This window comes from Aquila chrysaetos, assembly GCF_900496995.4.
Source record: "Aquila chrysaetos chrysaetos chromosome W unlocalized genomic scaffold, bAquChr1.4 W_unloc_6, whole genome shotgun sequence".
Taxonomy (NCBI): Eukaryota; Metazoa; Chordata; class Aves; order Accipitriformes; family Accipitridae; genus Aquila; species Aquila chrysaetos.
The window spans coordinates 458512-528611 of record NW_024470326.1 but is presented as its reverse complement, the minus strand read 5'-3'; the positions used below and the strand labels follow the sequence as shown (position 1 = coordinate 528611).

The 70100-nt window shown below is 54.6% G+C and overlaps 1 protein-coding gene, 1 non-coding gene and 4 pseudogenes across 2 annotated transcripts; 3 read left to right on the top strand and 3 right to left on the bottom strand.

Annotated features, from left to right (window-relative positions):
- The first annotated feature begins 661 nt into the window (after window positions 1-661).
- LOC115337748 lies at window positions 662-1634 on the top strand (annotated as a pseudogene).
- An 8154-nt stretch (window positions 1635-9788) lies between these two features.
- LOC115337747 lies at window positions 9789-10401 on the bottom strand (annotated as a pseudogene).
- A 4013-nt stretch (window positions 10402-14414) lies between these two features.
- Window positions 14415-14910, top strand: LOC115337746 (annotated as a pseudogene).
- An 8932-nt stretch (window positions 14911-23842) lies between these two features.
- LOC115337760 (scavenger receptor cysteine-rich type 1 protein M130-like) lies at window positions 23843-33412 on the top strand. Its single transcript, XM_041121666.1, is given in 16 exon segments — window positions 23843-23909; window positions 24025-24032; window positions 24916-25222; window positions 26691-26698; window positions 26700-27000; window positions 27227-27541; window positions 28121-28447; window positions 28534-28848; window positions 29100-29414; window positions 29890-29940; window positions 30028-30342; window positions 30747-30782; window positions 31069-31206; window positions 31962-32057; window positions 32775-32927; window positions 33156-33412. Coding segments are annotated over 16 exon segments (3009 nt in total).
- Window positions 33413-37120: 3708 nt separating this feature from the next.
- Window positions 37121-37193, bottom strand: TRNAF-GAA. The gene has a single exon. It is a non-coding gene; the product is annotated as a tRNA-Phe (tRNA).
- Window positions 37194-44083: 6890 nt separating this feature from the next.
- LOC115337762 lies at window positions 44084-45045 on the bottom strand (annotated as a pseudogene).
- Window positions 45046-70100: the final 25055 nt, after the last annotated feature.

The following is a 70100-nucleotide window of genomic DNA, read 5'->3' as shown; positions in this document are numbered from 1 at the left end:
GGTCTGCAGTGGATGTCTCTGCTCTCAGCAGTGTCTGGTGGCTTTTCAGGGTAAAATATGGGAGCGTGATCACCCTCCACCTCAGACAGGTGCAAGCACAGTGAAAGTGGGAACTAGACAGAAGGACAGAGCAGCTCCCCCTCTCTCTGCACTAAGCCACAGGCAATCCTCCTGACTTGCCTGGCTCATGCTGTTCTCCCAGACTGCAGCAGAAATGCTGAAGGCTTCCGAGATCTAAGAAAACTCCCCAGGGGCGATGTAGGCAGCTGTAAAAAACCCTAGAACTCTAAAACTATTTTTACCTTCCTGGGTCCTTATCATTGGGAGTGCAGGTGCTGACAACCCCTTCTGCGTTAGGAGTGGATTCAGCTGACAAAGTCAAACACCAGACTGGCCCCTGCCCGCACCCATCCCATGAACCCACTGCTGCAGAGCAGGGCTGACTTCTCAAGAGCCCATGGGCAGAGGCCCTGCTCTTCATTGCACGCTCGGCCAGCACCAAGCAGGGCTCCAGCCACAGGCCTGAAGGAAGGTCTCCTAGAAAAGGAAAAGGGTCTGTGTGTGTAAGAATGGGAGCGTCTATGGGAAATGGCTTTGATATTGCTCAGAGAATAATGCCCTGACTCTTCCCTGTCTTTTTTCTACTTTGAAAGCACCCCATGCCCAGAGGAAGAAAATGTCCAACGGCAGCTCCATCGCTGAGTTCCTCCTCCTGGCGTTTGCAGACACGCGGGAGCTGCAGCTCTTGCACTTCTGGCTCTTCCTGGGCATCTACCTGGCTGCCCTCCTGGCCAACGGCCTCATCATCACCGCCGTAGCCTGTGACCACCGCCTCCACACCCCCATGTACTTCTTCCTCCTCAACCTCTCCCTCCTCGACCTGGGCTCCATCTCCACCACTGTCCCCAAAGCCATGGCCAACTCCCTCTGGGACACCAGGCCCATCTCCTACCCAGGATGTGCTGCCCAGGCATTTCTGTTTCTCTTTTTGATCTCAGCAGAGTATTTTCTTCTCACTGTCATGGCCTACGACCGCTACGTTGCCATCTGCAAACCCCTGCACTACGGGACCCTCCTGGGCAGCAGAGCTTGTGTCCACATGGCAGCAGCTGCCTGGGGCTGTGGGTTTCTCAATGCTGTGCTGCACACTGCCAGTACATTTTCAGTACCCCTCTGCCAAGGCAATGCTGTGGACCAGTTCTTCTGCGAAATCCCCCAGATCCTCAAGCTCTCCTGCTCAGATGCCTACCTCAGGGAAGTTGGGGTACTTGTAGTTGCTGTCTGTTTAGCTGTTGGGTGTTTTACTTTCATTGTGCTGTCCTATGGGCAGATCTTCAGGGCTGTGCTGAGGGTCCCCTCTGAGCAGGGACGGCACAAAGCCTTTTCCACCTGCCTCCCTCACCTGGCCTGTGGTCTCCTTGTTTGTAAGCACTGCCACGTTTGCCTACCTGAAGCCCCCCTCCATGTCCTCCCCATCCCTGGACCTGCTGGTGGCAGTTCTGTACTCGGTGGTGCCTCCAGCCGTGAACCCCCTCATCTACAGCATGAGAAACCATGAGATCAAGGATGCCCTGAGAAAACTAATCACTGGATGCTTTTTAGAAAGAAGCAGCTGTCTCTTGTCTTCTGCATAGTACTTATATCTCTTTGCAGACCAAACCTGTCTTTTGCTGGTCTTTTTATGGTGATTTTTGGGTGTGGTTTTTATTTCTTCTATTTCACTTTCTTTTACTTATCTGAAAGCTTTCCACAAAGAAATGTCTGTCTTCCTCTGGTTTCTAATTCACAGTCTATCCAGATTTTGTGTCCTGGAGGCTGTGCAAATGAGCTATGCCCTCTGTGTGTTTAAACAAAATAAAGGGCCCTGCAGTGACTTGTTCTTCTGAGATCCTTCCTCCAAGACCTTCTCTGCAGCTGCAGGGAGCAGTGCCTGTGTGCAGAGGGGAAGAAGAAAAGAGTCCAGGCACAGCAGCAGTGCCAGGGAGCACCAGCGCTTGGTCTTTCCCTGAGCTGCTCTCTTCCCACTTGCATGCTTTCCTTCTGAACCCTTTGGTTGGTGGAAGACCTGAGTGCTCCTCAAGCATGGTTACAGTCCTGCTGTGTGGCAGGCCTGTGGCCGCAGGCACTTGTGTGACAGAGCTGGCCTCCATTGCAGCATTTCCATCATACAAGGGGATCTCCCCATGCCTTGTGCCACAGATGCCCCCCACCCTGGGGCTCAGCCCCTCTCCGCCCCCGAGGAGCTGCTGTGCCCTTCAGAGGGTCTGGGGCTGTGGGGTGAGTGCCCAGAGCTCTGCCGCACCCTGTGGTGGGCACTGGTGTGGGGCCATGCCAGACTGGGCTGTGCTGGGGAGAGGGCAGGGGAAGGTGCAGAGAGGTTAAGGGGAAGTGGGAAGAGTTTAGGGGGAGCTGGTCTGGGCTGGAAAGCGCCCAGGAGAGAACAATATCAGTGTAGAGCTTGCAGTGTGTGACCATGCAGAGCAAGGGCTCACACCGGGGGTTTGTGGTGCAGAGGCAGGGCTTGTGGCAAGCATGGAAGACACGCAGGTGCAGAGCACAGAAGAGGCCGGTCGGTGCCCTTGCGGTGTGGTCAGACAGGGAAGGTGGCTCGGGGTCTTCATCACTCCCAACATCTCTTTTTGGCCATGTCCAGCACTTGCCAGTTATTCCAGGTTTACAGGTAAGTTTGGCTGTGAGGCCACCTCCACCTTCCTGCTGGGCCAAGGGCTGGTGTGGGGGAACGGACAGCCCTGCCCAGCCTCGCTCCTTCCCCAGACCCTGGCAGACCCTGGAGCAGAGCTGTCTGCAAAGCCCCACCTGGGACAAGGCTGGGGCAGGGCAGGGGTCAGGTGCTGGGGCAGCTGCAAGAGTAGGAGGGTCATGGAGGAACTGTGATCTGAAGGCCGCCACTGGGATCACAAATGGGGAGAACTTTCCCACCCCTGATGCTCCCCTCCCCCATGCTGTGCCTGCAGAGTGGGGCTGTAAGACCACCTATGGGAAGTGGGGCTGGGCCAGAACAGGGACAGAAGCAGCTGCCAGGAGCTTTCAGCAAGGACAGGTACAAAGCAGGAATTTCTATATATTGCCTTTGTTGTGGAGGTATGTGTGTAGGAAAAGAAAAGCTCACCTGGAGATGCTGGTTGCAAGGGAATTCAGAAGCAAACAGAAGAGCTTTGGTCACTTCTGAGAGACCAAGGCTGAACAAGGAAAATGCAGGGCTGCTGCTGACTGGGCAAGGTGATTTAATATCAGCAGACACAGCTGGGGCTGAAGGAATGAATGCCTGCTGTGCCTGAGTCTTTACTGAAATGGTCTCCAGGTCCTGTGCTCAGGGAAAGGCTTCAAGGAAGAGGAGAGCATGCACTGGCAGGAAAGTCAGGAATTCCCGCAAGGACTGATGCCAGTTTCTGTCCCTGCAGGGGACTAATCCTGGCAATGACACAGGCGGGGGGCTGCCTGGCTGGGAGGAGGCGTTTTGGAAAGGTCTTGGTGGAAAGCGAGATGGACAGGACGCAGCCGTGTGCCTGGAAGCAAGGGAGGACAGGAGCACCCTGGGCTATACTGACCAGGAGCACGGCCAGGTGATTGAGGGAAGAGATTATGCAGAACACTGTGTCCAGATTTCAGATCCCAATATAGGAAAGGTGTCGGCAAGCTGGAGCCAGTTTAGCAAAGGGCCCCCATAATGGTCCGAGGCAGGAACACTTTAGCCTGTGAGGAGAGGCTGAGGGAGCTGGGCTTGTCCAGCCTGGAGAAAGGAAGATCTTGGGCAAAACATGTAGCAGCATTGCAGTGTTCCCAGGAAGACTGAGTCAGGCTCGTGTCCATGGTACAAGACACAAGGACAAGAGGCAGTGGGCTGAAACAAGGGGGTTAGTGTACATATAGAGAAAAACGTTTCCAGCATGAGGATAGCCAAATGCTGGAAGCTGTTTCCCAGGGAGTTTGTGCAGGCTCTATCCCAGAAAGTGACCAAGGCAGTCTTTGGATAAAGCCCTGAGTAATCTGGTCTGGCCCTGCTTTGAGCAGCAGGTTTTTTCCAGAAACCTCCTGAGGTCCCTTCCAGCCTGAAAGATGCTGTCCTTCCTTCCCCTTCATGCTTTCAAATTAGGGAGAGCTCTGAGGGTCTCCCTGACCACAGAAAAAATTCACATCAGGTGCAGGGATGATTTATATGTGCCCCGATACATACAGCCCCGACCATATCAAGAATCCATCAATATGTGGTTTTGAGATTTCCCCAGGTGTATCAGTATCTATTAAAAAAAAAAAAAGCATTGACCTTCCCAAACATAAATATATGCAACACAGCAGTCCACATCTATGGTAGCAGACTTGAAGTAGTGGAAGGGGTAGCAGGGCATCCTGCTGAAGTGAAATAAATTAAATTTCGATTTTGAGGTGGCAGAAGGAGGACATGTATTTCAGGGCTGGCATACAGAGAGAAATAGAAGATTCAAGCAAGTGTGGGGCTGTAATAGCTTGGGTGCGAGAGGAGCATGATGAGGGTATTGGAAGAAGGCAGGCAGGTTGTGGGGCAACTCACAGGCCTTGACCAATCCTTGCTTAACCACAGCTCTGTGTTTGAAGCAACAGCCAGTAAGGACAGGAGGGCATCAGTATGGCTTGGCAGATCCCAGGGTCCGAGTGTGGTGGGGAAAAGGGGACGTAGCTAAAGTCTGCCGGGAAACCAGCACAGGCATAGGACAGTGTAGGACAGCCTGCAATGGGGATGACTGAGGGCATTGCAGCAGGTGAGACCACCACCAGCCAACACAACTGAGATCCTTATCCTCTCCACCCTGGCTGCTGTCTCTTCCACTGAGGCCCATGAGCAGACACCAGGTTCTTATAGTCCCAGGGCGTTGCTGCCTCCTCACCCACCCTCTGTCGATCCTGTCCTGCACTTGGCATTGCACACCCCCACATCCCACTGCTCCCCAGAAGAGTTGCGAGCATCCCGTGAGGTAACGGGTCTCCTCTCCCAGAGGATGGGGGTCAGGGCTTGGCTGTCCTGCTTGGTGAAACACATCAAGGGTTTTCACAACCACACTCTACATTTGATTTTCCACCTCTAAGCAGTGCCTCTGACTTTCCTGCTTCACCAGCCCCCAGGGACGGTCCCTTTTCTGGTCATTCCCTCCATGGCCTTTTCAGGGATGGCCCTCACTGGAGCCCACTAACACGCTCGGAAACTTGGAGGCTTGCTGCTGACTTTGAAGTCCTCTAGGGGCTTCTTCAATCTTTCAGGATCTGCAGTTCAGGAAGTCAGCACCAGAGGGCTCATTAACATGCAAAACACCCTAACAAGTCCAGTCGCTGTGCATCATTTTCCTTTAACTCTTCAATTCTGATGTGGTTAATTAGAGCAGTTTCAGGAGTGTAATCAACGTGAAGTGATATGAACACTAAACACCAAAAAGAAAGGGTTTATTTTTCTCAACGTTATTTTTCTGCTTATACCTGAATTGATATTATCAGTCTCTAATTGATATTGATCCTGTGCATCTCCTAATGCAGTCTAAATAGATATGAAAATCCAGAGCCTTCATGTTCCACAACCCTATGGTCAGTTTTCATCCCTACCCCCAACCTACCATGTCTCTCATCAGCCACCTGGGACTTGGAGCAGCCCTGTTCCAATCTGAGCTTTCACCACTGAAGGCTGTAGCTGCATGTTTCAGCCTGTTGGCACCAATTCCCAGCTGTTTTACTTGGAGACTGAGAGGCACACAGACACAGAAGGGTGCTTCTTAATTGCCAACAAGCAAAAACAAAGGCAGGCATAGTTCAGTAAAAAATAGAAGACATTCCTCAGCTAGGTATTAAGTCCACATTACATCCACTGAAACCTGCTTCCTACAGTGGATAACCTTAGGCCAAGAGAAAACACATTTTTGGTTTAGTCACAGATGCCAGGACCTCCCCAAAAGTTCCCTGTCCTTGACTTTGTTTGTTTGTCCATACTCGCTCTTTTGCAGACAGCGTGTCACACACTGAAGTCACGAGCTCCCTCCACTCACAGAGGGGAGCAAAGAGACAAAGGGAAGGAAATGCTCCCTTCTGAATAGCCAAATCTGCACTAACCACCCCAACATATCTGGGTTACAGGAACGTCTTCAAGCAGACGCTACATCATCTAGACACACTTGGTTTTCATTCGCTGCTTGGAAAATTACAGGTGACTCCCTTGTAGGTGAAGGCAGGGATGACAGCGATCACCTCTCACACTAGACACCTTGGGTGCAATTGCCCAGGCTTCCCTTGCTAGTCAAGGGAGAGAAATCACTTGTCTCAGCCAAGAGGCTTTGATGCACCCTGCCTGTCCACCAGCTCACGCTCCAGATATTCTGCCATCGGTCCTGCCTCGCGTTTCTCTGTTCCGCGTGAGGTCTTCAGCTACCTACAGGGTATCTTAGAGGCAGTGGCCACCCCCGTGTGGGCAACTGCATCAACCCGTGAGTGGAGATGATAGGTATATGTTGAAACATATGCAGAAAAGAGCTGAGGGTAATAATTGTGTAAGAAGTCTTCATTTTCAGAGTTTTGAGGGTTTTCTATGATTGTTTTCTCTATTGGCCATTGACATGGAACAGCAAGCTGCTTACCCTTTCTCTCCCTCTACGTAAATCTAGATTTATACAGTCATTTCTAAAATGCATTTCCTATGAACATGTTGAAAGGCGAAACTTTTCTCAGGACAAGTTTATATTAAAACATTTGACATCTGCATTTCATATCTAAACAGCTGAGAGCAATGGAGGTTGGATAGGTTGGATAGAGCCCACTATTATTTCTTTGCTATCAAGCAATGTCCAAACTTGGTAGCACTTCCCACCTATCATCCCTTTTTTGAGGTGGCCAAATCTTTATGGGCTATACAATGGCATAACATCGTGGCCCTCCAAGTGCCAGACCCCAAGCCGATACACCACAGAGGCCCAGAGCACAGCTCATGAAAGGAAATGCCATTCCTATCTGATAACGTGATAAACTTCTCCAATGAAATGGCTGCCTTGGTAGATGAGTAAGGCTTTTGACACTGTCTCCCATAAAATCCTCATAGAGAAGCTGCTGAAGCACAGGCTGGATGAGCAGACAGTGAGGTGGATTGAAAACTGGCTGAGTGGCCGGCCCACAGAATGGTGATCAGTGGCACGAGGTCTCCCTGGAGGCAGGTCACCAGTGGTGCACTGCAGGGGTCAATACTGGGTCCAGTCCTGTCCCTTCAAACCTCAACTCTACTGTAGTTTTGTGGTCCTGTGATACCCTTTCAGGAAAATCAGTGCTGCCGGGCACCTCTCTGAGGTGTCAGTGCCCGTGAATCAGCAGGCATTCTCCATCTCCTAGGCATGCACACAACATGGAAAAAAAAATCTCTTTCATCCCTGACTTGCAGAAGAGGGGTCTTGCTTCCTGACATCTTCCCAGGACACACCTCCTCCTCTTCCCCATCCACAGACATCCACTGCTTTCCTTTTCTGGCCTCAGAGAGGGTTTCAGGATTTGCTAAAGCCATCGGCCACCTCCTTGTTTCTCGCTGACATCCCTCGACCCTCTCTCTGAGCCCTACACACGGCCAATCAATGAGTGCTGCTCAGAGCTGCTCGCTCTTCAGAAGAGGCCTTGAGATTCCTGCATATTCCTGGTGCTTATTAACGATCTTCCTGACTCCCTCCAGAGCTCATGGCAAACATAGTTGTCTACAACAGGGCCTTTATGACCATCTTTTATGAAATCATTGTCTTTTTAAGATCTCTGCAGAAAGAGTAGCTACAGAAAAACACCTAATACAGAAAAACAGAGGCTGAATGAAGTGCCAGGAAGAACCAAGTGAGCAACACCCAAGGCTGCGGCTTCCTGGCAAGGAGTCTTTCCTGTTTGTCACCTTTTCTCGTGAAAGAAACAGGAAAACTGTCCATCCCATGGAGCTCTGCAGAAGGAAGTTGGAGCTGTACGTTGTGTGAGGGGATACAAGCAGGATCAGCAGGTAGAAAAGACTTTGGTAGGGAAGGCTTTACGAGGGAGCACCCTGACTTCACCCAGATAAAAAAGAGACCAGGCAGTGTGCTGACATGATGGTTAGAAGTGTTCCAGGATAAAAGAGTGTGGATGAGAGCAGGTGGGAGAGATTTGGTTTGCAGAGGTTTGAGGTAGCACTTTCCGTGTCTGAGCAGCCTGAGGTTTGGAGCCAGGGGAAAATACAGAAGCTCTCAAGGACCTTTTGGAATTAGTGGAACTATCACTACTAGCAGTAACAGGACAGCGCTGAAAGGGAACTCCTTAGTATTCTCGATGATGAACTAAAGCTTTTTAATTTTCTTGTTACTTGAGAAAATAGCTATGAGTTCTCAGTGATGAGCCTCTGGTATGCAATTCTGAGAACAAGTGTCCATGATGGCACCTCCTGGCAGCTGCTTCATGGCCCCTGTCAGCGCCCTGTCCCTGTGCTGGCCCAGCCCTACTGACCATACACGGTCCCACAGCCCCACTCTGCAGGCACAGCACGGGAAAGGGGAGAGTCGGGGTGGGGAAACTTCCCCCATTTGTGATTTATGACCCTCCTACTTTTGCAGCTGCCCCAGCACCCGACCCCTGCCCTGCCCCAGCCTTGTCCCATGTGGAGCTTTGCAGACAGCTCTGCGCCAGGGTCTGGGGAAGAAGCAAGGCTGGGCAGGGCTGTCCGTTCCCCCACACCAGCCCTTGGCCCAGCAGGAAGGTGGAGGTGGCCTCACAGCCAAACTTACCTGTAAACCTGGAATAACTGGCAAGTGCTGGACATGGCCAAAAAGAGATGTTGGGAGTGATGAAGACCCCGAGCCACCTTCCCTGTCTGACCACACCGCAAGGGCACCGACCGGCCTCTTCTGTGCTCTGCACCTGCGTGTCTTCCATGCTTGCCGCAAGCCCTGCCTCTGCACCACAAACCCCCGGTGTGAGTCCTTGCTCTGCATGGTCACACACTGCAAGCTACTACACTGATATTGTTCTCTCCTGGGCGCTTTCCAGCCCAGACCAGCTCCCCCTAAACTCTTCCCACTTCCCTTAACCTCTCTGCACCTCCCCTGCCCTCTCCCCAGCACAGCCCAGTCTGGCATGGCCCCACACCAGTGCCCACCACAGGGTGCGGCAGAGCTCTGGGCACTCACCCCACAGCCCCAGACCCTCTGAAGGGCACACCAGCTCCTCGGGGGCGGAGAGGGGTGAGCCCCAGGGCTGGGGGGCATCTGTGGCACAAGGCATGGGGAGATCCACTTGTCTGATGGAAATGGCTGCAATGGAGGCCAGCTCTGTCACACAAGTGCCCACTGCCCATCCTTGCCTGCGGCCACAGGCCTGCCACACAGCAGGACTGTGTTCCACCAACCAAAGGGTTCAGAAGGAAAGCATGCAAGTGGGAAGAGAGCAGCTGGGGAAAGACCAAGCGCTGGTGCTCCCTGGCACTGCTGCTGTGCCGGGACTCTTTTCTTCTTCCCCTCTGCACACAGGCACTGCTCCCTGCAGCTGCAGAGAAGGTCTTGGAGGAAGGATCTCAGAAGAACAAGTCACTGCAGGGCCCTTTATTTTGTTTAAACATCACAGAGGGCATAGCTCATTTGCACAGCCTCCAGGACACAAAATCTGGATCGACTGTGAATTAGAAACCAGAGGAAGACAGACATTTCTTTGTGGAAAGCTTTCAGATAAGTAAAAGAAAGTGACATAGAAGAAATAAAAACCACACCCAAAATTCACCATAAAAAGACCAGCAAAAGACAGGTTTGGTCTGCAAAGAGATATAAGTACTATGCAGAAGACAAGAGGCAGTTTATTCCTACTGAAAAGCATCCAGTGATTAGTTTTCTCAGGGCATCCTTGATCTCATGGTTTCTCATGCTGTAGATGAGGGGGTTCAAGGCTGGAGGCACCACTGAGTACAGAACTGCCACCAGCAGGTCCAGGGATGGGGAGGACATGGAGGGGGGCTTCAGGTAGGCAAACGTGGCAGTGCTTATAAACAAGGAGACCACGGCCAGGTGAGGGAGGCAGGTGGAAAAGGCTTTGTGCTGTCCCTGCTCAGAGGGGATCCTCAGCACAGCCCTGAAGATCTGCCCATAGGACAGCACAATGAAAACAAAACACCCAACAGCTAAACAGAAAGCAACTACAAGTACCCCAACTTCCCTGAGGTAGGCATCTGAGCAGGAGAGCTTGAGGATCTGGGGGATTTCGCAGAAGAACTGGTCCACAGCATTGCCTTGGCAGAGGGGTACTGAAAATGTATTGGCAGTGTGCAGCACAGCATCTGAGAAACCCACTGCCCCAGGCAGCTGCTGCCATGTGGACACAAGCTCTGCTGCCCAGGAGGGTCCCGTAGTGCAGGGGTTTGCAGATGGCAACGTAGCGGTCGTAGGCCATGACAGTGAGAAGAAAAGTACTCTGCTGAGATCAAAAAGAATAACAGAAAGACCTGGGCAGCACATCCTGGGTAGGATGATGGCCCTGGTGTCCCAGAGGGAGTTGGCCATGGCTTTGGGGACAGTGGTGGAGATGGAGCCCTAGGTCGAGGAAGGAGAGGTTGAGGAGGAAGAAGTACATGGGGGTGTGGAGGCGGTGGTCACAGGCTACGGCGGTGATGATGAGGCCGTTGGCCAGGAGGGCAGCCAGGTAGATGCCCAGGAAGAGCCAGAAGTGCAAGAGCTGCAGCTCCCGCGTGTCTGCAAACACCAGGAGGAGGAACTCAGCGATGGAGCTGCCGTTGGACATTTTCTTTCCTCTGGGCATGGGGTGCTTTCAAAGTAGAAAAAAGACAGGGAAGAGTCAGGGCATTATTCTCTGAGCAATATCAAAGCCATTTCCCATAGACCCTCCCACTCTCACACAGGCAGACCCTTTACTTTTCTTAGGAGACCTTCCTTCAGGCCTGTGGCTGGAGCCCTGCTTGGTGCTGGCCGAGCGTGCAATGAAGAGCAGGGCCTCTGCCCATGGGCTCTTGAGAAGTCAGCCCTGCTCTGCAGCAGTGGGTTCATGGGATGGGTGCAGGCAGGGGCCAGTCTGGTGTTTGACTTTGTCAGCTGAATCCACTCCTAACGCAGAAGGGGTTGTCAGCACCTGCACTCCCAGTGATAAGGACCCAGGAAGGTAAAAATAGTTTTAGAGTTCTAGGGTTTTTTACAGCTGCCTATATCGCCCCTGGGGAGTTTTCTTAGATCTCGGAAGCCTTCAGCATTTCTGCTGCAGTCTGGGAGAACAGCATGAGCCAGGCAAGTCAGGAGGATTGCCTGTGGCTTAGTGCAGAGAGAGGGGGAGCTGCTCTGTCCTTCTGTCTAGTTCCCACTTCACTGTGCTTGCACCTGTCTGAGGTGGAGGGTGATCACGCTCCCATATTTACCCTGAAAAGCCACCAGACACTGCTGAGAGCAGAGACATCCACTGCAGACCACCAAATGTCTCACCCTTTCTCAAAGTCACAGCACCCTGCTTCTAGGCAAGGACACACTGGGCTCATTTCACCAGCCCAAGAGCATTTCCTCAGTCATAGCATCTCTGTGCTTCTCCATGGGGCTTTCCGATAACAGAAAGCTGCTGTGAGACAGGTTTGCATCCTGCAGGGCAGCTCACAGCTTGAAGGACGCTCTGAGGTGACAGCCAAGTGACCTACTGTGCTGGCATCTCTGTAAGGGAGAATCAGCTCTTTCCCCAGCCCCACAGACAGCATTGAGCATAACCCCTCAGATGAGAGGAAAGCTGGGACACTTCTTCCCATGGACACAGCTGCATGGGAGGACCCACAAGACCAGTGTGTGACTCTGCAGCTGAAACTCCCATCCCCAGAGAGCCTGACAGCAGAAACAAGGTAACAGTAACACAGACAAGTGGAGAACCAAGGAAAAAAGCAGTGATGGTCTGTCTCAGAGAGGTAAAGAGAGAGGCAGCAGGGAAATCAGGAAAGAGTTACCCTTCCCCAGCTGTGCATGCCACCTCCCAGGCACCAGCACAGCCAGGCAGTTGTTCTCAGTCCCTGTGCTCTACTTCAGGAGGCTCCTGTCAGACTGACTGATCCTCAGAGTTACAGCTCCCGAGTCTCAGTGAGCTGTTCAAGCATGACAGCTCCTTTTCCATTTCTCCTGAAAATTCGCCAAGACTAGGAAAGAGAAAACCCAGGCTCTGGAAAGCTCCTTAACTTTATAGCAATCCCTGCTTTGAGCTTCCCCTTGAAAAGTGGCCTCAGAAATGCCCGGGGCTGATCTGGAGCTGTGAGCAGCCCTGATCCCACACAGCACCCTCTTGTCAGCAGAAGGACCCTGCCCTGCTGCAAGTTGCTTCTTCCACCCACAGCTTCTCCCCTCTCTGCTGTTGGAGCTCCCCAGGCAGGCTGAGTACTTACCCTGACCAGCGGCAGAGCCCCTGCCCCAGCACACAGCCCCCTGGGGTGCAGGGACCCTGCTCAGCAGGACAGCCCTGGGCACCCCTGGCTGCACACCCAGCTTCACACTCCGCAGCCATCCCCGGGTGAAGGCAGCTGACATGCCCTGTCCCTCTGAGGGTGCAGCAGGGAACCTCTGCTCCAAAGCGCGTCCTTTTTCTCTACACTGCACAAACTGTGAGAGTCCTCCTGACAGATCCCATAGGCTGTGGATGTGCCAGCTTTAGGAGGTCATTCCAGGAACTACAGCTGCATTGCCCTGCAGCCAGAGACTTACCCTGTGAAGGGCTGTGAAGATTTTTCTCCAAGTCAGCTCTTCTCTCTCTCCCACCCCAGACTGCCTTTAACCTCTCTCTCTGCCTCACTCCTCTCCCCTCGGTGCCTGCAGGCAGTGCCCTCAGCCCTGCTGCGCTTTGCAGAGGAGCTGCTCCTGGGCAGAGCTGTCTCTCTGAAATGCTGCCTGCTTGCCAGGAGCTCCCTCCAGCCCAGGAAGCCCAGCCCAGCTCAGCAGCAGAGGACCAGCCCAAGGCAGCACTTCTCTGCCCCCTCTGGGCTCCCTCCTGGTGTCCCTGGGGCTCCAGGGGAACCTGCTGGGAAACAGGCTGAAGCAATCACTGATGTTGCCTTCCCTCAGCTAGGGAGAGACACTTCTTTCCTGAAATAAAATTCTCCTCTCAGAGACAAAGTTACATCTACATGCCACATTTTTTGGTCATATTGTTAGACAGGATCCCCAGAGAGAGGCAGGCAGGGATCTCCTTTACCCCTGCTGAGGGAAGGGATCCATGGGATCAATGGAGGCAATCATCCTGCCTTTCTACTCATGGCATTGGAAGGAGGCTCAGCTCCCTCCCATGCACACCACAAGCCACAGGAGGTGGGATTCCTCTTGCCTCAGTTCAGGTGTGAGCAAAATAGACACCCTGCATGTGAGCTCCTTGTCTCAGCTCCCCATCTGAATTAAGGGAGAGCAAAGGCAGGAGTCAGGTGTTCAGATGCAAAATCCTGGTGACATTGACTTGCCAGAGGGTGGTCCAGGATACATGTAGGTAACAGCAACTGTAACGAAAGAGAAAGTTCATAGAGACAGGGCAACATCTTGGGATCATGTATGACCCTGGTGGGAAATTCCTTTGGCCAAGTGACATGCAAGCTTATTTGCCCAACTAAGGCCAAAAGAACCTTTTCCTACTCATTATCTTCATGGCACTTTACACAGTATCATATGAACGACTGCAAGTCATGTACCATAGCGAGAGCTGGGTCTCTCTCTTTTCCATCAGCTGAATTTACTATACCGCCACTGACTGTAATGGCATGTGTCCCAAGGTTCGTCCCCACACTGCCTAACTAGAATTCAGGGCAGGTGTTCTATTTAATGTTCCAATCCAGGCCCTAGAGAAATACATGAGAAGCCAAGGCTGGCATGGACCTCACAGGAGCTGCAGGAAAGCAATTCCCATTCAGGGTGGGTGAGTCACAGGTGCCCCAGATGGCATCACAGAGTGCATGATTTAGATCCTGTGTGCCTTTGAAAAGTATCTCAGATCTTCCCACTGGCTTCTCCTTCTTTGACAGTCCCACTGGCCCAGATGCATGAAATGTCCAACAGCAGCTCCATCACCCAGTTCATTCTCCTGACGTTTGCAGAAACATGGAAGCTGCAGGCTCTTGCACTTTCTGGCTCTTCCTGGGCATCTACTGGCTGCCACTGCTGGGAAAATGGCCTCATCATCATTGCCATAGCCTCTGAACCACCACCTCCACACAACCCATGTACTTCTTCCTCCTCAGCCTCTCCTTCCTCGACCTGGGGCTCCATCTCCACCACTGTCCCCAAAGCCATGGCCAACTCCATCTAGGGACACCAGCGCCATCTCCTACCAGGATGTGCTGCCCAGGCATTTCTGTTTCTCTTTTTGATCTCAGCAGAGTACTTTCTTCTCACTGTCATGGCCTATGACACGCTACGTTGTCATCTGCAAACCCCTGCACTACGGGACCCCTCCTGGGCAGCAGAGCTTGTGTCCACATTGGCAGCAGCTGCCTGGGGCTAGTCGGTTTCTCCAGTGCCTGTGCTACACACTGCCAGTACATTTTCAGTACCCCTCTGCCCAAGGCAATGCTGTGGACCAGTTCTTCTGTGAAATCCCCCAGATCCTCAAGCTTGTCCTGCTCAGATGCCTACCTCAGGGAAGTGGGGGGGTACTTGTGGTTAGTGCCTGTTTAGTCTTTGGTTGTTTGTTTCCATTGTTGCTGTCCTATGGGCAGATCTTCAGGGCTGTGCTGAGGGATCCCCTCTGAGCAGGGACGGCACAAAGCCTTTTCCACCTGCCTCCCTCACCTGGCTGTGGTCTCCTTGTTTGTAAGCACTGCCATGTTTGCCTACCTGAAGCTGCCCCTCCATGTCCTCCCCATCCCTGGACCTGCTGGTGGCATTGCTGTACTCGGTGGTGCCTCCAACCGTGAACCCCCTCATCTACAGCATAAGAAACCACTGAGATCAAGGATGCCTGAGAAAACTAATCACTGGATGCTTTTCAGAAGGAATAATTTGCCTCTGTCTTTTGCATAGGACTTATATCTTAGTATAGCTTGTCTTCTTATGTTTTTCCTAACGTGATTTTGGGTTTGAGTGTGTTTTTGTTTGGTTTGTCTTTGTTGCTTTGTTTTTTTGCTCATCTGAATGCTTTCCACAAAGAAATGTCTTTATTCTCTGGTTTCTAATTCACACTCTATCCAGCTTTTGTGTGCCCTGGATGCCGTGCAAATGAGGAGCCGTACCCTCTGTGTGTTTTAAACAAAATAAAGGGCCCTTGCACTGACTCGTTCTTCTGAGATCCTTCCTCCAAGACCTTCTCTGCAGCTGCAGGGAGCAGTGCCTGTGTGCAGAGGGGAAGAAGAAAAGAGTCCCGGCACAGCAGCACTGCCAGGGAGCACCAATGCTTGGTCTTTCCTGAGCTGCTCTCTTCCCACTTCCATGCTTTCCTTCTGAAACCTTTGGTTGATGTAAAGCCTGAGTGCTCTTCAAGCATGGTTAGAGTCCTGCTGTGTGGCACGCCTGTGAAAATGGGGAAATGGGGACATAACAAAATTCTGCAGGGAATCCAGCACAGGCATAGGACAGTGTAGGACAGACTGGAATGGGGATGATTGAGGGCATTGCAGCTGCTGGTACCACCGCCAGCCAACACAGTTGAGATGCTTATCTTCTCCACTCTGGCTGCTGTCTCTTCCACTGAGGCCCATGAGAAGACACCAGGTACAGCCCCAGGGCATTGTTGCCTCCTCACCCACCATCTGTCGAGCCTTTCCTGCACCCGGCATTGCACACCCCCACATCCCACTGCTCCTTGGAGGAGCCGCAAGCATGCTGTGAGGTAACGGGCCCCCTTTCCCAGAGGATGGGGGTCAGGGCTTGGCTGTCCTGCTTGGTGGGGTGAGTGCCCAGAGCTCTGCAGCACCGTGTAGTGGGCACTGCTGTGGGGCCATGCCAGACTGTGCTGCACTGGGGAGAGGGCAGGGGAAGTGGAGGGAGGTCAGGGGAGGTGGGAAGAGTTTAGGGGGAGCTGTACTGGGCTGGAAAGTGCCCAGGAGAGAAAAATATCAGTGTGTAGTTTGTAGTGTGTGACCATGCAGGGCAAAGACTCACACCAGGGGTTTGTGGTGCAGAGGCAGGGCTTGTGGAAAGCATGGAAGACATGCAGGTGCAGGAGAGAGGAGGCTGGTCTGTGCCCTTGGTGGTGTGGACAGACAGGGAACGTGGCTCAGGGTCTTTGTCCCTCCCAGTGTCTCTCATTGGCCATTTCTACCACTTGCTGGTCACCCCATTTAAGGGTGAGTTTGCTGTGAGGCCTTCTCCATCTTCCTGGTGGTCCAAGGGCTGGTGTGGGGGAACAGACAGCCCTGCCCAGCCTCTCTCCTTCAGCAGACCCTGGAGCAGAGCTATCTGCAAAGCCCCATGTGGGACAAGGCTGCAGCAGGCCAGGGGTCGGGACAGGTACAAAGCAGGAATTTCTGTTGCCTTTGTTGTGGAGGTATGTGCGTAGGAAAAGAAAAGCTCACCTGGAGATGCTGGTTGCAAGGGAATTCAGAAGCAAACAGAAGACCTTTGGTCACTTCTGAGAGACCAAGGCTGAACAAGGAAAATGCAGGGCTGCTGCTGAATGGGCAAGGTGATTTAATATCAGCAGACACAGCTGGGGCTGAAGGAATGAATGCCTGCTGTGCCTGAGTCTTTACTGAAATGGTCTCCAGGCCCTGTGCTCAGGGAAAGGCTTCAAGGAAGAGAGCATGCACTGGCAGGAAAGTCAGGAATTCCCGCAAGGACTGATGCCAGTTTCTGCCCCTGCAGGGGACTAATCGTGGCAATGGCACAGGCGGGGGGGCTGCCTGGCTGGAAGGAGGCGTTTTGGAAAGGTCTTGGTGGAAAGCGAGATGGACAGGACGCAGCCGTGTGCCTTGGAAGCAAGGGAGGACAGGAGCACCCTGGGCTATACGAACAGGAGCACGGCCAGGTGATTGAGGGAAGAGATTATGCAGAACACTGTGTCCAGATTTCAGATCCCAATATAGGAAAGGTGTCGGCAAGCTGGAGCCAGTTTAGCAAAGGCCCCCCATAATGGTCCGAGGCAGGAACACTTTACCTGTGAGGAGAGGCTGAGGGAGCTGGGCTTGTCCAGCCTGGAGAAAGGAAGATCTTGGGCAAAACACGTAGCAGCATTGCAGTGTTCCCAGGAAGACTGAGTCAGGCTCGTGTCCATGGTACAAGACACAAGCACAAGAGGCAATGGGCTGAAAAAAGGGGGTATATGTATATAGAGATATACATTTCCAACATGAGGATAGCCAGATGCTGGAAGCTGTTTCCCAGGGAGTATGTGCCAGCTCTATCCCAGAAAGTGACTAAGGCATGTTTGGATAAAGCCCTGAGTAATCTGGTCTGCTGCTTTGAGCAGCAGGTTTTCTTCGAAAAACCTCCTCCTGAGTCCCTTCCAGCCTGATGATGATGCTTTCCTTCCTCTCCCCTTCATGCTTTCAAATTAGGGAGAGCTCTGAGGGTCTCCCTGACCACAGAAATGATTCACAACAGGTGCAGGGATGATTTATATGTGCCCCCATATATACAGCCCTGACCATGTCAAGAATCCATCAATATGAGTTTTTGAGATTTCCCCAGGTGTATCAGTATCTATTAAAAGAAAAAAAAAAAAAAACACTGACATTCCGAAACATAAATATATGCAACACAGCAGTCCACATCTTTGGTAGCAGACTTGAAGTAGTGGCAGGGGTAGCAGGGCATCCTGATGAAGTGAAATAAATTAAATTTTGATTTTGAGGTGGCAGAAGGAGGACATGTATTTCAGGGCTGGCATACAGAGAGAAATAGAAGATTCAAGCAAGTGTGGGGCTGTAATAGCTTGGGTGCGAGAGGAGCATGATCAGGGTATTGGAAGAAGGCAGGCGGGTTGTGGGGAACTCACAGGCCTTGACCAATCCTCGCTTAACCACAGCTTTGTGTTTGAAGCAACAGCCAGTAAGGACAGAAGGGCATCATTATGGCTTGGCAGATCCCAGGGTCCAAGTGTGGTGGGGAAAAGGGGATGTAACTAAAGTCTGCTGGGAAACCAGCACAGGCATAGGACAGTGTAGGACAGCCTGCAATGGGGATGACTGAGAGCATTGCAGCAGCTGGGACCACCACCAGCCAACACAACTGAGATCCTTATCCTCTCCACCTTGGCTGCTGTCTCTTCCACTGAGGCCCATGAGCAGACACCAGGTTCTTATAGTCCCAGGGCATTGTTGCCTCCTCACCCACCTCTGTCGAGCGTCCTGCACTCAGCATTGCACACCCCCACATCTCACTGCTCCTTAGAAGAGCCCCAAGCATCCCAGGAGGTAACGGGTCTCCTCTCCCAGAGGATGGGGGTCAGGGCTTGGCTGTCCTGCTTGGTGAAACACATCAAGGGTTTTCACAGCACTCTCTACATTTGATTTTTCCAACTCTAAGTAGTGCCTCTGACTTCCTGCTTCACCAGCCCCCAGCGACGGTCCCTTTTCTGGTCATGCCCTCCATGGCCTATTCAGGGATGGCCCTCACTGGAGCCCACTAACATGCTCGGAAACTTGAGGCTTGCTGCTGACTTTAAGTCTCTAGGGGCTTCTTCATTCTTTCAGGATTTGCAGTTCAGGAAGTCAGCACCAGAGGGCTCATTAACATGCAAGACACCCTAACAAGTCCAGTCGCTGTGCATCATTTTCCTTTAAGTCTTCAATTCTGATGTGGTTAATTAGAGCAGGTTCAGGAGTGTAATCAAAGTGAAATGATATGAACACTAAACAACACCAAATAGAAAAGGTTTCTTTTTCTCCATGTTATTTTTCTTCTTATACATAGAATCATAGAATCATTTAGTTTGGAAAAGACCTTCAAGATCATCGAGTCCAACCATCAGCCATGCCCACTAAACCATGTTATGGAGTACCCTGTCTACACGCTCTTTGAATACCTCCAGGGATGGTAACTCAACCGCTTCCCTGGGCAGCCTATTCCAATGTCTGACAACCTTCTCAGCAAAAAAAATTTTCCTAATATCTAACCTAAATCTCCCTTGCTGCAACTTGAGGCCATTTCCTCTCGTCCTATCTCCAGCCACCTGACAGAGAGACCAGCACCCACCTCACTACACCCCCCCTTCAGGTAGTTGTAGAGAACTATAAGGTCTCCCCTCAGCCTCCTCTTCTCCGCACTAAACAGCCCCAGCTCCCTGCCGCTCCTCATAAGACTTATGCTCCAGGCCCCTCACCAACTTGGTTGCCCTTCTCTAGACATGTTCCAGCAACTCAATGTCTTTCCTGTAGTGAGGGGCCCAAAACTGAAACAGGACTCGAGGTGCGGCCTCACCAGTGCCGAATCCAGGGGAACAATCATCTCCCTGCTCCTGCTGGCCCAGTATTTCTGATACAGGCCAGGATGCCATTGGCCTTCTTGGCCACCTGGGCACGCTGCTGACTCAGATTCAGCCAGCTGTCAACCAGCACGCCCAGGTCTTTCTCTGCCGGGCAGCTTTCCAGCCGCTCTTCCCCAAGCCTGTAGCCCTGCATGAGGTTGCTGTGACCGAAGTGCGGGACCCGGCACTTGGCCTTGGTGAACTTCATACGATTAGCCTCAGCCCATGGATCCAGCCTGTCCAGATTGCTCTGTAGAGCCTCCCCACCCTCAAGCAGATCGACCCTGCCTCCCAACTTGGTGTCATCTGCAAACTTGCTGAGGGTGCACTCAATCCCCTCATCCAAATCACTGATAAAGATATTAAACAGAACGGGGCCCAACACCGAGCCCTGGGGAACGCCACTTGTGACCTGCCGCCAGCTGGATTTCACCCCATTCACCACAACCCTCTGGGCTCCTCCATCCAGCCAGTTTTTCACCCAGCGAAGCGTACACTTGTCCAAACCATGAGACACCAGCTTCTCAAGGAGTATGCCATGAGAGACAGTGTCAAAGGCCTTGCTGAAGTCAAGGAGATAACATGCACAGCCTTTCCCTCATCCACTAGGTGGGTCACCTGGTCATCGAAGGAGATCAGGTTGGTCAAGCAGGACCTGCCTTTCGTAAACCCATGCTGACTGGCCTGATCCCCTGCTTGTCCCAGACTTGCCATGTGAGTGCTCTCAAGACAAACCGTTCCATAATCTTCCCTGGTACCGAGGTCAGGCTGACAGGCCTGTAGTTCCCCGGATCCTCCCTCTGACCCTTCTTGTAAATGGCAGTCACATTGGCAAGCCTCCAGTCCTTCTGGGACCTCCCCTGTTGAACAGGATCGCTGATAGATGGTGGAGAGTGGCTTGGCAAGGACCTCCACCAGTTCCCTCAACACTCTTGGATGGATCCCATCGGGTCCCATAGATTTGTGAGTGTCCAGATGGCGTAGTAGGTCACTAACTATTTCCTCCTGGATTAAGGGGGGTAATTCTGCTCTTCATACTCACCTTCCAGCTCAGGGGGCGGAGTACCCTGAGGATAACTGGTCTCCTTATTAAAGACTGAGGCAAAGAAGGCATCAAGTACCTGGGGCTTCTCCTCACCTCTGGTGGCTACGTTCCCTTCTGTATCCATGAAAGGATAGATCTTCTCCTTGGGATTCTTTTACTGTTAACATATTTGTAAAAACTTTTAGTTGTCCCTTACAATAGTGGCCAGATTTAGTTCTAGCTGAGCTTTTGCCTTTCTAATTTCCTCTCTGTATGATCTAACAAGATCCCTGTACTCCTCCCAAGCTGCCCGCCTTTTCTTCCAGAGATGATAAACTCCTTTTTTTCTTGACTTCTAGCAAAAGCACCCCATTCAGCCAGTCCGGTCGTTTTCCTCGGCGGTTCGACTTGTGGCACATGGGAATAGCCTGGTCCTGAGCCTAGGAACTGCAAAGTGGCTTTTGAGGTTCCAAGCAGAGAGGGAGGGTGGTAGTGGGGAACTCCCTTTCCCCATGGGGTTGTGGGGGATCTCATAGTTACCCATAAGACCACCGTGGGGTGCAGACTAGTGCTATATACATTTCCTTGTCCTTAGGTTGACAACCTGATTGAATGTTTCAAACTGCTCTGGTGGACTGAGAGGGGAGAGGTCAGGAGTGTGCTGGCACTTGTCCAGGTCCACCTGAGCCACACGAGCCAAATCCAGTCTGCTGTGTGTATGTCATGTCAAAGGATGGGGAAAGGGGGTGGTGATGGTGGATGTAAATGTATTGAATCCTGTAGGAGCTGAGCAGGATGTAAACGGGAGGGAACAAGGTGTGAAGATTGTACTGGGTCTGTCTGGGATGGCGTTAATTTTCTTGTTAGCAGCCCCTATGGTGCCCAGCTTTGCCTTGGTGGTCAAACGAGTGTTGACTGATAACGCACTGACATTGTAGCTACTGCTGAGCAGGGCTTGCACAGCATCAAGGCCTTCTCTGTTTCTCACTCTGCCCCAACAGCGAGGAGGCTGGGGGTGGCAAGAGGCTGGGAGGGGACAAAGTCAGGACAGCTGACCCCAATGGACCAAAGGGATATTCCACACCATATGACGTCATAGTCAGCAATAGAACTAGGGGAGTGCTGGGTGTTCTTCAAAGCAGAAGAAGTAATCCACTTATTAAACTGTCTTTATCTCGACCCATGAGATTTTTTTTCTCGCTTTTGTCCTTCCACTTTCCTCCCCCATCCCACTGGTGGGGAGTGAGCAAGTGACTGGGTGGGGGCTGCCACATGGGGTCACCCCACCAGATGAGCACGTTGTACAAAATAGGTTGGTATGTGCTTGTGAGGTCACTGGTGCCTGAGTAGATCATAGGCTGGGAGCTGGCACATGGCTTGTGTAAGTGGTTGTGAGATTACTGATACCTGAGTAGCTGATAGGCCAAGAGTAGGGGCGTGGCTTGTGTCAGAGCTTGTGAGGTCACTTGTGCCTTTGCATCTCACAGGCAAGCAGATAGCAAGTAGGTGGAGGTGTAGTGGCCAGCTCACTGGTGCCTGAGTAGCTGATAGGCAAGAGGGAGACACGTGGCTTGGGTATGTACTTGTGTTGTGACTCTGGGCTGAAGAGCTGATAGGCCAGGACCAGGTGCATCACCCTTATAGGTTCTTGTAAGGTCACTGGAGGCAAGACTACTGCACCAGCAAGTACCTGGCAAATGGGTGTACACGTATGTGTGAGGTCACTGGTGCCTGAGTAGCTGATAGGGCAGGAGCAAGCATCTGGCATTGTACTGGTTTTGGCTGGGATAGAAGTAACTTTTTATTTAGTGAAATAGTGAGCAAGCGACTGTGTGGAACTTAGCTGCCAGCCAGGGTTAAACCGCGACAGATATGTGTATGTTGTTTTGAGGTCACTGGTGCCTGAGTAGCTGATAGAGCGGGAGCTGGCCCATGGCTTGTGTCTGTGCTTATGAGGTCGCTCCTGCCTGAGTAGCTCATAGGCCTGGAGTAGGCCAATGGCACATGTAGTTGCTTCTAATGTCACTGCTGCCTGAGTAGCTGATAGGGCAGGAGCAGGCCCCTAGTTTGTGTTGGTGGTTTTGAGGTCATTGGTGTCTGAATAGCCGATAGGCCAGGAGCAGGTCCATGTCAGATGCAGATACTATGAAGTCACCTGTGGCTGAGTAGCAGATAGGCTAGGAGTATGCACGTGGCTGTGTATGGATGAACTTGTGATGTCACTGGTGCCTGGAGAGCTGATAGGCCGGGAGCTGGCACATAGCTTGGGTGGGTGCTTCTGGTGTCACCAAATAATATTCAGACCACGACCAAACACGGCTTTCTGGAAGAGCCATCGTTAGCAGAAGTCCATCCACCGCGCCCACAGGCGGTCACCAACAGTATAAATCATGAGCACACAGCAGTGGCCGTGGGAGGATGGCAGTGTTCACGTCACCAATGGCACCCCATGGCTGCGGGGCTCAGTGCCGAGCGGCCATGTGCTGTCACAAGGGCATCAGAGGGGACGGGATCCGCCTGGCCCCGTGTCTGCGAGGCTGAAGGAGCAGCCCCTGCAACCCTGGCTGGAGCAGTCAGGGTAGGGGTGGCTCGGGGGCACCGCAGCGATGTGCCTGGGCACGGCGCCAGGAGGAAACCACAGACTTCCTCCGGAGCGCAGGGAGCGCTGCGAGGCCACGTGGTCTGTGGTTTGTGCACCTGCAGGCTGCAGCTCCCGAGCCACCCGCGGGGGAATAACGGCCCCTCAGTGACATGCCGAGAGCCAGGGATGTGTCTGAGCCTCTGGGCTGCATGTCTGCTGCTGGGACAGAGACATGTCCCAGCTCCAGCTCATTGGAAGGGACCTTCTGTGGGGCTCCCCATGGAGGGACGGGCAAGCGAGCACTGCTGGGATGGGGCTCTGGCCTGGGCTAAGGCCCTTTCCCAGCTGCTGCTCCCAGCAGAGCGGGGTCTGAAGCAGGGGCAGGGGCTGTTTCCTTCCCTTCCTGACACAGCCCCCGGTGCAGTCTCAGCCCTGTGATTCCCATAGCACAGAGGTGGCTGGACACTCACACCTGGGGCTCTTAGATGTGCCCAGGTATAGGAGATGCTCAGTGCTCCTAGTCCACACGGCATGGTTCAGGGGGTGAAAAACCTGTTCCCCCTCAACAACTGGCCCTGTCTTGTGACGGCCCCCCACCACAGTGACGTGACACCAGTAGCGGAGCCATCTCTCATATATGGTCATGAATGGCGCTGGAGAAGTTCATTGGAGGGCTGGGCTGTGTCGGAGGGGAGATGGCTCCCAATAATGTCTAAAAAGGTGCTGCTGCTACGATTGGCTCCTCCTGTAGCTGGGCTGGCATCTGCTGAGATATATTGCCCTCCCGTCGTCATTGTCCCCATGAAGTCCCCAGCAGCCGTGGCAGGGAGTGTGGCACAGCAGGGATGTGCTGGCAGGGCAGGAGGCTCAGGATGGGCACCGAGGGACTCCTGTCTCCTCAGATGCTGTGGCTGCTCCTCTGGGTACAGCTGTGCAGGGGTAAGTGCCGACTCCTTTGTCCCACAGCCCAGGGCCAGCAGGTACCAGTGTGGTCATTGGGATTTGTCTGGGAATGGGGTTTCTTTGCAGGTGCTCCTGAGATGAGGGGCAGAAGGTGCTCGGGTCCACGGACCCTGTGCCCATCTGGGTGGGCGAGAATAGCTCCTTTTCCAGGGCTCCAGTGTTCAGGGCAGCCTGTGCTTGGCTGGATTGATAGACACCCTGTCCTGGGGTACCCCTTTGGGATCCCCTCTTCCCCAGCACTGTACCTCAGGAGCTGGTGGTGGCCTAGCTGGTGATGGCAGCACCCAGAGATGCCCAGGGCACTGCCGAGCTCTAGGGTACCTCGGAGGGATTGTGTGCTGCTCACTGCCCCCTTGGTCCAGGGGACCCCTGACCCCATGAGAGCGGTTTGGACCCCACAGAGAGAAGGGGACTGGGCCATCTACAGTAGAGAGACATCCTTCCTGGGGAGCTTGGCCCAGTGTAGGGACTGGGCTGGCACCAGGGGTGAGGATGGGGGACATGGGTTGGGGGATCCTCAGAATCATCTCAGTGCTCCCTGGGAACATGGAAAGCCCTGGGGGTGGTGGTGGGTTTGGATGGTGCTGGGCCAGGCACAGGCTGGTGCTGGAAGCTGCAGGCCTGTGTACATGCAGCTGTTGAGGGGGTGCTGGGCTGGGGAGTAGCGGGTGCTCAGTGCAGCACTGGGCAGTGTGTGGGTGGGTATGGGTTGGGGGGCAGGTGGCTGTTGGGGTGGGAAGAGCTGCCTTGTGCAGTGGGATGGCAAGTGACTCAGCAGGGCTGGAACTGGGCACCCACAGCCTTGCACAGCCCGTGGGGATAGAAGGGAGCCCTGCACTGCACCAGGGACAGCCTGGAGGGGAGAGGGCTCCTACCCCAGTACCTTTGATTTGGCCCAGGAAGGGGATTCCCCCAGACCTGCAGTGCTTGGGTTTGGCACTCTCCTGACCCTATCCCATGCTGGTGTTTGAAGGGGCTGCAGGAGGTGAGGCTGGCGGATGGCGGCAGGCACTGTGCTGGGAGAGTGGAGGTGAAACACAATGGCAAGTGGGGGACGGTGTGTGGTGACTACTGGAGCATGAAAGACGCAGTGGTGGTTTGTAAGCAGCTGGGCTGTGGGTCTGCTGTTGGAGCTCCTCAGTATGGACACTTTGGGGCAGGATCTGGCCCCATTTGGATGGATGCTGTTGACTGTAAAGGCACCGAGTCTGCCCTGTCTGACTGCAAACACAGAGGATGGGGTAAACATTACTGCATTCACGCTTATGATGCTGGCGTGATGTGTTCAGGTAAGGGGACAGCCTGCTGCCTACCTTTGGGGGTGCGACGGGGGTAGGGACCTTGGCTGTGCCCTCAGGGAGCAACAAGTGGACACCAGAGTAGGGCCCAGTGATGCTGGTCTAACTGCTCGGCTGGGACTGTCATTGCTGATGTCCCCAGTCCTTGGGGAAGGCCCAGAGGGAGCCTACCCCAGGGTGATCTGACCTTGCCAGAGTGTCTCAGCCACCCTCAGTCAGTGTCTTGGGCTGCAGATGAGTACTCCTTCCCTTCCCTGGGGTGTCCATTGGGCTTCATCGATCTCCACCCATTCTGCCAGTTTGCAGCCAACAATGCTGAGGGTCCCTGTGCTGGAAACACCCGGGGGCACTTGTTGAGCACTCCATACCTTGGAGGAACAGCATGAGATGGCTGATCCTCCTGGGTCATTCCCCTTCACAGACATGAGTACCTCAACTGAATGAAATGGGCTTTTCAGAGAGGATGAGTGCTGGGCCCTGGAGAATGGAGCAGGGTGGCCACAAATCCCTTCCCTGCCTGTGCCCAGGGCTCGGCTGTGTGGACCAGAATTGTGAGGTCTCAGGCCTTGGTGGCTGCTTGACCCTGGCTGCTCCCTCCTGTACCACCACAGTGACAGGCTGGCAAAGGGAAATCCCTGGGGCTGTGAATAGTCCTGTGGGGACATGACCCTGTGCAGGCAGCGCTGACCCACTGCCCAATCTCTCCTGCCTGCCCATGGTTCCCCACACTGCCCCATGACACAGGGGCTTTGGCAGCAGTTACTGATCCTCATCTGTGCCTGCTGTTCTCGGAGAGGCAGTATGGGCCCAGGGGGTCATGCTGAGTCCCCTGCCCCTCTGTCCGGCCATCCATATGGGTTGTAGACACCTCCAGGCAGAGCACTGTGTCCCTGGCTGCGGACATCCTCCCCCTGAGTGGACATCAAAGGGGTCTGGACAGGCACCAGGCATGATGGCAGCTGCACCATTTCTGTGCTCTGTGACATCTTCTGCCTAAAATGAACCTTCCAACACCCCAGGAACACCCTGGGAGCGAGGTGCATTTCTGTTTGCATCAAGGTGATGGTCCTGCCTGGCCCAAAGCTCTGCAGGGGCTGAGCAGGCTGCAGCAGCTGTTATCATCTGGGCCAGTTCTCCTGGATCCAAACTGCTCACACCACGGCGGTGCTGGGGAGACCACACCAGGCCACACAGGGAACCTTGTGTGGGAGCAGTTTGTCTGAGGAGTGCCTCTGGCTGTGAGTCTGCAACAGACACATACCCTCGAGTGCTCTGATGGTGTAGAGATGGGGTAGGTGGGGATCTGGATGTGCCTATGTCACCAACACTCCCCCAACAACTTCCTCTGGAATGTGCAATGGGCACTTTGGTCATGGCTTGCTTGGAGGTGATGTGGGACGTGGGCATTTAACTGCCAGAGGGCTCTGGGAACTCCCAGTTGTTCTGGGTTTTTTTCCAGGATTTGTCCAGGCTGGTGGAAGGGAAGAGCCGCTGCTCAGGACGTGTGGAGATCCATGATGGGGACCAGTGGAAAACTGTCTGTGATTCACATTTCAGTCCCAACGCTGCTCATGTGGTCTGCAGGGATTTGCAGTGCGGCGTGGCCCTGCCTGTCACTGGGCCAGCTCACTTTGGAGAAGGGGTCAGTCCCATCTGGGATGGAGAGCTGCAGTGTGTGGGGAATGAATCCCGCCTCATCTCCTGCCGCAGAGGGTCCTCCAGGGACCAGCCCTGCACCCACGCGAACAGCGCTGTTGTCACCTGCACACGTAAGGACTCAGGGAAGTGTTGAACACCAGGGTTGTGCCAGGGGTTGGGGAACAGAGCAAGGACGGTGCTGGGCCAGGTGTGAGGACAGGAGGGATGATGGGATTGTCTGCAGCATAAAAATAGCGCAGAAGGAGAAGAAAGGCATGCTGTCCCTCTGGCCTCTCCGCCAGCTACTGAGGGTACACGAGCACCAATCCACCCTCTCTCCTCCTCCTCTGTCCCCAGAATACACAGGATTCAGGCTGGTGAATGGCAGCACAGCATGTGCAGGGAGGGTAGAGGTCCAGGTGTTGGGGACCTGGGGGACCCTCTGTGCCTCCCACTGGGATCTCTCGGATGCCCACGTTCTCTGTCGTCAACTCAACTGTGGGTTTGCTGAGTCCATTCCTGGAGGAGAGCATTTTGGGAGAGGGACTGGCCCTGTCTGGAGAGACTCATTCCACTGTGACGGGACAGAAGCCCATCTGAGACAGTGCCCAGTGACCACCCTGGGGGCCTCACCATGCTCCCACGGGAACAACGCTGCTGTCGTTTGTGCAGGTGAGTGCTGGAAAAATGCTGCATAACTCCATTTGCCCTTTGTGTGAGACGTGGCCACCCAAAGCAGGGGTCCCATGACAGTACCAGGCTGAATTTCTCCCTGGAGAAACCCTGGCTTCCCCAGGAGCCATCTGGAGGGCTTTGCCTGCTCAGAGTGACCGCTCTACTTTGGGAGAGCTGAGGGCTAAACAGAGGCAGGCATCTGCCCCCAGGGCAGTGGCTTAGGCCCCAGCACCACCACCAGGCCTGGGCTGCTCCGTTCTCCTACTGTGGGACAAGCCCAGAGCAGGGCTGCAGGGCTGTGCTCCATCCCTCTGGCTGCAGAGAACTGCATCCCATCCCCAGAGAGAGCTCTGCAGAGCCTCATCCCACCACCCAGGCAGCAGGTGCCTGGGTGCCCCCAGCAGCAACAGACCTGGATGTCAGCTGCAGAGCGGGCCAGGGTTTTGCCCTCGCTTCTCATCAGCAAAAGGCTCAATCTTGTTGTCTTTGGTCGGAAAATCCCCCCTCGCCCTGCTCCCTGAAGGATGCCATGCTCCCCGGTGCCACCAAAGGCTGTGGCATCTCTGCTCTCCCCAGGCTCAGCCAGCTTTGCATCCCTGCGGCTGGTGGGTGGAGGGAGCCGGTGCGACGGACGAGTGGAGATCTTCCAGCATGGGACGTGGGGCAGAGTCCTGGATGACCAGTGGGACGTGCAGGAGGCCAGCGTGGTGTGCCGGCAGCTGCGGTGCGGAGAGGCAGGGACAGCCTACAACCCCCCAAAGCCTGACCGAGGGACGGGTCCCGTGGGGCTGCGAGGGGTCCGGTGCGCAGGGCACGAGGCCAACCTGGCCCTCTGCAACACCTCCCTGCCTGAGAGTGCACCGGTGGCAGGGGTTGCGGAGGACGTGGGAGTCATTTGCTGGGGTGAGCAGCACTGCATGGGCCCCCCAGGTGATGGGGTGGGTGGGCAGCCGGCCCCTGACAGCAGCTGGGGTTTCTGCCCACTACAGGGAGCCGGAGGGTCCGGCTGGTGAACGGGTCCGGGCGCTGTGCTGGGAGAGTGGAGATCTACTACCAGGGCATCTGGGGGACTGTCTGTGACGATGGCTGGGACCTGTCTGATGCCGCCGTCGTTTGCCACCAGCTGGGCTGTGGAGGGGCAGTGGAGGCAGCCGGCTCCGCTCGGTTCGGGGAAGGCTCCGGGCAGATCTGGCTGGATGGCGTGAACTGCTCTGGGGCCGAAGCTGCTCTCTGGGACTGCCCTGCCAGGCCCTGGGGGCAGCACGACTGCGGGCACAAAGAGGATGCGGGAGTCATCTGCTCAGGTCTGTGGTGGGAGCTGTAGTGGAAGCCTGGCTCTCGTGGAGGCCAGGACACAAGGAGAGACGGGCATGGCCAAGGCTGTCCCTGGCTGCCTCTGAGCTCTCTGTCCATCAGGGGCTTCTTTCTACCCTTGGGTGCAAGGGAGATGTACTGGCCATGGCCCTGCCCAGCTGTGGGCCTGGGGGGGTGCAGAGGTGTCCTGGCTCCCACAGCCCCAGACCAGCCTGTTCCCTCTTGGTGCCTTTCCTCCCAGAGTTCATGGCCCTGAGGCTGGAGAACAGTGATGGCTGCTCTGGGCGCCTGCAGGTTTTCTACAACGGGACATGGGGCAGCATTTGCTCCAACTCGATGACTCTCGACACGGTGTCACTGGCATGCAAGGAGCTGGGCTGCGGCGATGGAGGATCCCTGGAAACACAGCTGCCTTATGGAAGGGTGTCTGGCCCTACGTGGCTGGATAACGTGCAGTGTGGGGAGAAAACCAGCTCCTTCTGGCAGTGTCCCTCTGCTCCCTGGAACCCACAGTCATGTGAAGACCCACGAGAGGAGACCCACATCACCTGCAATGGTAACTCTGAGCCACCTGGGCACCCCAGTGTCACTCCAGCTCCTGCTCCCTGTTGAGTACAGCCAAATGCAGAGAAAGAGCTTGGAGGGGCTTTTCCTCTCCATGTCAGTCCCTTCTGCTGCTGGTGGCAGAAAAGCGATCACAGCCACACACCTCCAGCAGCAGTTGCCAGCAGCACCTGGGGGATGCAGAGGCATCTCCAGATGAGGTCTCAGAAGACACCAGACAGGGTTCAGAAGAGCCTCCTCTCCATAGACACGCTCCTGCTGCTCTGTTAACCAGGGACCTTCTGGGGCTGAGCAGTCGGGGTCCCCCCACAGTCCTGTGCGTTTCCCCTCAATGACCAGGGTTCAGTTGCTGCCATGATCGAGATGGCAGAGGGAGGCACAAGCAGAGATCAACCCTGCTCTGTTCTGCACGATCTCCCGAACCAGCCCTTTCATCGCAATGTTTCCTTCCTCAGGGAGACGCCCAGAAATGCCCTTGATCCCGCTGGCCCCATGCCCCAACTCCACGAGGTGCACAGGTAGGGAGCTGCTCCTCTGTGGACGCTTCTTGTCTGGCAGGGCTCTGCCTGCTGTCTCCATGCCATGGGAGGTCTTGCCTTGTCCAGACAGGGAGAAGATTCGTGCCGTGGGAGGTGAGGACAGGTGCTCGGGCAGAGTGGAGGTCTGGCACCGTGGCTCTTGGGGGACAGTGTGCGACGACTCCTGGGACATGCGGGATGCTGAGGTGGTGTGCAAGCAGCTGGGCTGTGGCCCTGCAGTGTCTGCCCTGCATGAGGCTGCGTTTGGGATGGGGATGGGCCCCATCTGGCTGGAGCAGGTGGAGTGCCGTGGGACAGAGCTGTCTCTGCAGGACTGCTGGGCACAGCCTGGGGATGGCGGTGCTTGCCGGCATAAGGAAGATGCTGCTGTGAACTGCTCAGGTGAGTGGCAGGGCTGGGACCCCTTGCTCAGGGGGAAGGCCTTTTGCCCCCTTGGTCCTGGCATGGCCCCTGACCTCCCAAGAGCAAGAAGGTTCCTGCGGAGTGCAAGAGCCTGGTGCCAAGTGGGGAGCAGCCTCGGTGGAACTGGATGTCTTCTGGCCATTGCCTGTGGGGCCCTGCAGCCCCAGGGTTATCCCCTGGGCTGCCTGTGCCATCCTGCCTGCCACCGAGAGCAGAGGCCCAGAGCCCTCTCCCGGCCTCTCTCTCTAGCACTACAGGAGGGGCAATTTGGGTGGGATGTGTCAGGGACATCCACAGACACACACACGGTGTGTTGGGGAGGAGGCTCCCCGGTACCCACACCCCCACCTCTTCAGCCTAGCTCTCCTTTTCCTCCTCTGCAGCTACACCCAGGACAGCAGCATCCCCACCCCAAGCAGGTAACTTGTCTTCCCCTGGGGCTGGGTATCCCCAGGGCCAGGCTGTGACCCACAGCTGGGTGGAAGGTGCTCCTTGCTGAGGTGTGAAACTCCCAGGAGAAGGCACTGGTCTGGTGGTGAGGGGGGTAGGGAAGGTTGTCATTTAAACATCAGGGTAGAAGCTTCTCCACTGCTCATCCCTGGGGCCCTGCAGCCCCTGCTGCCTTGTGTGATGGGGGTCAGGAATGGTGCTTTTTCCACCTCACCCAGGCCTGGTGCTGGCCTTTCCATATTCTTGCCCACACAGATTCCCCCCGGGGCCGTCTGAGTGGCAGCGGGAGAGTCTCAGTGCCCATCATCATCTGCATCATCCTGGGGGCCCTTCTCTGCCTGCTCCTGGCCCTCCTGGCTGGGCAAGTGCTAAGCACCAGGGCTGGGCGCAGAGGTTGGTCTTTCCACAGCGCTCCCAGGGGAAGATAGATACCTCCTGGAAGGGCTGCAGGGTGTCAGCGAGGGGCACAGGCAGAGCTGGAGGGATGAGACTGTGTGCTGCCACCTGTCCCATGCACCACCCCATTGACTGCCTGGCCATGGGGCACCAGCAGCAAGGGGTGGAGAGAGCCCAGAGGTGGGGGGAGGTAGCTATGGGGCGAGGAAAGAAATGGCAGAAATGGCAGAGCGGGGCTGGGAGATATGTGAGCAGAGAGGAGATGGCCAAGGCTGGCAGTGCCCTGGGTAGTGCTGAGGGGGGCTCTGGGACAAGGGTGATGATGGGAAGAGTGCAGGGCAGCAGGGTCCATCCCCGTGGTGTCACGCCCCAGGCTGTCCCCCCTGCCAAGCCCTGCCCACCCCCTGGCCAGACATGGGCCCTACTCTAGACCCGTGGGACAGATAGGGGAAAGCTCCAGGTGGAGAGGAAACATGGGAGCTGCTCTAGGGTCAGACAAGGGGTGCATGACCCTGGGGCCAGAGGGGCATGAGCACTGTCTCCGAAGGGATGACTGGAGGGTGACACTGCCCCAGATAATCTCCACAGCGATGTTGCCCTCACTGGGGATGTGGCAGCTGTGCCTGGACAGTGCAGTGGGGCTGTGATGTCAGACCAGTCCTGGGCTGGCCCAAGGAACAGGTTTGGGGCAGCGCAGTGTGATCCCATTACCCTTCTGCCTGTCCCTGTGCCAGCCCTGCCTCTGTCCCCAGGCTCCAGGAGTGCTCAGGAGCCCTTCCCTGAGGCTGTGTACGAGGAGATTGGTTACAGCCCAGTGTGGGAGAAGCAGGCGAGGTTTGGTCACTCAGGTGGGTGTCAGTCATCCCTGGAGGTACATCTGCAGGACCCTTTCCCCTGGCCCCAACCCAGGGCTGATTCCCTGAAGCCCCTGGCCCGTCATCCTTGTGACGCTGGGGCCATGTGGTCTGTGGGGACAGCATCCAGGTCCTGGGCCTGGAAGGGGAGTTTTCTCCCCACCAGCTTTGCCTGTCCTGCTGGACATCCCCTCTCTTCCTGCCCCTGCACCCCATGTGACACCCATGGAGTGAGGGAAGGGGCTCTCCTAGGGCAGCTCTGGGAGCACCTTTGAGACAGGGTTTGTCCCAGGGGAGCAGGGTGAATTCCCAGCCCTCCTCCCCATGCAGCCCCAGCTCTGTGGGTCCCCCTTCCCCAGCAGCACTGACCACGAGCCAGGTCAGTGGGGCTCATTTCATAATAACCACTGTGCATCTCTGCAGGCTCCTATTCAGAGGAGTCCCTGACCCAGCTGCAGCCCTACCCTGGCATCAGCGAGGAGGAGGATGGTCTGGGATCACCACCAGGTAACAGAGGCAAGAAGGAGTTGATCTCCCTGAAGACATGTGATGGACAGAGGTGTCACTCAGTGTCACCGCTGGAGATGGGGAGGACATGGGATCTCCTGTGGTGCTGCCAACACCAGTGTCTCAGCCCTGTGTCCCTGCGCATCTTCCCTCTGCTCTGCAGGATGTATCTTCTCACTGTCACCAGCTCCCCTCTCTTTTCAGATGTTCCTGTCCCACCTGGAGGTGACCCAGAAGAGGGTTATGATGATGCCAGGGAGGTTTCTGATCCAGAGGAGGATGCTGCCCTTGGGCAGGGAGAGAGGGAAATGCCCAGGGAGCCAGAGGAGGGAGCAGAGCCCAGGGATGCACCCAGAGGTGAGAGGGAAATTTAGCACTGCTGGTTCCTGGGGTGCCGTTCCTGGTGCCACCCAAGTCACTGCTGTCCTGAGACCCCAGCCTCCTGGGAAGGGGGAACCTGTCCCGGGAGTTTTCCTTGGAGGGACTAGGGGTGGGAGAAGGAGCTGAATGTGGTGAGGAGCAGGGAGGAAGATGATGTATAGGTCCCATGGGCCGAACTGCAATGTCCTGCCTTGCTGCTTGCAGGGCCCAGCCTGCCCTCCTGGAGAAGTGTTGGGGTTCCTGGAGCTGAAGGAGACACGTGGCCCCTGTCCCTGGGGAGCATGGGCTATGATGATGCTGAAGAGGTGTCTCTGGCACATCCCCCTGAGGACACAATGGCTGTGACATGGGAGCTCTGTGCACAACAGTCCCAGAGCCCCAGGCCGTGAGAGCCTATCCCTGCTGTGCAGCTGGGTGCAGCCAGGAGGGAGAAGAGGTCTGTGGAGCTGGGAGAGCCGTGAGCACCAGGGAAGCATGTCCCTTGGCCCATGGGCAGCAGAAACCGCCTGGAGTTTCCTCTATTTTTGTTCCCATTTTTATGCTGTGCATCATCTTTGTTCATAATAGAACTGCTGTGTTTAGTTTTGACCCGGAGCTGGTGCTTGCCTGCCCAGGTGTCAGGGCATCTTCCTGAGGCTGATCAGAAGGAGCACAGAACAAAGTCATGGAGGTGGGGAAATGGGCATGTCTCAGGGACAGCAGGCTTGGGGTCAGGCTGTGGGGCTGTGAGAGCCCATGGTCCCTGGGGAATAATCCTGCTGACAGAGACATTTCCATCCTACTGGCCACACCCAGTTTCTAGTCAAAATAGCTCTCTGATAGGTTCCGTGATGCACTGCAGTGGGAGCACCCATTTCCTCGCCCTAGGGTTTCCCAGCTGCTCTTTGCCCCAGGCAGGGCCTGGGCCCTGCTGGTCCCACAGTGCAGAGGCCATGACAGAGCTGCCGTGTCAGGGTAAGCCCTGGGTTGTGGCCCCACAGAAGTGAGCCCTGAGGTGGCCGCAGTGCCCTGAACACCCCAGCCAGCCCCAGGGTGTATCATGGCCCATGGATTACCTCCCACCATGGTTAGGAGGCAGCTCTGCTCCCCACTGCCACAGCACAAGGTGCAGAGCCGCTTTCTGGGACACACGGGGCTGGGATTCCCTCTCCTCATGCTCTGCCAGGAGCCCAGTCTCCATGGGCTGCTCCTGCTGCCTTGGGCCCTCGCAGACCCTGAGCACTCTTGTCAAGGCACTGAGCTGCCGTCTTCCTGAGCAGAGGCTGTAAGGTGCCACGGCAGACCTGGGACCCCCTCTCCTCATGCTCTGCCAGGAGCCCAGTCTCCATGGGCTGCTCCTGCTGCCTTGGGCCCTCGCAGATCCTGAGCACTCTTGTCAAGGCATTGAGCTGCCGTCTTCCTGAGCAGAGGCTGTAAGGTGCCACGGCAGCCCTGGGACCCCCTCCTCCTGCTCTCCTCCAGCCCCACCCCTTCCCTCCTGCTTCCTCTCCAGGGATGTCAGTTTGGGTTTGTGTCAGGGCGGTACTTGTGTGCAGGTACAAGAGGGATGGGAGCAGGGGCGATGGGGGCACCTTTTCCCCAGCACTGTTGGAGGGCCAGGGGGATGGAGAAAGGATCCCCAGGAGATGTGTGCTGCAGCCACAAACCGTGGTGCAGGCCCTGGCCTGGAGAAGGGCTCATCTGGGAGGATGCTCACGTGGGCATGTTTCCATGGCAGAGGAGATTTTGTGCCCCTCCCCTAGAAGAGGCACTGCTGGGAGCTGAGCCAGGGTCCCTCTCCCTTGGCTGTGGCTTTCAGCTGCCCCAGCATCTATGGGCAGAGAAACCTTTTATGCAGAAACCAGGCAGGGAGAAGGGTTTGACAAGTGGGCAGGACCTGGTGCCCAAACTGCTCTCCCTGGTCCTGCTGGTGGGTCTCCACACCCTTGTGGCACTTCCCCAAAAGGCTCCTCTGCTGTGGGCTGGAAGGTGCATTGGCTATCTCTGGCAGGGTTCCCTGTGGGGAGTTGCTGGAGGTCAGTACTGCTGCAAGCAGCAGGATCTGGCCCTAGAGGAGAAGCGGGGAGGACTTGGCTGTCACCAACACCGTCTCCAACTTCAGCATTGCCCCATTCCCTGCTGGGAGCTCCTCCACCCCTGGGGTGATCCTGGGGGGATCTGGGAGAAGCCCAGGCACACATATCCCTCTGCTCCATACCCCAGAGCTTTCCTGCTGGCAGACCCCATGGGAGAGCAGCGTTCCCAGGGTGAGACCCCCACAGTGAGGGGTGACAGACATGGGCACTGCAAACACAGCCTCCATCCCCTGGAAAACTCCCATGGGGGCAAGCTCCAGCCCTGCATCTCAGAGAAGTAAGGTATCAAAGTGAAGTAAAGAAGAAGGGGGGAGTGTTATCTTCTGAACACAGGATGGTGGGGGCTATGGACAGTATGGACACTGACGTGCAGACTCAAGGTGCTCCAAGTGGGGACTGGGGAGAGGAACCCAGCGCCTGTCCTGTGCCACCTTGCTGCCAGCTCTGCCCTCCCACAGGGGTAATATTTCTCCCTTACTCTGGCACCTGGCAGACATTTTCCTCTTCCTCCTTGGGGAGATGAGCCACAGGCCTGTGTGTACTTGAGGGGGGCAGCACACCTGAGCACAAGAGCCTGTTTCATGGCATTTGGGGACCTGAACAGTCTGGCCCTGCAGGCTGGGTCCATTCTCTGCAGCAAAGCAAGATTGTCACTGTACCCCAGATCTGTGGTTGTTCCTGCAGCTCCCGAGCACCTGCCTGAGGGGGATCACAGTGAGACCCCAAGTCTCAGCACTGCAGCCTCCATGCTGGGCAGAGCTTGGCTGTTTAAAGCCCATAGGGGAGCAGCCTCATTTCTCTGAGTTTTGGCTCACCAGGGTGCTGGGCACCCTGCAGTGAAAATCCATGTCTCATGCCCTATTTTGGTTGTGGGTGTTATTGCCAGGGGAGCAGCCGAGGCACCATCTTCTGGCCCTCACTGCCTGTGCATGGCTGTGGACAGACCTGTGACTCCCTGATCCTACCAGCACAGGGTGGACGGAGTCACCAAACACCCCAGGAGCAAGAGGTGGGCACCGGCCCCACCAGTCCCACCTCTGCAGGGCTGTGCCTGACCTCAGCAGATCCACGTTCCCTGAGCTTAAGCCAGTGGTGATGGTGGAAGGAAAACTCCAGCTGTGAGTCCCACAGCCCTGCCCATGCTTGTCCAGCCCACACAGCCTTACTTGCTGGCACAGAGTACTTCCCATGTGGTATGGGATCTTCACCTGGAGACAGGACAATCTCAGACCCTTACCCCTGGAAAGCCAGCAGGGCAGTGTGGCTCTGGTCCCAAAGGACACCTGGGCTGGACCAGCACCCTCACAGCACATCTCCCAGTGCAGCCAGAAAGGATTCCTTAGCCTGCTGCTGCTGTCTATCCCCTCCCTGAGGTCTCCTCCCAGGCACACTCTGCTGCCAAGCATTGTCCCTGGGTGGTGGGTGGGGTGGGTGTAGGATGCAGGGCAGTGACCTGGGCTCAGGTCCAGCACAGCTGCCTGCTTCTCCTCCAAGAAAGGGCTCAGCAGATACAGCCCACACAGCCCTCCCCACCTGACAGCCAAGCCCTGGGTGGGCAGGGCAGGCGCACAGGGCCTGGAGAGGAGCAATGCCCGAGCTCCAGCCCACACCTGCCTGAGGCTGGGCAGTCAGGGCAAAAGCACCACCCCTGGAGATGCCAGGGATTGAACCCAGGACCTTCCACATGCGAAGCAGGCACTCTTCCACTGAGCTCCATCCCCTTGATGCCTGCCAGCAGGAGAGACTCTCTTCTCCCACGATGTGTCCATGACAAGGGGAGCAGTCTGTGCACCATCGAGAATGACAAAGAGAAGAGAGACAGGGTCTTTGCAGAGCCCCTGCAATGGAGAGATGCCAAGTGCTGTGGAGCAGGGAAGGAGGGACGGCTGGAGACCACCCCAAAGAAGCACTGAATGGAGAGTCCTGTCCAGGGGAAGGCTGGGGGCTTGCAGTGCAAGAGGAAGGCTCATTCTAACCTGCAGATCTGCAGCTGCTGTGCTCTGGCAAGAGGTGAAGGAGCAAGGAGGGCCAGGGCAGGCTGGAAGAAGGCAGGCAGGCAGGCAGTCTCTGCAAAAATCTACAGGAGAAAATCATTGCTGAAGCCCGGGGATGAACCAGGGACCTTTAGATCTTCAGTCTAACGCTCTCCCAGCTGAGCTACTTCAGCCCTTCCCCAGCAGCCCTTGTCCCAGTTCCACCCCTGCCAGGCCGCAGGCTGACACACACATGAAGAGAGCTCCTTGGGGACATTTCCAGGGAAAAGCTGTGCCCAGCACCGGGCAGAGGGGACCTGCCTCCATGGCCAGGTAGACTCCAAGTGTGGGGTGGGTGCCAGCTTACAGTGGGAGTGCCAAGATATGTGTCGGGCCTCAGTTACAAAGGTGAGTGGAGAAGGCAAGTGGGCAGGCCAGACACACACAGCGGCCAAAGCTGAGGGTGGAAGAAGGGTGGGGTTGGTGGAAGACCTCTTTCATAGGGGAGAGAGGGCCCAGGGGAGGCAGAGCTTTTGCTGGTGCCATAGGCTTTTGCTTCCTTCTTGCATGAGCAAGAGTGTTCTGTTCAATGTTTGGAGACCATATTTAGGGGGAGAGAAGGCTTGAAAACCTCCAAGGACTGGGACTGCACAACCTCTCAGGGCAACCTCTTCCAGCGCGTAAGTGACCGCATGGTTATGACCTCATCTCCTGCCTGAACATTCTTTCAACTTTTGTCCCTTGCCTCTCATTTTTCCCACCATGCACCACAATGAAGAGCCTGGCTCTGTTTTCTTAACTGCCTGATAGGTACTGAAATGCTCCTGTGAGGTTTCCCAAAGCCTTCTCATCTCCATACTGCACAGTGTTCCCTCAGCCTTTCCTCAGCTGGAAAGTTCTCCAGCCCCGTGCACACCCCCACTCACCTTACTGTATTGGTGCCCCTTCACTGAACTTGCTCCAGTTGATCAATATCTTTCTTGTACTGGGGGCAGGAGGCCCCAAACTCAGTGCAGTGCTGTGCATGTGGTCTAGCAAGCAGTGAATGGAGGGGGAGAATCCCTCCCCCTCATCTCCTGGCCATGCTTCTCTTCATACAGGCAGGCTGCTCTTGGCCATCTTGGCTGCAGGGGCTCACCGCTGACTCATGTGCAGCTTGTTGTCCACCATGACGCCCAGGGCCCTTTCTGCTGAGCTGCAGTCTACCCGGGGCTGTTGCCCAGGTTTAGGCCACCCCAGGGGCAGGACCTGGCATTTCTTCTCTCTGAAATCTAGTAGGTTCTTTTTGGCCCACTCTGCCAACCTCTCAAGGTTCCTCCAGAAGGCAGCACTCCAGCGTATAGACTGGGCCGCACCTCAGGTTTGTGTCATCTGAAAACGCTGTCAGCTCCTCCAGGACACTGATAGCATCATTAAGCCCCAGAAGAGACCCCGATGCATCCAATCAGTCTTTTACTCACCTCTTTGCCCACCTGTCAAGACTGTAGCTTCCTAGCTTTGATATAAGAAAACTGTGGGAGACTGTGTGGTGGGTTGACCTTAGCTGGCTGCCAGATGCCCAGCCAGCCACTCTCTCACTCCTCCTCCTCAACAGTACAGAAGGAGAAAAAAGGAAAAACAATGCTGAATTGCTTGTTATGAAATCAGGGACATCACTTCCCAATTCGTCATGAGCAAAACAGGCTCAACAGGAGGAAAATTAACTTATTTTATTACCAACTCAAATAGGGTTGGTGTCGTGGTTTCAGCCCAGCTGGTAACAAAGGACCACGCAGCCACTCGCTCACTCCTCCCTGCTCCCCTCCAGTGGGATGAGGAGGAGAACCAGAAAGGAGAAAAGAAAAAAAAAACCACCCTGGAACCTCGTGGGTTGAGATAAGGACAATTTCCTGGGACAACACGAAAAGAGAAGTTACAACAACAACAACGGTACTAATACAAGGATATACAGAACGAGTGATGCACAGTGCAACTGCTCACCATCCGGAACCCAACACTCTGCCACTTTCCCCACCGAAAGTCGAGAGACCACCCCCCAGCCCGCTCCCCATTTATATACTGAGCATGACATCACATGGTATGGAATAGCTCCTTGGCTAGTTCAGGTCAGCTGTCCTGGCTGTGCCCCCTCCCAGGTTCCTGTGAAAATTAACTCTATCCCAGCTGCACCCAGGACAGTTGGATAGCGAGAAGAAAAGATAAATACTACAACAGCACCTCCCCTTTCCCCTTTTTCCCAGGCTCAGCTTCATTCCTTCATTGCTGACGACTCTACCTCCTTTCCCTGTGAGTGGTAAAAGGAGGAATGGGGACTACAGTCAGTTCCTAACAGTTTGCCCTCTGCTGCTCCCTCCTTACACTTCTCCTGTGGCATCCTTCCCACAGGCTACAGTTCTTTCCAGAAATATCCAACTTCTCTGGCATTTGATCTTCCACAGGCTGCACCAGTTCCATTGTGGTCCCTCCACAGGCTGCAGGGGAATCTCTTCTGCATCATATGGAGCTCCTCCTCCCCCTCTTCTTCACTGACCCTGCTGTTTAAAGGAATTTTCCTCATGCTCTTTTTTTTCCTTACTCCTGTCCCACTCTGGCATTTGTGCCCTTTCTTAAATACACTTTCACAGAGGTGCCACCAGCTTTGCTGATGAGTTAGCTTTTGGCAGCAGTAGGTCTGTTGCAGAGCTGGCTGGACTTGGCTGTGTCCGGCATGAGATAACCCATTGTCTCTTCTCCCAGGAGCTCCTGCTGCCCATCCGCTACCAAAAACATGGACACAGACACCAATATAGAGCAAGAAGCTTGGCCTTGCTACATGACATCCCCTGCTCTTCTATTGTCAAGCAATGCAAACTACTCATTGAGGGGGTATAGAGAGAAACAGAGAAGGCCTTGACACTTGCAAGCACTGCTTAGTAACAGCTAAAACATGGCAGTGTTATTAACACTGTTTTGGCCACCAATGCAACGCACCGTAGGAGCTGCTATGAGGAAAGTTAACCCAAGCTGCTACCCAAAGTTGAAAATACCACAGAAACATCTCAGAAATAGGATACGAAACAAGAAATGCAAGATGCATTGAAATGCATTGTCAGCTCATGTCCAGCTTTTCACCCAGCAGTACCCCCAAGTCCTTCTCCATAGGGCTGCTCTCAGTCCCTTCATCCCACAGCCTGTATTGATACCAGGGGTTGCCTGAACCCATGTGCAGGTCTTTGCACTTGGCCTTGTTGAACTTCATGAGGTTCTCACAGGCCCAGCTCTCAAGCCTGTCAAGACCCCTCTGGATGGCATCCCTTCCCTCCAGTGTGTCGACCGCACCACACAGCTTGGTGTCGTTGGCAAACTTGCTGAGGGTGCACTCAGTCCCACCGTGCATGTCGCTGACAAAGATCTTAAACAGTGCCATTCCCAGAACTGACTCCTGAGGAATGTCAGGTTTTCCCCCTGCAGCCCATGGAGGTTAACGGTGGAGCAGATACCCACCTGCAGCCCACGGAGGACCCCACACAGGAACAGCAGGATGTACCCAAAGAAGCCTGTGACCCAAAGCAGGCTCCTGGCAGGACCTGTGGGGAGAGGAGGCCACGCTGGAGCACGTTTGCTAGCAGGACTGCTGACCCCCTGCTACACCCACACTGGAGCATTCTGTTCCTGAAGGACTGCACCTTATGGAAAAGAGCCACGCTGGAGCAGTTCATGAAGAACTGCAGCCTCTGGGAAGGACCCATAATGAAGTTCATGGAGAACTGTCTCCCATGGGAGGGACTCCACGCTGGAGCAGGGGAAGAGTGTGAGAGGAAGGAGCAGCAGAGACAACGTGTGATGAACTGACCACAACCTCCATTCTCCATCCCGCTGTGCTGTTCAGAGGGAGGAGGTGGAGAATTTGGGAGTGAATTTGAGCCTGGGAAGAAGGGAGGGGTGGGGGGAAAGGTGTTTTAAGATTTGGTTTTATTTCTTGTTACTCTACTATGATATGATTGGTAATAAATTAAACTGATTTCCCCAAGTCAAGCCTGTTTTGCCTGTGATGGTAACTGCTGAGTGATCTCCCCCTCCTTTTCTTGACCCACGAGCCTTTTGTCATATTTTTCTCCCTCTGTCCAACTGAGGAGGGGGAGTGATAGAACGGCTTGGTGGGCACCTGGCGTCCAACCAGGGTCAACCCACCACACAAGTAAAACATTTCCTTGCCTTTAAATTGTTTCCTTAATTTCTTTCTTGCTTCATTTTTTTTTTTTTTTGACATTTTCTGAACCTTTCTATCATAATCAGGCCTATAACATTAAATACAATATGTTTGTGTCTCGCATGGAGTTCAGTGCCCTACAACACTCCCTGCCCAGGACTGTCCTTGCCACTGCTCACCCTTTCACACAGCCAGTCACACTCTGAGGTGTTGAGCTCTCTCAACTGTTACAGAGAAGATGGGTGACCATCTTCAGTGAAACGCTCTGTTTCTGCGTGGCCAGCATCTTTGTGTTACCAGCACTTCTGGAAGGAGTCCCTAAATCAGCAAGACACACTCCCTTCACATTCCCTCCAGGGCACGTGAATTGTCCCTGTCAACTGGTGAAAAAAAGGACAAGATTGCCCTTACCCAACACCAGACACCTCAACTCAGATGTCTACATGTAATCGAGTTGTCTAGACTTTCCTTTGTAGTAAATGGAGAGAAAGAAGTTGTCTCCACCAAAAAGCCTGGAGATTTCCTGGTGACCAGCTAAACGCTCCAGAAGGGAGCCCTGGGTCACATTTCCAAGCACCTTATAGGTACATCTGTAACCCTGGGGCAGCTCAGACAGCAACAGCCTCTGTATGTGGGCAAATGAATCCAGACCTGAATGTATGTCTTTAGTCTTGAGCTGAAACCTACTTAAACGTTATTCTAGGCAATAACCGAAACCAATCTTCATTTTCAGAATGTCAGATATTTTGGCTCAGTTCTTATAATTATTTTCTTCTTTTTATTTTTTTATTTGGGAAGACCACATGAGTCCACTACAGTAATTTCTCTCTGCCAACATATTAAGGTGGAGTTGTTCATCAAAATAATTTTCCTACCAGTGCTCTGAGTGGAAAAATTTTCTTCTGAAAAAATACTATATCCATATTGATGTATTTCCCATCTCTTCTTCAGCCTCTCCCTATTTTGCCTTTACAGAGAACTCCAGGTAAAGATTTATTGAGCAATTACATGTGGGAGATATTTCTGAGCATCACCTAGTTCCCCTCCCTGCCCCTACTCAATGGAGGGCTCCCCCCAGTTATGTCTCATCCACAAACATGCTGAGAGTGAACTCTGTCCTATTGTCCAGGCTGTCACTAAAGATGTCAGACAACATTGCCCCAAGCACTTCTCAGTGAGGGAATCCTCTAGAAACTGGCCACCGGCTGGACTTTCTAACACAGATCATCATGTTCCCTGCAGTTGCCGTGACATTTCAAAGACAAAGGACGGCAGCCTTGCAATGACACCAGCCATTTTCCCCAGCACCCTTGGGTGCATCCCCTCTGGACCCATGCACTTGCCTGTGTCCAACTGGCACTAGTGCTCCCCAGCTGCATCTTGCTCTCCCATGGGTGAAGCTTTGCTACCACAGAGGCTTCTAGGAGTCTCAAGGACCAGGGAGACTTGGGGGAAGATCTTACCAGGAAAGGAGTAAGGAAGTGAGGCCATGAGATCCTCAGCCTCTTCCACATCTGTGCAAGGCCTTTTTGGACAGCACTGGAGGTCAAAGTAATTGAATCTTGCTTGGATTTATCTGTACCTCCCTGTCAGGAGGGATCTCAGGCCAAATTAACCTCAGATCCCTCAGCCTCTCCTCACAGGCAAAGTGCTCCAGCCCTCGGCTGTCCTGAGGGCCCTCTGCTAAACCCGCTCTAGCTTGCCAATATCATTCCTGAATTGGGGATCTGAAATCTGGGTGCAATATTCCAGAGAATTCCTTTCCCTTGACCTCCTGGTTGTGCTCCTGGTCGTACAGCCAGGATGCTGGTGGCTTCCCTTGCTGCCAGGGCAGACAGCTGCCTCCTGTCCAGCTCCCTGCCCACCAAGACCCTTCCCACAGGGCTGCTCCCAGCCAGCCAGACCCCAGCCTGTGCCATTGCCAGGGTGAGTCCCCTGCAGGGGCAGAAACTGGCATGTGTCCTTGTGGGTTTTCATGAGATTCTTGCCAATAAGTGCTCTCCTCCTCCTTGAACCCCTTTCCCTGAGCACAGAGGCCAGAGAGACCTTTTCAGTAAAGACTCAGGTGGTCATCCCCTGGCAGCTGCTTCGTGGCCCCTGTCAGTGCCCTGTCCTGAGTTGGGCCAGCCCCACTGCCTCACACGTAGTCCCACAGCCCCACTGTGCAGGCGCAGCTTGGCAAAAGGTGTATTTGGTGTGAGGAACAGTTTCTCTTGCATGATGCCCTTTGTGCCCTGTCCCCCTTCTGTTACTCCTCCTTGAGATAGCCTCTTCCAGGTCCTGGAACCTACCCAGCCCTATCCACATCCCATGTGGGTTTTTGGTGACATCCCTGCTCGAGGGTCTGTCAGGGTCTGCAGAAGGAGAGAGGTTGAGCAGGGCTGGCCATTCCCCCAGTGCAGGCAGTGAGCCCAGCAGGAGGAAGGAAATGGCCATGTACCAAAACTCACCCATAAACCAAAACTCACCCATAAACCTGTGCTGAGTGGCCAGTACTGGAAGTGGCCAATTAGCAAGGCCACCAGTGAAAGCTCACTCCAGTCTCATTCTCTAACTCATCACCCTATGCCCACCTCCCCTCAGCCCACAGAGAACCCCAGCACAGCAGCACAGCCTTGTAGGGGGGCAATTTCTTCAGCCTGTTCCTGATCTCAGCTTTGGAAGAAGAGACCAATCTCCAGACACAAGAAATGGGAAAATCCCCTTTTATTACAGAGATGTGACACGGGAGGCCAGCTGTGCCATCGTGCCAGACACATGTGCAAAGACTTCTGGGTCGGACAGGCTGGATTCCTGCCTGTTGGCAAGTAGAGCAGATGCAGACATTGCTGTGCAAATATGGTGACCACAGATAAAATACCCAAAGCACAGGAGGTTCCCCAGATACATTGGAAATCACTTGTGAAGAGACAGAAGCAGCTTACTGCTTCTGAAAGACTACTGCTTGAATCAGCTTCTTCAGTGCATCTTGGAGCTCCTGGTTCCTCATGCAGTAGAGGAAGGGATTCACTGCTGGAGGCACCACTGAGTATAGCAATGCCACCACCAGATCCAGGGATGGGGAGGAGATGGAGGGCGGCTTCAGGTAGGCAATCATGGCAAGTACTTATAAACAAGGAGACCACAGCGAGGTGAGGGAGGCAGGTGGAAAAGGCTTTGTGCCGTCCCTGCTCAGAGGGGATCCTCAGCACAGCCCTGAAGATCTGCCCATAGGACAGCACAATGAAAACAAAACAACCAAACGCTAAACACACACAAAACACAAGTACCCCAACTTCCCTGAGGTAGGCATCTGAGCAGGAGAGCTTGAGGATCTGGGGGATTTCACAGAAGAACTGGTCCACAGCATTGCCTTGGCAGAGGGGTACTGAAAATGTACTTGGCAGTGTGCAGCACAGCATGGAGAAACCCACTGCCCCAGGCAGCTGCTGCCATGTGGACGCAAGCTCTGCTGCCCAGGAGGGTCCCGTAGTGCAGGGGTTTGCAGATGGCAACGTAGCGGTCATAGGCCATGATAGTAAGGAGAGAATACTCTGCACCAAAGAAGAAGAATACAAAGAAGACCTGGGCAGCACATCCCAAGAAGGAAATGGCCCTGGTGTCCCAGAGGGAGTTGGCCATGGCTTTGGGGACAGTGGTGGAGATGGAGCCCAGGTCGAGGAGGGAGAGGTTGAGGAGGAAGTAGTACATGGGGGTGTGGAGGCGGTGGTCACAGGCTATGGTGGTGATGATGAGGCTGTTGGCCAGGAGGGCAGCCAGGTAGATGCCCAGGAAGAGCCAGAAGTGCAAGAGCTGCAGCTCCCGTGTGTCTGCAACGCCAGGAGGAGGAACTCGGTAATGGAGCTGTGGTTGGACATTTGCTTCCTCCGCGTATGGTTATCTGTTGAGGAGCAAAAGGCACTAGTGAGTTAGGCCAGACTTCTCTGAGCAAAACATATTGCATGTCTCCTTGTAACCCCATATTCAGACTCTCTCTTTTTAGGAAGACCTCTCTGCAGCTCCCTCACTTGAGCTCCACCTTTTGCTGGCTGAGGGGGCCATTGGGAGCAGGGACTTTGTAATGGGCTTTCGAGCAGTCCTTTTTGCTCTGCAGTGAGAGAGAACTAGGAACACAGGCTGATCTCAAATGAAATGCACTCATGACATATCAAAGAGTTTTTCAGCATTGCTGTTCTCAAATTGCCCAACTGCAGAACAGAGCTGAAGGGATTCTGTTTTGTTCGTTTTGTTTCTAGTTGCATTTGCCACATTTAGGAGTGGGTTTGGGTGGTTGAAATCCCTGACATTTATAATGCACTCCAAGTGAAATCTTGTGGATCCCGAGAGGCAAAGGGACAATCCCTTAGTGCAGAGTGAGGAGAGCTGCTCTGCCCATCAGTCCTGGTCTCAGCTGTCCTGTGCTGGCAGCCTGGAGCTGGAGGAGGGTTCCACTCAGGTGTTCCCCTAAAAAGAAACTGGATGCTGTTGAGAGCAGAGGAAGCCAGGTTCAAAGAGCAGATGCCAGACTCCTCGGCTTTTTTCAGGGTACTTGAGGACGACCTCATCTCTCCCCTCCCAGACTGGGACACAGAGGGACCATTGCAGCTGCCCACGTACAGCTGCCCAGCAGCATTTCCACAGCCTTAGCAGCGAGGTGTCTTCTCCATGGGGATCCTAGGTAGCAGAGAGATACTATGGGAGAGCTGTGCCCTTCTGGAGGGCACCCTGCAGCCCAGCAGGACACCCCAGGGACATAGCTGAATGTCCTAAAGCTGCCCAGAGGAGACTTGGGCACTTTGCTGCCATAGACACGTCTGCAAAGCAGGACCCAAAGGGTCGGCATCTGACAGGAGATGAACCTGCCACTGCTGACACCCACCCCCCCACACTGACTCAGCAAATCCAACTGTGAGAACAAGGGCAGCACAGGCAGGAGCGGATGACCCTGGAAGGCCACAATGCTCCTGCCAAGGGAAGAGGGGCACACAAAGATAGACACAGGGGGTTGTCCTTTCTTTCTGGGCTCTGGATGCTGCAGGGGCAATGCAAGTCTCAGACCTCATGAGTTTGAGGGCAGAGGCTCTGCTTAGACTGGGAAAGGAGACCAGGGAGGAGTTGCTCAGGGGAAGGTGTCTGCGCTGCAGGGACAGCAGGGAGGTGCCCACATCCACCTCCCCAGTGTTTCTGGCAGCAGCTCCCTCTCACTGCCTGCCCCTGTCTCTGCTGCTTGGAGCTGTTCTGCCAGGAGCCGTCTCCCTGTCCCCAGCTCAACCCCCTGTCGGTGCTCACAAACCCCATCCCACTTGCCGTGTGTTCACCTCTGCCTGCAAACACCTCGCAGGGGCAGGGCACCGCCCAGGGGCATCTCTGCTTGTGCAGGGGGCTAAAGAGCAGATCACAGAGAACCTGATGTGGCTGGAAAGGGGAGTTGTTTGCTAAGCTGATGTGCTGCTTGAGAAACCCCCTTACAAATGTCATGAGGTAGAGCTGAAGCTGTGAGAAGCCCTGACCCATGCAACACTTTCTTGAGAGCAGAAGGTCTGTGCCCTGCTTCTGCCCTAGCCTGCCGGGGGTCGTTCTTTCCACCCACAGCTTCTCCCTGCATGGTCATGGAGAGCTTCTTGGGCAGGCTGAGAGCTGACACTGGCAGACAGCAGAGTCCCTGCCCCAGCACACATTGCCCTGGGCTGCAGTGCACCTGCTTGGAAGGACAGCCGTGGGACCCCTGGCTGCACACCCACCTTCACACCACTGTAGCCATTACCAGGAGAAGGAAGCTGTCTTGCTCTGTCCCTCTGATGGTGAAGCAGGGAAGTCCTGCTCTGGAGCATGTCCTCCTCCTCCACACCAGAGAAAAGCAAGGAGAGCCATCCTGACAGGTCCCATCAGCCCTGGCATGTGGCCAAGTCTGGGCGACACTTCCAAGAACTCATCAGTATTGCCCTGCAGCCAGAGACTTACCCTGTGAAGGGCTGTGAAGATTTCTCCCCGGTGAGCTCTCACCTGTCTTCCCACATCAGACTGCCTTCAACCTCTCTGTCACTTCTCTTGTCTACTCTCAGTGCCTGCAGGCAGTGCCCTCAGCCCTGCTGCGCTTTGCAGAGGAGCTGCTCCTGGGCAGAGCTGTCTCTCTGAAATGCTGCCTGCTTGCCAGGAGCTCCCTCCAGCCCAGGAGCCCAGCCCAGCTCAGCAGCAGAGGACCAGCCCAAGGCAGCACTTTCTCTGCCCCCTCTGGGCTCCCTCCTGGTGTCCCTGGGGCTCAGGGGAACCTGCTGGAAATCAGGCTGAAGCAATCACTGGTGTTGCTTCCATCAGCTAGGGAGAGACACTTCTTTCCTGAAATAAAATTCTCCTCTCAGAGACAAAGTTACATCTACATGCCACATTTTCTGGTCGTATTGTTAGACAGGATCCCCAGAGAGAGGCAGGCAGGGATCTCCTTTACCCCTGCTGAGGGAAGGCATCCATGGGTCAATGGAGGCAAATCATCCTGCCTTTCTACTCATGGCATTGGAAGGAGGCTCAGCTCCCTCCCATGCACACCACAAAGCCACAGGAGGTGGGATTCCTCTTGCCTCAGTTCACGTGTGAGCAAAATAGACACCTGCATGTGAGCTCCTTGTCTCAGCTCCCATCTGAATTAATGGAGAGGAAAGGCAGAGAGTCAGGTGTTCAGATGCAAAATCCCTGATGACATTTGAACTGCCAGAGGTGGTCCAAGATACATGTAGGTAACAGCAAACTGTAACAGAGAAGTTCATAGAGACAGGGCAACATCTTGGGAATCATGTATGAGCCTGGTGGGAAATTCCTTTGGCCAAGTGACATGGCAGCTTATGCCCAAATAAAGGCCAAAAGAACCTTTTCATGTGGACACATATTTAGCTAACAACAGTCGCAAGAGCATTCCAGACGCCTTAGAAGACCTTGGACAGAAATAAACAATAAGACAAAAATAGAAAGATGCCAATTAGAAGAACACAGGTGCACATTCCACAATAAAGGGAACTTGGCACAAAGAATCTCAATTCGGCAGTTTAGTATCTAGACCAATTAGACTGAGACAAGTTTCGCATGTTTTAGTTGGTATAACCAATATGTCCTATGTTTTTGCGCGTGTAAAGAGTTAGTATAACCAATTATATCTTATGTTTATGCGCGTGTACAGTGTTGATATAACCAATCATATGTTATGCTTGTGCACGTGTACAGTGACTTTGCAGAATATGTGACTGTAAGTATGTGTGTGTTTTAAGCAATACAGTGTCGTCTGTTGTCTGCTCTCAAGATTACAGGCGTCCGTCTACTTCAATCTCCTCATTTTCCTACTCCTTATCTTCTTGGCACTTGATACAGGTATTCATATGAACTCTTGCAGTCATGTACCATAGGGAGAGCAGCTGAATTACTATACCTCCACTGACTGTAATGGCATGTGTCCCAGGTTTGTCCCCACACTGCCTAACAGAATTCAGGGCACGTACTCTGTTTCATGTCCAAATCCAGGGCCACAGAGCTACACGAGATGCCAAGGCTGGCAGGGACCTCACAGGAGCTGCAGGAAAGCAATTCCCATTCAGGGTGGGTGCGTCATAGACGTCCCAGACGGCATCACAGAGAGTGCGATTTAGTGCCTGTTTGCCTATACACTAAAGCCATCAGTCAGAGGCATCAGTCATCAGAGAGGCAAGGTCTGCTTCTTCTCCAAGAGCTGCCAGGCATTGCTGAACAGGAAGCATGTCACACACAGGGGTTTTTACTCACTCCCTTGATGATCCAGTCAATGAAAAGACCAAGAATTTTCAGAGTGTGCCTGGATACATCTTGTCTTCAAGGACATCATCCTCCAAGCACAGCAATGGTCCATGTCAAAACTCGGTGGAAGCTCAAAAAGGGTTTCAAGGGCACCAAGATGAACTTTTGGTACTTCAGGAACTGTTACAGAAGCAAAAGAGATAAGGTAGGACCACTGCTGAAATGAGGAAGAGTAGCTCTAGATAGATCTGAGGTACTCTACGTCATCAGCCTCGGTTAATACCAGCAAGGTCACCCAGGCCTTTGAGCTGTGAGGCAGGACTCTGGAGGAGAACAACCAGCAGTGGATGGGGATCAAGCGCGGGGTTACTCAAGCCAAACTACACCCTTACCAGTCCATGGGAACCATAGGGGCTGCATCCAAGGGTGCTGAGAGAGTGATTTTTTCCTCGAGGAGGTGCTGGTCTGGTATGACCCCAGGAAAGAAAGGAACTCGGACACGGTGAGCTGCATTTGAAAATATGTTCATCATCGTTAACACTATAAGGAGAGAATCATGCAGATCATCTAAGGCCCCTTTAGATGGTGGGAACCCCAGGTGGTGTAGCATTGAATGGGCCTTCTACCTGAATGCAGCAAACCATGCAGACAGCATCCATAGAAGACAGTCTCCTCTTTTGGTCATTCAAGGTACTGTAGGATTTTCTTACAAGGAACAACTCTACCCATCGTCTCAACAGTCAAACAGAAATGATGTTTTTATGAGAATGTTTTTGCTGCACGGTTAGGATACAGGCAAGGCCACGCAGGAGGCATGATGTCCAGTACAGAGTGGGACCTGCCTGCAGGCTCTTGTGTAATAATATGCTGCTGAGGTTGTCCTTTGGCCCAGGGATCTGTGCAGCATTACACAGGTTTGATGGCCGTGCTGGATCGCGTAGCAGGGTGCAGCGCAGCCCTAAGAACTCGATGTTCAAATTTTTTCTGGTCAGGACCAGTGTTCAGGTTTCCCTATGAGAAGTCTGCTGGTCCACTACGCTGCCACAGCTGAGATGCCGTGGCCCTAATGTGCACTGCCAGGAGGAGCTGGAGACCCATGGCTTGTCACAGAACTGTGATGGTTTTCGATGAAATGAGACGTGGTGGGACAGCTTGCTGAGCTGTGGTGCTGCAATGGAGGGCTACAGGCTCTGCCCAGGGAGCAGCAGGGAGGACGAGGACTATGCCCCTGTATGAAGGGGAAGCTTGGATTTGTGGAGGGTCCTCTATTGTGACAGACAACAGGTTGGACAGCTTTTGTCATTTAGGAGTCAGAGCAGGAGTCAGCAGGAGTGACCTGGTGTTTGCAGTTACAAACTGCTTGCTCAGGGAGAGGAGGAAACAGAAAAGGTCTTTTGTCAGCAACCCCAGGAAGTCTCCAGGTTCATGAGCAGGCTACTGTGGAAGGTGGGTGAGGAGGCCAATGAGGCACTGGAGCTGTAAGGACCTCATGTCCTTTTGCATGTGCAGAGTGTTTACTGCTGGTGACTACATCCTACCGATCAGTACTGGGCTGGTGTGCCACCCCCCTGCTCTCTACAAGACTCAGGAACATGCCAGGTCTGTCTCCTTCGCTAGGGGCATTTCTGTCAGCTACAGTATCATTTCGTCATGTCCCAGATACCGTTCTGTGGCCACCAGTTGGAGTGGGACCACTTCTTCTGTGATTTCACCCCATTGCTGGAGCTTTCACACACTGGCACTGTGACACTCATGCTCTTTGCTGTCATGACCTGCTTTTTAGATCCCATCCTCCCCCTTCCTGTTCACATGGTCATCCTGTGTGCATCAGAGCTGCCACCCTGAGGACGTCTCCATCGGGTCGGGCAGGCAGAAAGACTTCTCCACCTGCCTCCTCCCGCCTCACATGGTGCCACTCTTTTCTACGACACCCTCATCCTTGGGTGTGTGATGCCCAGAAGAAGCCCTGCTGAGATAGGCTGACAGGAGCCCCTTATCTACACCATCCCCACATCCCTGTTCAATCCTCTCATCTACAGCCTGTGGACCTAGAAAGGTTGGGGCAGGGGGACACTGAGAAAATGCTCAGGGAAGCTTGTGAGCTGCACGGAGAGCCCATGGGAGTTGTGGGCCTGCAGGAGGAGATCGCTTCTGGTTCTCTTTTGAACCAGCCCAGAGGACCCCGGACTGGCACGTGCGCTTGTCCTGGGCACTCCCCTGCAAGTGTGGGATATGAAGACGGCTTTTGGTGTGCGATGTGCAGCAGAGAGGTGCTGGTGGAGCTGGCTGGTGTCATCACGAGGCCCTCTCTCAAACATCTTGGAAGGGGCAGAGAGATCAGGGATGGTTCCAAGATCCTCAGAAAAGGCAAATCTCAAACCCATCTTCAAGAAGGGCAAAAAGGAGATGGGGAGTGTTACAGGTTGGCCACCTTCACCTCAGTCCCCTGGCAAGGGGACAGGGAAAATGCTCTTGCGGCCATCTCCATCCCTTGAAGGACAAGAAAGGATTGCTGAACCCATGTGGGAGGGGAAAAGAAGGGCATGCTGTGTACCTGGGACTTTTGCAAGTCCTTGGATGTGGTTTCCCATAGTCTCCCTTAGAGCGGATTGTTGACATCTGGACTGAAGACGTGGACGATGCAGTGCATGGGAAGTTGGCTGGATGATCAGGAACGAATTCCATCAGTGGTAGAAAGTCCTCTGGGGAACCCAGCAGCATCCCTCCGTGATCAGCAAAATTTCATAAAAGATCATTAAGGCTGGAAATTAAGACTTTTTCTGCTATTACATAGATTTCCTTTTCTGCATAGGCTTCCAACATTTTTCTAAAATTTACATTCTGGTCTGATTCAGTTGTCCGCCACAGAGGTGGCCATGGCATCCAAGCTGCCCTGTGGTACCTGAAGCACCCATGTGGGAAAAGTGATGCAGGAATCCTTCGGATCTACGAGGTTTGCAGGCAGGGAACCTCTGGGGTGGTGCAGGGCATCACCTTCCTCCAGTGCTGCTGGGTAGGCTGTGAAGAGGCCTCTCAAGCACAGCAGACTGTATGTCCCCTTGGATGGTGGCTGTGAGGTCACTTCTCACTGGTCAGCAGGGAGAGAGATACTCTGAGGTCATGAAGGTCATCAGGAAGCCACCCTCAACAAGGTGACACATTTGGGGGAGGTCAGGAGGAGCCTGGGCAAAGAAAGAAATGGGGGATTCTGGGGGAGGGAAGAGGGCCTTGACCAACAGACACAAAAGATTTGAAGAGGTAAAATGGGTTAAGGGGACGTTGCTCTGAAAACATTCCTGTTAAGCCCTTACACTATCTCTAACTAGTAAGCTTAAGCCCTAACGCTACCCCTAAATACTTCCTCCTCCCCCTGACAGTAATCCACGTTTACTAACCTAACTGAGCTTAGGCTATCCCTAACCTCAAAGCTTACATCTAAGCCAAATCCCAAAGCCCATAACCCCTTACCCTTACACTTACCCGGTTGCTCACCCTAGTCCCCCTAGCCTCTACCCCTAGTATTAACATGTTGGCCCTTAATCCTAGCCCTCACCCCAGCCCTAAACAAAACCCTGACCCACCATGCTAGCCCACACCTTAAACACTAGCCAGGGAACCTCAGCAGGAGAACCAAACTCTCTCCCTAAGCCTTTGCCTAATCCCCAACCCTGAAAGGTGAGCTCTAATCCCTAAGCTCCAACCTCAACACCGAATCCCTGAAGCTCTCTTTCCCACGCTCTACTGCCCTCAGCTTGGTCACCTCTCCTCAACCTTACGTAAGCTGTTGGCCCCCCTGGGACCTGGGGCAGGGATCGTGAGGGTCCCAGAAAGGTCACATGGCATTGCGACAGGAATGTGAGGTGACCTGTACCTGATGAGCTCGTAGGCCACAAGGAGAGATGGGTGGGAATGCTATGGGTGAGGTCAGCTGTGCCTCAGGATCTCATGGGACAGCAGGAGGCACAAGGCTGGGAAGGTGGCTGGGAGGTCCCTTCTGTCCTTGGAGTTGATAGGCCAGCAGCAGGACGATGGCTGGGAAAGGGACTGTGAGGTCACTTCTTCTGAAGGAGCTGATAGGTCAGCCCTTGACTCATGGCTGGCATATGTGCTTCTAGCTCACATCTGCCACTGTCGTCTGCCAGGCCCAGCAAAAGCATCTTGATTGTGAGAATCCCTTTCCCCAAGTACCTGGTAGGCCTTGTCCAGGACAAGGGCTCGGATATGGGTTCTCACACCTCTTCTGCCTGAGTACGTGACAGGACAAGCAGCAGGCATGTGGCTTGGAAGATCATGGTGAGGTTACTTCTGGCTGGTCAGCTGACATGCCACAAGAAGGCTGATGGGTTGGGCTATCACTCTGACACCAATTATGTCTGAGAAGCTCATAGGCCAGTAGGAGGCACATGCCCCATGAAGGCAAGTGTGAGGTCACTGGAATCTCCAGTGGTCGTGGGGTCATTGGCCATCAGCAGACACATGGCTGTCATGTCGACTATGACATCACTTCTGCCTGAGAATCTGATAGCCAGCAGCAGGCACGTGACTTGGTGTTGGTGTTCTGTACCTGGAGTTCTGGTTTGTTACGTCCCCAGTAAGAAAGGCACGCAAGCCTCGGTGCAGTATAATTTAAAATGCCATTGAGAGAGCAAACGCTACAAACAGTGAATAGGCCAACTGCATACAGGCCTGTATTCGGAGAGGTTGTGGCCACCCAGGAAAGGCTGTTCTCATCCCCTCTGGCCTCGCACTGGGTGTGGCCACATCTGGACTAGTGTGTCCTGGGTGTGGGGTTCCCCGGTCTGGAGGAGTGGGAAGAACTGGAGCGGTCCCAGAGGACATCTGCCAGGATGGGCCTTTTGGAGAGGCTGAGGGACTTGGGCTTCTTATGCCTGGTGAAGTGAGAGGCTCAGGGGCGCGATAGTAGTAGAGCGCACCTGGCGTGAAGGGTGGCTTCAGAGATGGTGGAGCTTTTCTGGTAGTGGGAAGAAGAAGGAAACCTGCGCAAAGTGCAGCTTGAAAGGTTCAGACTGGATGTGTTGAGAAAGAAATGTCACTCAAAGGGTAGCCTTGTGGTGCAAGAGGTTCACCAGAGAGAGCCCCGGATCAGCCCATGGCGTTGTGTTTCAAGGAAAATCCAGCCAGGCTGGGGAGACCTCATGAAGGAACAGAAAATGCTGGGGTGAGAGCTAGCTGGGAAAGCAAGGATGGACATCAACAGCCTGAAGGAAGGAGGTAAAGCATGGGACAGGTTATGACAGCCGCAGTAGAGATGGCCAAGTGCTCTGGCAAGGCTGAAAGGCCAAACAGGTCCAAGGATTTGTCATCCTGGATTGGACAGTAGCTTCTAGCCACTGAGGCCCTACCAGGTAAAACTTGTTTTGAGGCTCTGGACTTAGTTTCTTCCTCACCCCCTGCTTGGGGTGGCCAAGAGGTGTTGCACAGTTTTCCTACTCTTGGCATTGCTCACCCTCACATCTTGCTGCCCCCAGGAAGAGCCCTGACTCACCTGTGAGGGACAGAATCTGTCTGCCCAAGGCCTGGAGATCAGGGCTTGTCCTTTCTGCTGCATAAAACAAACCAAATATTTTCTCAGCATTAGAGCCACTTCACAGTGCTTTTGCCTACCTGCAATCACAGCCTCCAGTTATCTGCTCTAACGAGTCCCTGGGGAGGCTTTGTCAGTAATGGCCCTCAGTGGGGCCCATTAATGCTTCAAGGTACTTTGCTTCTGACTTTGGACTTCTTGAGAAGTTTCTTTCAGTCTGCTCTCAGTAGCTGAGGTCCATGGACTCAGCCTCAAACACACCATGGGGCCTCATTAAAATACAGAAAGCCTCTAACGAGCCTTGTTTCTTCCTGCAATTTTTCTCCAAGTCTTCAAGACTTGTACAGCTAATTAGAAAAATTTCATAGTGTAGTTAAGGAGGAAGATTTTCAAAATGCACCTATATGCATGGGGTTTTTTTCCTTTTTAAAGAATAGTTTTTCTTACTCTTCAATTTAGAGAAGAGGTTGATAGAAGCATTCTCCAAGTGATAATGATCCAGAGGTCTCCTCAGGAGGTCTGGACAGCTAGGAAGAGCAGTGCCTTGAGCTCGACACTGTATGGACAACCTGCTCCTCACCTCTCAAACCTCACCACTTCTGGACCTTGGCCACCTGGGGCTTACATCTCTGTTCCTTGCCTCAGTTCTTCCTCCACTGATCTCTACAGTTGGATGTTACAGCTCCATTGCATCATCTCCCCCCTGCCTCTCCTTAGAGAGCTGGCTGCACACAGGCCCAGAAGAATTTTTCCTGTTTGCAAGCAAAGCAAGAAAGAAAATCATAATTAAGTTTCATAAACACGTCACACCTCCTCAACCATATGCAAAGTCCAGCTGCCCCTAATGAGGCTGCCTGTCTACAAGGATAATCTTACGAGAAATGTTTCTGATGAATACGAAAAAGTTAGATACAAACACAATTAAAGAATTGGCTAAAGAGACTATTAGACTACTGGAAGACAGGCAAGCTTTTAGCTCCCTGAAGCTCAAAGCAGCTGCATAGGGGAGAGGTATCTGAATGAACAAAGAGCAAGGGAAGGAGAGAAGTGGAGCATAATGGAAAGGGCCTTTGCCTAGGCAGCCTGCATCTGAAAAGATGACTTTCACAAATGGTCATTTTGTCAGGACAGGTGTAACTACATGAAAGACTAGAGAAACTAAATACACTGAAGAACAGGCAGAACAGTGGTAACGCAATTACAGGGAAAGACTGATATTTCTTTGGAATGTCCTCTGTAAAGGGTCATGGAATTGGTAGGGGTCTCTTGAGAGTGAAGACAAACCCAAGTTGCGCCGTCTCCTTGTGATAAATGAATTTAGTCTCAAACAGGATTCCAATCAAGTTTACAATTTATTAAATGAATAAAGGCAAGCAAACAGCGCTGCGTGGATCAGCAGTCTCTGCTCTACCAAGATGCATGCTGCTGAAAAGCAACCCATCTTCTTTTATAGTCTAACATTAGTTACATCGTGTCCTTTCAGACTCTCCTCATTGGCTGAGGGGTCTTCAGTTCTCCTAGAAACTTCTCGAACTCTCCTCATTGGCTGAGGGGTCTTCTATACAATGTATCTCCTCACTGCTCCTCGCTGCTCGGGCATGACAGCAGACATCCTGTGCGACAGGACACCCTGCACAACACCAGCTGTGGCCATCAACCCAAGCAAGTTCGCAACAGACACCCCCCCCACCCCCCAACAAATGCATATAACAAATTGCTTACACACTTGCCACTTCAATACACCCTCTATTCATACATACTAAAGATCACCCCATTCGTAACCTCGCTTAATACTATGATAAATGCCTCAGTTCTCCCCTAGGATCTCTTGTTTAACACTGCGCATTTAACAACAAAACCGGTTTTGGCTGGCAAAAAGAACGATATACATATCATCTGTTTCCTCCTGGCCTGTGGTTATATAGGACCAACAAAATGGTTAAAGTGAGGGTCACATTTTATTATGCGGCCCTAGCATTGTTTATATTGACACGAATCAGATGAACACATTTCACACTTCCCAAGGGTAAATCAGGCCTTGCCAACCTGATTGCCGTCATGACGAAGGAAGTGCATTTGTGCATGAGGGGAACATGGTGGATGTTGTTTACCTCCACTTCAGCAAGACTTTTGGCACAATCTCCCTCAATATTCTTCTGCTCAAGTTAGGATAGTACGGTCTGGATGGATAGACAAAGAGATGGGCAAAACACCATTTGGATGATGAGGCTGAGAGCAGTGGTGAAGGGGCCATACCCTACCTGGAGGCCAGTGGGACATATTGGCGCGTTGTGGGGCTGCACAGGGGAGTCTCCTGGGCGCTGTGCACTTTAACACCTGTATCCATGACCCGGAGGAGGCAACTCTCACCACGTTTGTTGGTGGCACTATACTTGGGAGGACCATTCCTGTGCCTTGGGATGCCATTCAGGGCAACCCTAACAGGCAGAAGGACTGTCCTGTCAGGAACGTTGTGAGACACAAGAAAGACAAAGGCCAGATCCTGTGCCTGGGATAGACTAACACCCTGCAGTGGCTGGGGAAGGGGGCTGCCTGGCCAGAGAGCACCTCTGAGGGAAACAGCCCTGGTGGTGCTGGGGGACAGAAGGCAAAACACGATCCAGCAGTGATCCACATGATCCAGGGCTACCTGGTAGCAGAGGTGGCCAGCAGTGTCCTGGAGTGTAGAGAGAAGAGCCTCGCCAAAAGAGTGAGGGAAATTATTGTCTCCCCTGCCCATCACTTGTCAGCCACCTGTACACTACTGTGTCCCTTTTTGGGACCCTGGTTCAAGTGTCCTGGGTCTGGCTGGGGTGGGGTTCACTTTCTTCGTAGCAGCCCCTATGGTGTTCTGTTTTGCATTGGTGCCTAGAACAGTGTTGATAACACACCAGCGTTTTAGCTGTTGCTGAAGAGTGTTTGCACAGCGTCAAGGCCTTCTCTGTTTCTCCCTCTGCTCCCTCCAGCGAGTAGGCTGGGGGTGGGTGAGAAGTTGGGGGGCAATGGGACACAGCCAGGCCAGCTGACCCCATCTGACCAAAGGGATATTCCATACCATATGACGTCATGCTCAGCAATAAAAGCTCGGGCAGAGGAAGAAGGCGGTGGAGTTTCCTGTCGTTCAAGGTGTCTGTTGAAGGGAGACTGGCTGGGTGTCACTGCTTGTGGGAGGGTGGTAAAGTGATTGCCTTTGCATTGCCTGTTGGGTTGGGTTTATATTTTGTTTTAATCTTTTTTCATTCACCTATTATCTGTTTTTTATCCCAACCCACAAGCTGCCCAACAACTCCATGCAGCAGCATGGGTAGAGAACTGGCCGGCTAAGGAGTGCTCTGAGGAGAAGGGCCTGGGCAGCAGGATGATGCCATATGAGCCAGTGGGCCTCCCATTTCAAAAGGAGAGTGGAGAAACTGGAGAAGGTCCGGAGGAGGTCTGCCAAGGTGGAGTGAGGGCCTTAAGGCACTAGCTGCGAGGAGAGTCTGAGGGAACTGGGCCTCTCCAGCCTGCTGAAGGAGGCCTGGGGCCACCTAAGAAGAGCCTACAGCTACCTGGAGAGATGGTGGAGCCAAGCTCTCTTCTGCAGTGGCCAATGATATGACAGAGGCAACAGCCACAACTTGCCTCTTGGGAGCTTTAGGCTGAGCCTTAGGAAAAATAAAATGGACTAGGAGGAGTGGTGTTGTGATTTCCAACTTTGGAGCTCTTCTTTGCTCCTCAAAGTCACAGCCAGCCTGGAGGCTGGACTAGACACTCCCCAACCAGCCCTTCCAGGAGCCTGTGCCTTGGCACACGCTGTACAAGAAGAGATCGAGTTGGAGGCGAGGGTCTCTACATCATACGTTCATCGGACAATTCAGGGTGGAAGGGAGCTCAGGTGGTCTATAGTCCAAGGCCCAGCTCCAAGCAGGGCCAGCTCTGAGGTCAGACCAGGTTGCTCAGTAAATGTCAGCAGCCACAGAGAGAGTTGACACATGAACTAGGCATCTAGGCCACCATTACAGCAATGGAGATGAGGCATTTGACCAGGTCCCTGAGCACAGCTATGGGTATGCCACGCCTCCTGAGATTCCTGGGAACATCCACCTTCTTCTCCACAGGAGTGGGTTCCTTATGCAAGTTTCCTGGCATATCTGCAGACCAATGGGGTGCTTTAGGCTGCAAACAGAATTGAAAGCAAGCCTGTGACTGGGGTCCTATCAGCTTAATTGCTACAAGAGAGGGAGATGGAGGGATCTCAGAGCTGCCGGGTTCCTGCTGAAGATTTAAGGCCTCTGAGACAGCAGCAGAAGATAACAGTTTTGAACTGGCATAGCCTTTAGATCACTTCACATGTGATGGCTCTGCTCCCCCATTTCAGTCATTGGCACCTGGAAACCACCCTTGCTTTTCAGGACAGCCTGTGATACAACCCAGTGTGGATGTCATGCTGGGGGTCGACCAGCTACAGAGCAGCTCCACAGAGAAGGACCTTGAGGTCCCAGAGGACAAGCAGCTGAGCATGAACGAGCAATGCCCCCTCATGGCAAAGGCCAACAGGCCTCCTGGGCTGCATGAGGAGAAGCATTGCTGGCAGATGAGGAAGGTGTTCCTTCCCCTCTACTCAGCACTGCTGAGGCCACAGCTGGAGTGCTGTGTCAAGTGCTGCGCTGCCCAGTGCATCATACTTGTTGACCTACTCAAGCAAGTGCAGCAAAGGGCCACAAAGCTGGTTTAAGGGACTGGAGCATCTTTCCTAGGAGCAAAGGCTGAGAGATGTGGGGACTGTTCAGCCTGGAGAAGAAAAGGCTGAGGGGCATCTCATTAAAGTGTATAAAATTCCATCTGAACCCCAGAAAACTGTGTTTGACTGAGGGTGGTTAAACACTGGAACAGGCTTCCCGGAGAGGTTGTGCAATCCGCATCTATGGGGGTGCTCCATACCCACCTAGATAAGGTGCTGAGCAACATACTCTAGCTGACCCTCCACAGCTGAGGGGGTTGAACTGGTCCCTTCCAATCTCAACATGTCTGTGATTCAGTGAGTATAAAGGAGAAAGAAATGAACGGAACACTAGTAGGGACAGCAGGTGTACCCCAGGGTACCAGCAGGGTTACCGCTACTACCCTGGAGTACCAGTAGGGGAAAAGGTGCTACTCGGGAGGATGAGGTCGGGATGCCAGGTCTACCCCACCCCCATGGTTAGGGAGGCCATGTCAACCCCGCGCTTGCTGGTAGGGAGGCCAGGTCTACCCCGTAAGCACCAGTAGGGAGGCCAGGTCTAACCCCACTGGCGCCAGCAGGAAGGCCAGGTCTACTACGCCGCGCTGTATGGGAGGCTAGGTCTGCCTCGCTAGCGCTGGTAGGGTGGCCAGGTCTACCCCATAGCATCAGGCAGGGATACAAAAACCTACCCCAGAGGGTCAGGCAGGGAGGGTGGGCCTACCACCGGGAGCCAGCAGGGACAGCAGTTGTAACCCAGAGTACAAGTTGGGGTATCGGTACTACCCCCAAGTAGCCGGGGAGGGTTACCGGTGCTACCCAGGAGTACTAGTGGGGGTATCAGTACTACCCTGGAGTACCAGTAACGGTACCGGTAGTACCCTGGAGGATCAGGTAGGGGATGCCAGGTCTACCCCACCCTCATGGGTAGGCAGGCCAGGTCAACAATGTGCTTGCCGGTAGGGACGCCTGGTCTAGCCTGGAGCACCAGTAGGGACAGCAGGTGTACCCCGGGGTACGAGCAGGGGTACCGCTACTACCCTGGAATACCAGTAAGGGTACTGCTACTACCCCAGAGCGTCTGGAAGGGACTCCAGGCCTACCCGCGATGGTCAGGTAGGGAGGCCAGGTCTACCCTGTCCGTGCGGGTAGGGACTCCAGGCCTACCTGGAGCATCAGGTAGGGGTACAGGCCGACGCCAGAGGGTAGGTAGGGAGGGCGGGTCGACCCCCGCATGGCCATTGTGATGCCAGGTGTGCCCCGGAATACCAGTATGAGCATCGGTACTACCCTGGAGCATCAGGTAGGTACGCCAGGCCGAGCCCGGAGCTTCAGGGTAGGGAGGCCAGGTCTGGCCCGGAACGCCAGTAGGGACAGCAGCTGTACACCGGGGTGGTAACATTAGGGGTATTGGTACTACCCTGGGGTACCAGTAGGGGTAACGGTTGCAACCCGGGAGGATGAGGGTAGGCACGCCAAGTCTACCCCACCGCCATGGTTTAGGGAGGCCAGGTCTACCCCGCCAGCACCGGTAGGGAGGCCATTTAAACCCCGCACTTGCAGGTGGGTGGGCCAGGTCTAACCCAGTGTGCCAATAGGAAAGCAGGTGTATCCTGGGGGTACCATCAGGGGTACTGCTACACACTGGAGTACCAGTAGGGGTAATGGTAATACCCGGGAGGATGAGGTCGGGACTCCAGGTCTACCCCACCCCCATGGTTAGGGAGGCCCAGGTCAACTCCGCGCTTGCTCTTGGGAGGCCAGGTTTAACCCCAGTGCGCCAGTAGAGACAGCAGGATGAACCCCGGGGTACCAGTAGGGGTACTGGTACTACCCTGGGGTACCAGTAGGGGAAAAGGTGCTACTCGGGCGGATGAGGTCGGGACTCCAGGTCTACCCCACCCCCTTGGTTAGGGAGGCCAGGTCAACCCCGCGCTTGCTAGTAGGGAGGCCAGGTCTACCCCGCAAGCACCGGCAGTGAGGCCAGATGTACCCCACCGGTGCCAGCAGGGAGGCCAGGTCTACCTTGCCAGCGCCGGTAGGGTGGCCACGTGTACCCCCGGAGCATCAGGTAGGGATACGAGGCCTACCACAGAGGGTCGGGTAGGGAGGGCAGGTCTACCCCCGCATGCCCATTGTGACTCCAGGTGTACCCTGGAGTATAAGTAGGGGTACTGGTACTACCCCAGAGCGTCACATAGGGACGCCTGGCCAATCTCGGATCATCAGATAGGCAGGGCAGGTCTAGCCCGGAGTGCCAGTAGGGACAGCAGTTGTACCCTGGGGTAACAGCAAGGGTATTGGTACTACCCTGCAGTACCAGTGCTGGTAACGATGCTACCCGGGAGGATGAGGTCGGGACGCCACGTCTACCCCACCTCCATGGTTAGGGAGGCCAGGTCAACCTTAAGCTTGCTGATAGGTAGGCCAGATCTATCATGCCCGCACCGGTAGAGAGGCTAGGTCTACCTCGCCAGGGCCGGTACAGTGGCCAGGTCTACCCCGGAGCATCAGGTAGGGATATGAGGCCGACGCCAGAGGGTCAGGTAGGGAGGGCGGGTCTACCCCCTAGCACCCATTGTGACGCCAGGTGTACCCCGGAATACCAGTAGGGGTACCGGTACCCACCCCGGAGCGTCAGGTAGGGATGCCAGGCCCAGCCTGGAGCTTCAGGTAGGGAGGCCAAGTCTAGCCTGGGGCGCCAGTACAGACAGCAGGTGTACCCATGGTACCAGCAGGCGCCCGCGCCTTTAGGGAGGCCAGGTCTACCTCGCCAGCAACGGTATAGTGGCCAGGTGTACCCTGGAGCATCAGGTAGGGATACGAGGCTGACGCCAGATGGTCAGGTAGGGACGGCATGTCTACCACTGCACGACAGCAGGGACAGCAGTTGTACCAGTAGGGGTATCGGTACTACCCCCAAGTACTCGGGGGTGGGGTTACCAGTGCTACCCTGGAGTACGAGTGGGGGTATCGGTACTACCCTTGAGTACCCACTAAGGGTACCAGTAGTACCCTGGAGGATCAGGTAGGGGACGCCAGGCTAGGGAGGCCAGGTCTAGCCTGGAGGACAATTAGGGACAGCAGGTGTAACCAGGCGTACCAGCAGGGGTACTGTTACTACCCTGGAGTACCAGTAGGGGTAACGGTACTAACCGGGAGGATGAGGTCGGGACGCCAGGTCTACCCCACCGCCATGGTTACAGAGGCCATTTCTACCCCCCCCACGCCAGTAGGGAGGCCAGGTCTACACACCCCACACCGATACGGAGGCAAAGACAACCCCGCCCACGTGGGTATGGAGGCAAGTTCTATCCAGCCCGCACGGGTAGGCAGGCCAGGTCTACCCCACCCTTGCCGGTAGGGAGGCCAGGTCTACCCAACCCACACCGGTAGGGAGGCCAGGTCTACCCTGCCTGTGCCGGTAGGGAGGCTAGGTCTACCCGCCTGAGCCAGTAGAGAGGCCTGGGTCTACCCCACTGGTGCCAGCAGGGAGGCCTGGTCTACTGCACTGGCACCGGCAGGGAGGCCTGGTCTAGCCAACCATTGCCAGCTGGGAGGCCAGGTCTACCTCACCCGCACCAGTAGGGATGCCAAGTCAAATCCTCCTGCGCCGGTAGGGAGGCCAGGTCTACCCTGCCCACGCTGGTAGGGAGGCCAGGTCTACCCGCCTGTGCCGGTACGGAGGCCAAGTTACCAATCCCTTACTAGTGGGTAGGCCAGGTCTACCACGCCGGCGCAGGTAGGAAGTCCAATTTGACCCAGTTAGCTCAGGTACGGTGGCCAGGTCTACGCTGCCACGCGGGTAAGGAGTCCAGATCTACACCTCCCTTACTAGTAGGGAGGCCAGGTCTAGCATGCCCACGCAGGTAGAGAGGCCAGGTCTACCCCATCAGCGCGGGTAAGGAGGCCAGGTCTACCCCATCTGCGCCGGTATGGAGGCCAGGTCTACGCTGCAGCGCAGGTAGGGAGGCCAGGTCTAAACCATCCGCGTGATAGGGAGGCCAGGTCTACCCTGTCCGGGAGGCGTAGGGAGGCCAGGTCTACCCTGCCCATGCGGTTAGGGAGGCCAGATCTACCCCGCCTCTGTGGGTAGGGAGGCCAGGTGTACCCCACCCTTGTCAGCAGGGAGACCAGGTGTACCCCGCCCTTGTCAGTAGGGAGGCCAGGTTCTACCCCGCCCACGCAGGTATGGAGGCCTAGTCTACCACTTACTTACGGTTAGAGAGGCCACATCCACTCCGCCAGCGCAGGTAGGGAAGCCAGGTGTACCCCGTCCACACCGGTAGGGAGGCCAGGTCTACCATGTCCACGCGGTTAGGGAGGCCAGGTGTACACCATTATCGCGGGTAGGGAGGCCAGGTCTACCCCGCCCGTGCCAGTAGGGAGGCCAGGTCTAGCACGCCCATGCCGGTAGGGAGGCCAGGTCAACCCCTCAACCCCTCCAGCGTGGATAGGGAGGCCAGGTCTACCCCACAGGCGCTGGCAGGGAGGCCTTATCCAGCCAACCATTGCCAGCAGGGAGGCCAGGTCTACCCCATTGGCGTGGTTAAGGATGCCAGGTCTACCCCATCTGCCCCGTTAGGGAGGCCAGGTCTACCATAGCTGTGCTGGTAGGGAGGCCATGTCTACACCGACCACGCCGGTAGGGAGGCCAGTTCTACCCCTCCCTTACTAGTAGGGAGGCCAGGTCTACCAAGCCTGCGCAGGTAGGGAGGACAGGTCTACCCCGCCTGCGCCAGTACAGATGCCAAGCCTACCCCTCCCTAACCGGTAGGGAGGCCATGTCTACCCCGCCTGCCCGGGTAGGAAGCCAAGTCTACGCACCCGCGTGGGTAGGGAGGCCAGATCTACACCTCCCTTACTAGCAGGGAGGCCAGGTCTACCCCACCTGCGCTGGTACGGAGGCCAGGTGTAGCTCACCCGCGTGATAGAGAGGCCAGGTCTACCCCACCCGCGACAGTAGGGAGGCCAGGTCTACGCTGCCTGTGCCGGTAGGGAGGCCAGGTGTACCCCGCCCACACCAGTAGGGAGGCCAGGTCTACACACCCCACACCAGTAGGGAGGCCAGGACAACCCCTCCCACGTGGGTAGGGAGGCAAGTTCTACTCCGCCTGTGCGTAGGGAGGCCAGGTCTACCCCACCCACGCTGGTAGGGAGGCCAGTTCTACCCCATTAGCGCAGGTAGGGAGGCTAGGTCTACTCCATCACGCAGGTAGGGAGGCCAGGTCGACCCTGCCGGCGCCAGTAGGGAGGCCAGGTCTAAGCCCCCGCACAGGTAGGGAGGCCAGGTCTATGCCACCGCGCGGGTAGGGAGGCCAGGTCAAAACTATCCGCGCGATAGGGAGGCCAGGTCTACCCTGTCTGTAAGCGTAGGGAAGCCAGGTCTACACTGCCCTTGTCAGTAGGGAGGCCAGGTCTATCCCACCTTTGCTGGTGGTGAGGCCCGGTCTTTCCCATCCGCGCAGGTATGGAGGCCTGGTCTACCACGTACTTACGGTTAGAGACGCCACATCTGCCCCGCCCGCGCTGGTAGGGAAGCCAGGTCTACCCTGCCCACGCCCATATGGAGGCCAGGTCAACCCCGTCCGTGCCGGTAGGGAGGGCAGGTCTTCCGTGCCCTTGCTGGTATAGTGGCAAGGTCTACCACGCCCGTGCAGGTAGGGAGGCCAGGTCTACCCCATTAGCGTGGGTAAGGAGGCCAGGTCTAGCCCATCTGCCCCGTTAGGGAGGCCAGGTCTACCATACCTGCGCCTGTAGGAGGCTATGCCTATCCCACCGGCGCCGGTAGGGAGGCCATGTCTACACCCCCGCATAGGTAGGGAGGTCAGGTACCCCACCCACGCCGGTAGAGAGGCCAGTTCTACCCCTCCCTTACTAGTAGGGAGGCCAGGTGTACCAAGCCTGGGCGGGTAGGGAGGACAGGTCTACCCCGCCTGCACCGGTACGGATGCCAAGCCTACCCCTCCCTAACCGGTAGGGAGGCCAGATCTCCCCTGCCCCTGTGGGTAGGGAGGCCAGGCCTACCCTGCCTGCACCGGTACGGAGCCCAAGTCTACCCCTGCCTTACCGGTAGGGAGGCCATGTCTACCCCGCCTGCGCCGGTAGGAAGCCAAGTCTACGCCCCCCGCGTGGGTAGGGAGGCCAGATCTACCCCGCCCACGCCAGTAGGGAAGCCAAGTCTACACTGCCTGTGCCGGTACGGAGGCCAGGTCTAGCTCACCCGCGTGATAGAGGGGCCAGGTCTACCCCGTCCACCCCAGTAGGGAGGCCAGGTCTACCCACCCCACACTGATACGGAGGCCAGGACAACCCCGCTCACGTGAATATGGAGGCAAGTTCTACCCCGCCTGTGTGTAGGGAGGCCATGTCTACCCCCGCCCACGCCAGTAGGGAGGCCAGGTGTAAGCCCCCACACAGGTAGGGAGGCCAGGTCTACCCCCACCCACGCCAGTGGGGAGGCCAGTTCTACCTCTGTCTTAGCAATAGGGAGGCCTGGTTCTACCCCATCCACCCGGGTAGGGAGGCCTGGTCTACCCGCCCACGCCGGTACGGAGGCCAAGTCTACCCCTCCTTACTAGTAGGGAGGCCAGGTCTACCACGCCCGCGCAGGTAGGGAGGCCAGGTCTACCCCTTTAGCGTGGGTAAGGAGGCCAGGTCTACCCCATCCGCCCCAGAAGGGAGGCCATGTCTACCCCACCTGCGCGGGTAGGAAGCCATATCTATGCGCCCGCGTGGGTAAGGAGGCCAGATCTACACCTCCCTTTACTAGTAGGGAGGCCAGGTCTACCCTGCCCGCGCCAATAGGGAGCCCAGGTCTACCCACCCCACGCCGGTAGGGAGGCCAGATCTACCCTGCCTGTGCTGGTAGTCAGCCCACGTCTACACTGCCTATGCTGGTAGGGAGGCTAGGTCTACCCGCCTGTCCCAGTAGGTCGGCTTGGTCTACCCAACCATCGCCAGCAGGGAGGCCAGGTCTACCTCGCCCATGCCAGTAGGGAGGCCAGGTGTACGGCGCCCACACCAATACAGAGGCCAGGACAACCCCGTCCATGCCGGTAGAGACACCAGGTCTACCCTGCCCTTACCGATAGGGAGGCCAGGTCGACCCCGTCCTTGCTGGAAGGGAGGCCATGTCTACCCCAAAAGCTCGGGCAGGGAGGCCAGGTCTACTCCATCCGCCCAGGTAGTGAGGCCAGGTCTACCCGCCTGCGCGGGTAGGAAGTCCAGCTCTACCTCATTAGCGCAGGTAGGGAGGCCAGGTCTTTCCCCCCCGCGACATAAGGGAAGCCAGGTCTACGCTGCCGTGCGGGTAGGGAGTCCAGATCTACACCTCCCTTACTAGTAGGGAGACCAGGTCTACCACACCCACGCAGGTAAGGAGGCCAGGTCTACCACATTAGCGTGAGTAAGGAGGCCAGGTCTACCCCATTAGCCCTGGTAGGGAGGCCAGGACTACACCGCCCGCACCAGTAGGGATGCCAGGTCTACCCACCCCCACGCCCGTTGGGAGGCCAGATCTACCCCGCCTGCGCCGGTACACAGGCCACGTCTACGCCTCCCTTACCAGTAGGGAGGCCATGTCTACCCTGCCTGTGCCGGTAGTAAGCCAAGTCTATGCCCCCGTGCATGTAGGGAAGCCAGATCTACACCTCCCTTACTCGTAGGGAGGCCAGGTCTACCCCGCCCGCGCCAGCAAGGAGGCCATTCTACCCCGCCGTTGCCGGCACGGAGGCCTCGCCTACCCTGTCCGCACAGGTAGGGATGCCAAGCCTACCCTAGAGCAAGAGATAGGGATACCAGGCCGACACCAGAGTTTTAGGTAGGGAGGGCGGGTCTACCCCCACGCGCCCATTGTGACAACACTTGTACCCGGGAGTACCAGTAGTGGTACCAGAACAAGCCCGGAGTACCAGTAGGGGTAACGGTACTACCCCGGAGCATCAGGTAGGGATGCCAGGCCTACCCCAGAAATTCAGGTAGGGAGGGCAGGTCTACCTCCGCGCACCCATTGTGACACCAGTTGTACCCAGGAGTAACTGTTCTGGTACCGGCACTACCTCGGAGTACCAGTAGGGGTACTGGCACTACCCTGGAGTACCAGTAGGGGTACTGGTACTAGCCCGGAGCTTCAGGTAGGGATGCCAGGCCTACCCCAGTGGTTCAGGTAGGGAGGGCGGATCTACACCCACTCGCCCATTGTGACACCCGTTGTACCCGGGAGTACCAGTAGTGGTATAGGAACTACCCTGGAGTACCAGTAGGGGTAACAGCAGTGCCCCAGACAATCAGGTAGGGATGCCAGGCCTACGCCAGAGGGTCAGGTAGGGAGCGCGGGTCTACCCCCGCGTGCCCATTGTGTCGCCAGGTGTACCCCAGAATACCAGTAGGGATACCGGTACTACAACGGAGCATCAGGTAGGGATGCCAGGCCGAGCCTGGATCTTCAGGTAGGGAAGCCAGGTCTAGCCCGGAGCACCAGTAGGGACAGCAGGTGTACCCCGGGTTACCAGTAGGGGTACTGGTACTACCCTAGAGTACCATTGGGGGGTAACATTACTACCTGGGAGGATGAGGTCGGGAAGCCAGGTTTACCCCACTCCAATGGTTAGGGAGGCCAGGTCAACCCCGTGCTTGCCGGTAGGGGGGCCAGGTCTAAACCAGTGCGCCACTAGGGACAGCAGGTGTACCCCGGGGTACCAGCAGGGGTACTGCTGCTTCCCAGGAGTACCAGTAGGGGTAACGGTGCTACCCGGGAGGATGAGGTCGGGACGCCAGGTCTACCCCACCCCCGTGGATAGGGAGGCCAGGTCAACCCAGAGCGCCAGTAGGAACAGCAGTTGTACCCTGGAGTACCAGTAGGGGTATCGGTACTACCCCCAAGTGCCCGTGGGCGGTTACCGGTGCTACGCCGGAGTACTAGTGGGGGTATCGTTACTACCCTGGAGTACCAGTAAGGGTACAGGTAGTACCCCGGAGGATCAGGTAGCGGACGCCAGGTCTACCTCGCCCGCATAGGTAGGCAGGCCAGGTCAAAAACACGTTGCCGCTAGGGAACCACGAGTAGCCTGGAGCGCCAGTAGGGACAGCAGGTGTACCCCGGGGTACCAGCAGGGGTACTGGTACTACCCTGGAGTACCAGTGGGGATAACGGTACTACCCAGAAGAATGAAGCCTAACTTCAACAGGTGGAGCACTTTTCACTCTTCCAGGTGCATCAGTAGCCCATACCCCCGGGTACGCTTGGTTTAAGATGTCCTCGTTAATGCTTCCTTCTAGGGGGAGACTGGTTAAGGTTAGGCTCAATATTTGAACATATTGCTGATCTTTTACCTCCAGAGTAATTTCTCCCTTTTCAAATACAATTTTTGCTCCCAATTGTTCCAACAAGTCCCTTCCCAAAAGTGCCTTTGGGGAGTTGGGCATATATAAAAATTTAGGAATGCCCCACTGTTTTCCTAATTTATAGTCTAAAGGTTTACAAAAACATGCCTTTTCACTTTGGCCAGTCGCTCCTTTCACCATGACATAATCATCTCCTAGAGGCATCAAAGCTTGATTCAGAACCGATTAGGTTGCTCCTGTATCTACCAAAAATTCTACCTCTTGTTGTGTTTTCCCTAGCTTAATTATAACCAGTGGATCCACTAGGGTAGATTCCCCAGGTTCCCGTCAATCTCCCTTCACATGGGCTACTGTTCTTCCTGTTTGAGCCCTCTGATCCTCCTTGTTCCTTGGGCATTCCTTTTTCCAATGACCGAATTTCTTACACAAGGCACATTGATCCTTGCCGAGTCGGGGCAAGTCTCGTCTAGGCCCTCTTCCTCTTTCTTCCTGGATAACAGCCAGTAATTTCTTTTGCCCTTGCCTATATCCTTCCTCTCTGTTACTAAATACTCTCCATGCTTCATCCAACAATGTTTCTAAATTCCTACTCTCTGTAGGTCGTAATTTCTGCAGTTTACGCCTTATATCCCTTGTAGATTGACCCAAAAACAGGGAGACTAATTGTTGTATTCCTACCTCTGACCCAGGATCCAGCGGTGTGCTGCGGCGCATTACATCCCTCAGTCGATCCAGGAATTCAGATGGAGACTCGGAAGGACTCTGTTTAACTGCATATAAAGCTGACCAATTTATAGTTTGGGGGATTGCTTTCTCCATTCCTTTTGCAATCCACTCCTGATACCCCTGCAATCTTTCCATATGTGCAGATCTATTAACATCCCACTTTGGGTCTTGGAGAGGGAAATATTCCTTAATGTCCCCTCCTGTAATCTTATAATGATCTTCAGCAAGGTTCCCTGCTGTTTTTAAAATCAGCTGTTTCTCTGTCTCAGTCATATATTCCAATAATAGCTGTATATCCTTCCAGTCAGGGTTATGCTGTTTTACAATAAATTGGAAATGCTTAGTTACACCTATCGGATCACTCCTATAATCTTTGCAACCTTTTTCCATTCCCCTAGGTCAGCAGTAGAAAAGGGTACTTTGATTAACATCGTCCCACCATCCGGCCCCACCGCCTCTCGGAGAGGTGCTTGTAAAGCTGTTGAGGTAGTTTTCTTCCTAGTACGGGAAGATACAGGGCTGTTCGGGGGGGTCGGAGTTCTATCCGAGTCTGCATCCTGTTCCTGTGATCGAGGGGGAGGCTTAAACAAATCAGTTAGATCTTGTTCTGGTACCTGATGGATTTTATTTGCCTTAGTACATCTTTGTCCAATACTACATGCCGAACAACGCCGCCTCAGTTTACCTCTAAGCTCCTTGTTGTTCTCTCGCTCAAGTGCAAGCCCCATGGGGTCCTGTGGGGGTACCATTCCACAGTCCCTTTGCCACTCCGGATGATTTCGGAGGGTGAAAAACATGTCTGCATACGAAACCTCATCCCATTTTCCTTCTCTCCTTAAAAACAGCATTAGTTGTAATCAAGT